General features: G+C 39.3%; 2 protein-coding genes across 2 annotated transcripts; both read left to right on the top strand.

The window, feature by feature from the left end:
• The first annotated feature begins 16132 nt into the window (after nucleotides 1-16132).
• Nucleotides 16133-32063, top strand: LOC143120577 (uncharacterized). Its single transcript, XM_076281383.1, has 3 exons — nucleotides 16133-16382; nucleotides 18197-18512; nucleotides 29766-32063. Exons 2-3 carry the CDS (start codon nucleotides 18242-18244, stop codon nucleotides 31043-31045), a joined length of 1551 nt encoding a protein of 516 aa, XP_076137498.1. The 5' UTR covers nucleotides 16133-16382; nucleotides 18197-18241; the 3' UTR covers nucleotides 31046-32063.
• Nucleotides 32064-38391: 6328 nt separating this feature from the next.
• LOC143121863 (uncharacterized) lies at nucleotides 38392-61957 on the top strand. The gene is made up of 6 exons (XM_076282548.1): nucleotides 38392-38664; nucleotides 41621-41954; nucleotides 50129-51602; nucleotides 52642-52702; nucleotides 55577-55910; nucleotides 60082-61957. The coding sequence occupies exons 2-6, from the start codon at nucleotides 41666-41668 to the stop codon at nucleotides 61812-61814; spliced, it is 3891 nt and encodes a 1296-aa protein (XP_076138663.1). The 5' UTR covers nucleotides 38392-38664; nucleotides 41621-41665; the 3' UTR covers nucleotides 61815-61957.
• The last annotated feature ends 10132 nt before the right edge of the window (nucleotides 61958-72089 follow it).

The following is a 72089-nucleotide window of genomic DNA, read 5'->3' as shown; positions in this document are numbered from 1 at the left end:
CCATTTGTGGTGGTTGGTTTGCAGAATTAACTTGAATACAACAGTTTCTAACAAATTAGCACAGCGTGGTTATGATGCTAACCAGATTTAAGCACAATTTAGTACAACCTGGAACATCATTGTGTGGTGGTCAATGTTGATATTGTGGGGGCCGCCACAAATAAGTCAATGTATGGGAAACGCGGTACATAAAACATTACTTAAGTTTGACTCCAAGAAAGGGCCCATTTTCAAAATGACGGCCGTCAGGTCATTTTAGGTGGGTCATTATAAAACCTCAACAAAATTGATACAAAAGTTTTTTTTTTAATGGATTCTGGTACAATTGGACATACTACATAACTAGGGCTGGGATAAATGATTATTTTTTAAACGATTAATCTAGCGATTCTTTTTTCGATGCATCAATTAAGCTAACGATTCATTTTTTCAGTCCGGTTCGATTTCGATTCGATTATCGATTATCTCCTCATTAATTGACTAATACCAATTTATACATGTTGATTTATATATCTGAATGAAAAAAACATGAATTCCTTAACATTGCAATATATGTGTATTGCTCTTAAAATTCCAAAATAAAAGACTATACAAGTGCAAAGTAATGCATTCTTAGTCAGAGGTAGCATTCAATAAAGTTCAGTAGTGTATAGGTCTAATTGAGTGCCTGTCACTTTAAGACGTTCGTTCCCTTGCAATTGTAACACTAACGCAGTTAAAACGCAGCTGATGTATGGATGCAATTCATAACGTAGATAGATAGATAGATAGATAGATAGATAGATACTTTATTGATCCCCAGGGGAAATTCAAGAACTAACGTAGTTAGTTCAAATAACAGTTTGTACTTCTCCTTGGGACAAGCACTTTTGAGTCTTGGAAAACACTTTTCCATTTACATCGGAATTTTGCAAACATTCAGTGTCAGAGTCAATAAAATGAGCCCTGAGTAACGAAATTGACAAGCAGCTGTAAGTAAGCATGCTAAACTCAACATCTAAACAGTATTCTAACGTTAGCTTTGAGATACTGCTTGATTGCATAACTTAACTAAGTTTAGTCTCCTCAATGTACCGTTGTGAGACCTTAGCAGAGTTAACTTGACTGCAGCAGTTTTGAACAAATTTGCACAGCATGGTCATGATGCTAAGCGGATTTAATAGCAATTTAGCCAGCCGTGTTCTATGCAATACTTCTATGTGGCAACAACAATCCTTCAACAATCGTGAATATTTTGTGTTAAATGCACATGCAGAGGAGGTGCAGCAGGCTCGTTACAAGAGAGAGCGGGCGGGGCAGGGAAAGGCTGCGTGCGTAAAAAGTGCAGCTCAAAGGATTTTATCTTATCTTTAATTTAAATAGTACAACATAGAACATCAATGTGTCACGGCTGGTTTTGTGGCGCCCCACCACAGATTAGTCAACGTATGGGAAACACTGAAGGTGTAAAAATCTAAATATTTGGCAGCACGCGTTTTGGGTCTGACAAATCGACGCGCATATTTTGCGTCGATGTATTTTTTGCGTCGATGTAATCGATTACGTCGATGCGTTGTCCCAGCCCTATACATAACATAGTAAAAATTCCATTAAACAATACATTTATTAAAACTGTCTGGTACTGTAGAATTAGTCAAAACAGGGCTGCCACGTGAAGGCTCAGTACCGCTAACCCCTTCTATTTTTTTATTTATACATGTTTTTCTATTTTCTTCAGTTATTTAAAGGGCTTCCTGCCCATCTTGAAAATTGCGCCTTTCTAATGGTCAAATTTTGGTAAATGTTTAGTTAGAAAAAAACTAACGTTTCTAATTTTTTGTTAGGAAAAAAAAAATAGCAGGAAAAGAGTTTAATATGCTCTGACATTATGAAGTCATAAATCTGTGAACTAATAAGCTGAAATCAGAGAATTTGGACTTATTTACAAAATTATGATTGAATGATTGCTGATTAGTTATTATTTGTTGCAGCTCAACTAATATGGTAATTAAAACAACTGTAATCTCACCTCCTTTCAAGGAATGAATAATCTTTCTGCACTGAATAGGTGTGAGCAGATGTTTGATGTCATCTTCTTGGATGAACTGCAGATCTCCTGGTCCTTCAACACCGACTTTCAACAACTCATTGACCAAAGTTTCAAGTTTCACTTCATCTAGCTGTGGTAGCACAGTCTGTATTGCCTTCTCAATGGAGTCCATTACTCGTTCTTCTGAAACACAGAATGATGCAGAGCAACAAGATTAAGACCAAATTGATTATATACAGAAAGAGGGTAATAATCTGCAAGCTTATCTACATTCAAACACTGATACTGTGCTTCTGTGTTGTGTTGTAAGCAATAAACACCAAGATCCACAACAGGCACAGACTGATACTGCTGGACAACAAAATGCACGTTTGACTCATGTATCAGTATCAACAGTATTTTCCCAAGAAGATACCCTGTGTCATTTTGGTCCACTACAACAGTCATGTCTCTTTTGTACAGAGTGCCTTTGAAAGTGACAGAGGGTGTTTCAATAGTGTGTTCAGGACAGAGACCCATGAGGCTGACAGCTCTCTGAATGCCAATCTGGTACAGTTGGTCATCAAATTTACTTGGTTGGCCCATTTGCAGAGTTGGAGGAAATAAGCTACCTACGGTAATTCTACTACGGTACTGCAGAGGTTTTTAAAGTTATGCAGTTTCCTTGCACACTGCTTAAAATATGAGTGCTTGCTTTCAAAGCGCAATGTCCACAACCTAATGAGGGGACCAAACTGAAGAATGAGTTCTGGGTAATGGACAAGATAGTGGTGCTTGGGTTTTAGTGTATTTTCTGGGAATGTGACAGTTCTTAGCTGGATGTATTCCTCAATGAGAATCTGTAGGTATGCTACTTGGTTGGTATGGATCTTGGGTGCACATATCAAATCCACAATTTCTCTGAAACTTTAAACACAACTGCCACACCTCGTCATCAAGTGGATTTTTGATTCTGTCTCCAACCAGAATCGGAAAGAGACGTAAGAAGCACCAGTTTTGAGCAGCATGCCCTCCCAGCTTCTCCCCATTAGGTTTGACCTCACATGGCTTGTTATTTGCATCACTGCCTAGGTATGTGAACTGTGATATAGTCCGATTCAGTTGACCATAGGTGAAGTGTTTGCCCACTCTCACTAAGTGCTTAATGTACATAGCAAGGTCAACGGAAACAACCCCTTCAAACAGGTCATGACCCAGGCATGGAGGCTGGCAAACATGATAATATTTCAACTGATTGAAAATCAGACTTTATTCCACTGTTCATTTCCTGGTTTAGGGCTACCTGTGCCACACTCTGGTTGTAACTCTCTATGGTTCTTTTAGGACCAGATTTGGTGGGATCTTTATGAAAAGACACTCTGTCTATGATACAGTACCGGCAAAAATGTGTGGTTTGGTTTTACTGAAGTTTTCAGTAAACCCGCCAATACAGTGTGACCCCAGATTATCTCCAGTAATGGCAATCACAGAGCCTTTTACATTTTCATCACCATTTTCAATTCCATTTTCCTCCATTTCTTTTAAGTCACTGACTAAAGTGGAGAACACTTTTTCTTGTCCAAAAAATTTGAAATCCTCCTCTCTGCACAACATAACAAGCTGCATCGGATTAATGGAAAACCTGTTGTGCAATCTCTGCAAGTGTCATGTACATAGCCAGTATTTTGTGTTTTTTTCTGCCTGAGCCCAGTGGATTCGAAAGAATCCTGATACAAGATGACAGACAATGAAGATGGTGAATCTCGTAAAAGTATATTCTCTTCAATGTTTCTACCATCTCTCACATCTTCCAGAACATCAGGAGTTGTTTCTGTGTTAGCTTTAGCTTGGGCATACTGCTCTTTAACAGAGTTCTGAGTGAGGAGTGATTGTATTGTATCCTTGATGGACACATACTGATAGAACCTCTCTTTGCCTTTAGCATCAATGCCCAAATAAGTCTTGACTGGCTGAACATAGCTCAATCTGCTCTTAAAGAAGGTTTTACGGGTTTGATCAGTCCTAAAAACTTTGTTGCATATTTTCAAAAGGTTATCCTTTGATAGATCATCCAGAAGCCTTTTAATATCGCTTTCAGAAACATTCAGCTTTGTTAACTGTTCATGCATCCTAGACAAAAGATGAGTCAAACCAGTGTTGTGCACCTCTTGTATCTCCTCTATAAGGATCTGAATTGTACTGGCTGGTAACAGCATTTTAGCCTGCATTCAAAGATAAAACAGGGCCAGATTGTTCATAAATTCATCTATGTTCACTTCATCATTTCTGTCATCTGTCATCATTCCGCCATCATTACCATCCTCTAGGGACTCAAACGTGTGATCTAGTTCATTGTCTGCTGACGTATGCATGCAGGCACTGATGTTAGCACTGGTAGAACTTTGGCTAATACATGGGGAACTAATCTTGTGTTTCCGACTCAAGTGTGAGGCTAATGATGAGCGGACACGAAAATGTTTTACACAGTTAACATAAGGGCATGATAATTTTGTGCCATCTTTAATGTGCCAATGGAGATGTTCACGTAAGCTTGAAAAATTTCAAACAAAACTACAGCCATTAACATTGCAAGCTCCATCAACTCCATCAACTCCATTGATTTGCCTTACAAGTCTAGAGCTAGCTCTCTTGTGAAAACGGTACATGTGGCTTTGAACGGCGCTACGAGAGGCCAAGGGTGGGGGGGGGGGAATCTTCTCCCGCCTAGAAGCTAGCTAGCTATAAACTAACGTTAGCTCCCGCTTAGCAACGGTTGTGGAGACGCTTCCGTAGGAGCTACCTTGTTTTCCCTCTCAAGTCAAGTCAAGTAAAGTCAACTCAAGTCAAGTCAAGGCAAAAAGTGAGGCAAAGACGGGGAAAAAAACACAGGATAAAGCCTTGCGTAAATAAACCGAAATACTATTAAATACTACTGACAATTCACAGAGCTTTTCTGTCAACTACTCACTACGGAGTCAGAATTCCAAGTGATGGTTTCGCGGTTTTTCCCAAAGATTCCAAAGCTTTCTGCTGTTTGCGATGACGTGACTAGTTCTACACAAAAAAACAGAGCCTTAGAAGTAGAGCCCGACCGATAAAGGATTTTGAAGGCCGATACCGATACAAATATTTGTTGATTTAAAAATCCGATATTCCGATATATCGGCCGATATATATATATATTTTTTTTCAGAAACGCGTAACAAAACATTAACAGATTTCCCTAACATTAGTTATTTGTAGTTATTTATGAGTATTGACTAAAATAATATGATAATGCATTTCAAAAACAAACTTGTTTATTTTTAAATAATATTGTCACAGTGGAACAGAGGAACATCGAAATATATTAAAGTTCTGATAAATAAAATGTATAAAAATAGAAACTTATATGAAACTTAGTCTTTTGAACAAAAACATAATAGCCTAATAACAACAACAACCAAATCAAAGTTACCAGTATTAAAAGACTTAGTAAGCTTCATAAATATAACTTTGAACTAAGACTTAATAATTACAAAAAATAATGATGACATTATTACTATCATCATCATTTGTATTATCATTAAACAAGATAAAGGTCACTCTTAAATGTTTGAGTGTGCGTGTGTAATAATTAGTCCCTATAAGCTACCTTATGATTACAATGTCAGCTTGCTTATCCCTTTACCTGCACTTTTAAAATTATTTCCATCAAGCTACATCAAAGCATTTTCAATCATCAGTTGCTGCCTGCCTTCTAAAACCTACTATTTAGTGATCTAAATCCATTATGTAACTCGTTAATGCTGCGGCTGAAAGACAGTCTGAAACGCACACTTGGCGTCATTGGATTTCACACACGTGTAAAAAAAAGCTAACTTTTATGCACAAGCTACGTTTTGCACAAGCTACGTTTGATACTTTTTCCCAATGTCTAAATGTTCACTCCTCGCACGTCTAACTTACATTTTACAATGCAGGGAATATAACTACAGATATACTAGTTATAAATCATTACTTTATTTAGGCAGAATAAGTTCGTTGTGGTTTCCAAGCTCATTAATGTTAACGTTAGCGGTCTTCCACTGATATTCATGGCATTAGCTAGCTTTGTGGTTAGCTAGTCTATGATGAGCCCTAATTTACCAATGGATAACGTCATAGGCTACTGCAAATTGTAAAACATACGCTTTCAAAATAACAGGCCGGGGAGAGATGATACGTTCGCTTCACTCTCGGCTTATTTAACAGCAGCAAAACTGGACATTGTTTTCACAAATTTTGTCATGCTTATTTGAGTTAAGAGAACTGATGGGGATGTTCTTTTAATTGTTATTATTGTTGCAATGTATGTCTCGTGACCAAATCACCATGAACACACTTCACTGATGATCTCACTCGCGGATAACTGGTTCTCTCTGCCCGACTCTGGCTGGATCAGCAGGTTGCAGGATGTGTGGCGCGTTATACACGAGTGTTGCCAGCAGGGACGGTGTAGAGTGCCCTCTGGTGGACAAACTATACAACGGCAACACTCATGACATGGTTGAAGGGTGTTTCGTCCGTTTTTTTTTTTTTTTTTAAATATTCATTTATCGGCCATTATAAATGCCGATACCGATAGTTTGGAAAATGCCTAATATCGGCCGATAATATCGGCCCGCCGATAAATCGGTCGGGCTCTACTTAGAAGGCTCTGAAAAAAACATATTTTTGCCAAGATGAGATTAAAGTCGACATGTCGTTATTGAACTCGACATTTCGAGAATAATGTTGAAATATCATGTCGACTTTAATCTCGACGTGTCGACATTAAACTCGACATTTTGAGAATAACGTTGACATATCATATTGACAGGACATTTCATCTTGATATCCATCATAACTAGTTTGGAGAGAGAACGACCGGTTAAGGGTAGCAACTGAGACGATAGAAAAATGAGGACGAATTAAACATTCCAGTTTTCTTCGAGTGCAACGATAGACAGACATCATTTGGACAAACATAGAATATATTAAAACCGCCCAGGTCGCAATATTGCGACAAGCGTCATTACTGAATAAAAACCAGTCTATGAATAAAACAGACGATAGACGCGAGTACAGTGTAAAATCTCATTTATACTCTTGACCACTAGTTGGCAGACACCCAGAGCTTCGATTCAAGCTCAACCTTTTTTTTCAAAGTTTTCAGGAAGCACCAGAGAATGTCTAATAAGGGAGCACGCGAAAAACACGTGAGAAACACACGAAGAAGACGTGCATTTCCTCCATAACGTGGAAGCGATGCGGGCCATATCTTTGCACAAATTGAAGCAGAAATACACCAAATGTTGAAAAAAAAATTCACGTCACGTGTGATGAAGTCTTGGATCTGTTATTCACCTATTCTGATTCTGAAGGAGAATATCTGCCTTTTGGAGAATATGATCGATCGTCTATTGCAGTCAATATTTGCGACAGTGTCCATACCATGCTTATTACCCTCTGCCCAACATAGCTGGAGGTGCCAGTGGCAATAGTGATGATAGTGTCCGATATGGACGTGGTATAGACAGCAGGGGTTGTAAAAATAGGGCTCTGAAGAACTACAAAGTCACCCACGATATGGAACTGATTTGACCAGGCTACTTTATTTATTGTGTTGTAGCATAGGGTTTGTAATTATAGTAATACTTTACTATTGTTGGTTTACATGTGACTGTCTTCCTGTTTATTTTTTATGTCGGTGAAATGACAAAAAAGAAAGTAAAACTGCTCAAATATGTTCAACATCTAGTATTTACTGAAATGTACATAATTCCCGGTGGTTACCATCCAGTGACGTCATAATATGCAAATTAGATGAGTAAATTTACCCCCTTCATAAACTTCTGTTCATACTCAATGATTTTCACATTTACAGTAGGACTTTATCTCTGACCACTTGCAAGCCATGGCCAAAAAAAATCCATTTTTTTTTTAACCCTGGCGGCTAAAGGGTTAACCTCCGTCTATGGAGCGACGAAAAAAGCTGTCCTCCCGGCCAGGCAACCCCATGTCTAAGTAAATGCACACATATCTGTGTTTATGCTATATTTTTATGCAGGTGAAACATGGAAAAGCAGTTTTAGAAAAAAAAAAAAACGAGTTTTGCCATGCCATATGGCCACGTGACTGGGTCACAAAGGGCACTTATTGGATGTATGGTGGCCTTACCCACTTAAAAACAGAGTGAAATAACATTTTGTGGCCTACAATAGAAACATTATATCATTGGAAACATGTATTATTCTAGCTATATAAATGGCATAATGCATGTTATGGTTATGGATACGATTTTGTCCAAAGCGACATACACAAAACAATATAATAGCCTATTTAAATTTAACAGGGAACACATTAAAATGTTGGTCAGACTATAATAAGGAGAATAGCAAAAATAAATGTCATGCCAATTCAATCAATAGCCTATAATGAAATAAACAATGAAAATGAGGGGGGGGGGGGGGGGGGCAATAATAAGCAATAATGTCCATTCAATCAATAACATAAAAACAATAGCATGGCAGCCTAATTGCATGTGCATCATTATGAGTAAGAAGAAAGATAAGATAAGATAAAAAAGGAAAATACAGTAGTTTACTTTACTTTTTACAGTACTATAGTGGCGGTATTGTGATTTATTTACAGTAATGCTTTGACTACTGTGATTTCTACAGTAACACTTGGACTACTGTGTTTTTGTCTTGTGTGCAAGGTTTTACTGTACATTTTACAACAGCTTACTGTAAAAAACATATACAGTACTGTTACTGTGAAATCTACTGTAAATTACTGTAGATTTCACAGCCATTTTTTACAGTGTGGAGATAAGCCTCATGAATGTGCCCTGTGTGGAAACGCTTTTACATACAATACCCTCCAGAATTATTGGCACCTCTGCTAACGTTGACTAAAAAGAGGAATATAGAATCATCTTTTGGAAATTGATCTTAATGCTTTAAGTAAAAAATGAGGAAATATCCAACCTTTAAGGACACCAATTTTCTTTGTTAATGAATAATGTATCATAAATAAATAAATGTTCTTCCTTAAAATACAGGGGTCATATTGGCACCCCTATGTTAAATTCCCATAGAGGCAGGCATTTTTTTTTTTTTAAAGGCCAGTTATTTCATGGATCTAGGAGCAATACATGCATTCAAACTTTCTTTATAGGTCAGGTCAGCACTTTCTCCCTAAAGTTATATGGGTGAGATAACCTATTTTGCAAAAAGGGTCATAGCGCTCAGGCGGTTTCTTCTCTGGCTGAGCGACGTAGACTTTGAGATGCTGTTGGCAACTCGTCACCATGGTTCGAATTACGGGGGGGATTGGGGGGGTCCGACTCCCCTAGATGAGACTTGGACCCTCCCAAATGCGATGAAAATAATAGTTTAAAAATGTAATGTTATCCTATATTGCATGTAATTATGACTGCCACGCAGCGAAGCGGCGGTCATATACAGTAGGTTTAGTCAGATTTTTTTATTTTTTTTTCGCATGTCCAAATTTCCGTCAAGGATTCCCGGGACACTGAAAGTTGGGGTACACGAAACTTGGTGGGCATGTAACCCCACATGGATAGCATGGAACCATCGTTTTTCGTTTTGATCTGTAGCCCCCCCGCTGTACTGGACCCCCCGAAAGGAGGGTAGGGCAGACACAGTTTTCTGTGAATATCTTGAGAACCGTAGGGCCTAGGATGACCAATTTTTTCCGTATGTTTGCCTCCAGGGGTCATGTTAACCCATTCCATGTGCACACATGTGCATAAACAGATACACACGCACACACATACATTCACAGTAATCATACGTATGACACATACTCACACAGTAGACATATGTACGCATGCATGCACATGCACAAACACATACGCAGGCAAACAGACAAGCACGCACACACACACACACACACACACACACACACACACACACACATAAACATAAACGTGTACACGCACACATGCACACAATTCAAGAATTTCTCAGAATTATGAACAGGCAAGATGGGGGTGGGGTTGTATAAAATGAATTTTACATGTGAAATCTATGAACTAATGTTTTGGTACTTGTTGTCTAGCAGATACCAGTGAGAATTGAGTGTGGCTAATGCAATTTAGTGAGACAGTTAGTATAGAATCATATAGGCCTTTCAGCGTGATTTATTTTTGTGGAAAAAATGTGCTGGACTGGGCGGCTGTCATATTTTGTACCGCTCTGCGGTACATCTAGTTAAATGTATTACCATCACATACCAACAACTCAGGATATAATCTAATGAAATATGATTTTCAAACCCTCACCCCCATTGGGCTGTACCATTTATCTGGTACGTTCAGACTGTGTTCTTTGCTATAATACTGACGAATTAAAACAAATGCATATAGGCTGCAAACGCCTGATATGACAAGCGGTGGTCAACTGGCCATACATTTGTCTAATATTTCACTGCCTTTGTAACATATTGATAGCCAACCTTGGAAAAACATTGAGTAGCAAGATCGCTATGGTTTAACCGGAGGTCTCCCTTTCACGCAGCGGCCACGACCATCGCTGCTTATAGCTTAAAAATCAGGCCTACAATCACACGCCATAGGAGGAGTTCCATAGATATACTGACGGGGGGAGAGGTTTAATGAGGCGATTTATCATTTTGTGCAATTTCATTCTTAATGTTTTAACAAGAGGGAATCTGTAGTGCAGGGCCATATGTAGCAAAAAAAGGTGTTTGGAACATTTCATATAGATTTTTGCAAATTATGATTTTTCAGTTCTTCAGACCCTATAGTTTGCAAAACTACCTGTTTCCAATTTTTTCCCGGACTGCACAGGTCCAAAATCCAAGATGGCGGATATATCACCAAAAATTGCAAAATAATCGCCTTTTTAAACATTTTAAATGGATATATGTGAGGTATTATCATTATATACATACATTTTCTAATACAATTGAATGGCTTAGGTAATAAATATGACCATGGGTGACATGAGAGTGTCATGATTATCAACCAGTGATGGGTGTAACCACCATTATGCTATTTATTGGCATACCCTGAAAAACACATTGACTGATTAAAAGTTTCCTTCACATAACCTAATAATCATTTGAATTAAAGTAATGTTCTGCACTCCACCCCAATAGATTAGATTAGAGTAGATTAGATTCAACTTCATTGTCATTGCAGAGTACAAGTATGAAGACAATGAAATGTGGTTTGCGTCTAACCAGAAGTGCAAAAAAGGAGAAAAGTGCAATGTGATATAGAAAGTATAAACAGGTGGTGCATAGACCAGTGTTTTTCAACCACTGTGCCGCGGCACACTAGTGTGCCGTGAGAGATCATCAGGTGTGCCGCAGAAAATTACCCAAATGCCACTCAAAGGTCAAGAAAAGTAACTGTTGCATCAAAGAATTTATAACCACATGCTCTCATTGATTGTATGATTGCACTAATTGTGGTATGCAGGCATTGTACAACGGGGGCCCCATATCCAGTATTCACAGAATCATCACATATCCAGTTCATAACAACAATTAAATTAGATATAGTCACCTACAAATGAAACGGAGGGCGCTTGTTTTATTGTGCAGGTCTTGCATAGAAGCCATAATAAGGCCATATCTGTGTATTATTTGAAATTTTAGGCTATGGTATGTTTATTTTTTCTTCACACAGTTAGTGTGCCGTGGGACATTTTAAGTGTCAAAAGTGTGCCGTGGCACAAAAAAAGTTGAAAAACACTGGCATAGACAGATCAAGAAATTTAGTGCAGTGTAGACAGTAGTATACAGTTGATTTATATAAGGTAGAGAGGTTTAGAGTAATATAAATATGTGCAGTGTATATTAGCAGTTACCTTATAAGAGCAGAATAAATATGGCTATGTAATGTGAACAATGTATAAACAACATACATTGGGGGGTGGGGGGGGGGGGTGTCTGCCTCCTTGTTGTCCCTGTCAAGGTTGCTATGGTCGTGGACACCTCAACAGGCACAGGCAAGAAGGCATTGGGCGGGGGTGGGGGGGCTTTGTAGCTTGGTTGTCACCGGGATGCAGAGCTAGAGTTCAGCAGGAAAGCTTCCTCTGAACCTGCTGTGCGCCTTATGCAAGCATCCCTTGCCCTGGATGGCCTCAATGGAGGGGAGTGAGGAACTGGTGATGCGTTGGGCAGTTTTCACCACCCTTTGCAATGCTTTTCGGTCGTGGGCAGAGCAGTTGCCATACCAAACTGTGACACAGTTGGTAAGGATACGCTTGATGGTGCAGGGGTAGAAATTCACCAGTATCTGAGGAGGCGGTGGACCTTCTTTAGCCTCCTCAGATAGAAGAGACGCTGGTAAGCCTTCTTGATCAGGGTAGAGGTGTTGAGGGTCCAAGAGATGTGGACACTCAGAAATCTGAAGCTGGTGATACACTCCACTTCAGTCCCATTGATGAGAATGGGGGTGTGTGCTAGCTTTAGACTTCCTGAAGTCCACAATGAGCTCTTTTGTCTTCAATAATTCTGTTAACAGGACTTGCAGGAAATTGTGGGAACATATTAATTTGTTGATTATATGCAAGCCTAATGCTGCCCACTACAGCTAAGTCTGCCTTCATCCATGAATTGTGACTGGTTTCAGAAACAGCATCATCTGAACAATCTACAGAGAGTAGCTCAGTGCAATTAACACACACATTGGATGGCATCTTAATAGATGGCATGGCTGTTGTGCAGGAGATGGTTGTCAGGAGAAGTGACATAAACTGTTGCTAAGATCTGGCAGAATGCTTCTTTGAAAATGTTGAAAGTAAGGCACGAGGCTACAATGGCGTATAGGCTACTTATCATTTAGCAACTATACCATCACAAACTGCATGAAAGACAGGACGAGACAGGTCCATATAATGGGAAAAGCACATGATACAAAATACAAGACTACACCAATCAAAGACTTTAAAGCTTTCCTGGGATCGAAGGAAACCAAAGCCAACCTCGTCCTCTACCTTGCTCATAAAGCTGTTGAACTAGGTAAACTGCCAGTCACAGTTCACACACACAAAGGTGGCAGTAGCAGTAAGTAATTTTGGCAAAACCCCATATATCTACATGTCACACAGATGTGACATCAACAAAGACAGTCTCATTATCATGGGCACTGGAGAACGTCGACAAAAGATTCATCTCAGCCTAGAAATCTTGACGTACCCTAGCGGCAGCAAATGTAATTTCCAGCCAGGGTAGTCTAGCAACTCTCCGTTGGCTTGTGAGGTGGAAAAAACAAACTTTGGTCCGGCCAATCACATCGTGCATAGAGTCGGTGGACCTATCGGGTATCCTATTGTATCCTATCCTATCAGGAAATTGATAGACAACCGTTTGTCCCGCCATTTACCGTTTATCCCGTGGGAAAGGAAAGGTTTCTGTTTCAAGTCAATCAAGTCATGATGATGTCATTAACACACTTGTAGGCTTGTAGTAGGTCCTCATCCATCTCCAGACGTGTTAGCTGGATGTGAGAAATTTGTGTGTCAGCTCCTCAAAACATGGTTTTCAAACAGCTAAAGCCCTTCGGTGGAACTTGGGAACTAGGGAAATCCCATCCCTATGATTGCCCTACCATCGCCTATTGCTGTCCCCATGCTCGGTTTCCTGCCCACGCAGCCTAGAGACCCATTACTTGTCCGATGAGAACTCCTAATCCCTATGGACAATGCATCCCCTACACTGGACTATTTGAACTTAACACTAAATAGGATTCATGCATTATCATACTGGTTATGTAACCATCTAACTACTTTGTAACATATACCTCAGGTGGCTCTAAATAACATGTTATTCTCTGTATATAGACCTTACTGTCCTGTAACTGACCACAGGCAGATGGGTCAGGCCCTTGAGTCGTGGATCTGCTTGAGGTTTCATCCTATATGTTTCTCCAATTCTTGGGAGTTTTTCCTCGCCCCTGTTACTCATGGGCTCTGTCTGAATGTTTAACACTCTGTAAAGCGCCATGAGACATGGGTAATGTTTTGATGCTCTATAAGTGAAATTAAGTTGAAATTGAAATTCTGAGAGCACACAGGCAAGCAAATGTTTGGGCGCAAGATACAGTGCCTGCTCCAAAGATTCTTGACTCACTATCACTAGGATGGAGACAAATTGTTGATGGGCAATGGGCTCCTGTTCTGTCAAAACTTCCACCAGCACCAGAGGCTGTTGTGGAGCTTGTGAAGTGTTGTTGTCTTGCCAGCCAATGCAGTAGGTGTCTTGCAAGAGTAACAACTGACCATTCACACAACTTTGCAGGTGTGAAGGCTCTGAGATGTGCACCAATATTAAAAAGACAGTGACAGTGGTGAGGATAAATGCTTGAGTGACAATGACAATGTTTTGTTGAACTCTTCAATAATGAAACAAGATGCAGATTTTTAAAGAAAATTCTATTTTTTCCATTTCTTCTCCAAATTTCTTGGCAAATGATGCAATACATCTTTTGTAAATAGTCTGTATCTCACTTGTCTACCTTATTATGTCTATATTTATCAAAAAATTTAACCACTTTAAGCCTTTATATTATTTTTCTGCATATATTGTCCGCCATCTTGAATTTTGGCACTGAAAATGAAGAAAAAAATTGGAAACAGGTTGTTTTGTATTCAATGGGGTCCTAGCAAGTTAAAAATCACCAGTTGCAAAAATCTATATGAACCGTTCCTAAAATGACACGATTCCCCATACTACTGCACTAATATTCAGGGAATTTCGCATGTAGATGGTTCTCAACCTTTTTTAAGCAAATGCCCATACACCCATAATTGCAACGTTACCTGCAGTTTGTTTGAAACGCTAGGTGAACATATAATAATCAATTGGACCTGAAATGTCTTTCTTTGTTGCCATTATTAGAGATCAGCCTTTCTTAAAAGCGTATTGCTGCACAAACGTTTTGTGATAGAACACCAGGCGCACAATCCATAGGCTACATTATATGAAATGCCTAGGCTAAATAACGTGAATATATTTGTTTTCCAACCGTGAACAAGTCATTTTTTTATTTGCTTGACGTTTGGTAGGCTTAGCTATCCAAGAAAAAAGAATCAAATGAACCAAAGGCAAGCCTTATTAGGCTAGGAACTTGGCTATTAAACGGGAGACTTTCTGTGGCCCATCTGTAAACAATTCTGGGTTTTAAATTTAAGTAGTATTTTTGCCATTTCCGTGCTATTGGTCTATGCATATGTTTGCATTGCACTGCTATACCAAAAAATATTTTTTGACCGTGGTGCGCAATTTTACGCACGGGGCGCACCTTGGAACAGTGTTTACCCAAATTCAACCCAATTCCTATAACGTGCAAGGTATATTGTGCTTGCTAGTATGATTACAGTAGTTTCTTTTAACTTGTCGACCAGCCAGCCACGGTAATATTACCTATATTTCGAAGGAAATTTGACTGTGAACCACAAGTGTGAAATCATGTGTGTAAGCCTATATAAAATGGAGAGTGACATCACCAGTCGAAATAGCTGTACCCCTGAAGCCCACGGTATAATTCGAACACTGCTCGTCACTGTCCATGTGCACAGGATCAGCATCCGCTGACATATTGTGCTGGATCACAGGGTTGGGCTGATGTGTCAGTGGTTGCACAGTCAATATTCAGATCCAGTTCATCGGCTGTGAAACGAGATCTCAACTGATCCCCATGTCTCCTGTATGTGATGTCTGTGTCTGTCCCTTGAACTCTGTAGGACACTGGTCCTGTTTGCTCATATTAGCCTACTATCACTATCACTTTTTTATTTTCCCTCTTTTTTCAAAGGCTACCACAAATTCACAACCACAAAGACACACCTCTGTTGTTTTCACAGCCACACAATTTGAATTAAGGCAGAAATAAAATAATGTTTTACGGCTACTTTTCCCATTTGTCTTATGTTATTTTTGTCAACATTTACTTTTTACAGCTGTTAACACAATCGTTATTTTCCCTCATTATGAATTGAAAAACTAATGCGTGATTAGTTCCGAGTTTTACTTTGTTTCCGAGTTTTATTTTGAAGGATTATCGAATGGCGTCCATGTTGGAATTGTGATTGTTGTCGCTGAGTCCACGCAGCCAAAGCCGCAGGCACGGACAGGAAAATTGTATGCAATCCAGCTCGGGACAACAATCGTAGCCAAGATGTTGGTATAAGACATATATTGCAGGGATAAACACTGTTTAAATCAGATACAAACACCAAATCAGCCGATCTAAGTTGACGAAGCAGCGAACTTGTCGGAGAAGGGTAGCTTGGGCCGCCGCTCTCATCACGCAGCACTCCAAAGCAATTCAGCTTTGGGTAGGCTAGCGACATTGCCAGCAGCGGCACTGAAGGTATTAACAGAGAATGTCTAAGAGGCTCTGGTATGCTCTGGTATGTGTGCTTTAGTAGACAGACTTAGACGAGAGGGCTCTGGTATGTGTGTTTTAGTAGACAGACTTAGGTAGAGGTACGAGAGGTAGTTAGCCAAACATCCCAGGTAACGGGAGTGCTGCTGATCTCAACACGACTCATCTTCAGGAGCAATATGCAAAAACTTTCTTTATAGGTCAGCATTTTCTCTATAAAGTTGCATGGGTGAGCCAACAACCTCGCTTCGTAGTATAGCCTACCCCTCAGATAGCAGATGTGTGGACAACGTCCACCGGTGTTACGGTAACTGGCTGGATTGTTTACTTTGTCTCTGAGTTAACGTAACCGCCCCCTTCTTTTTGCAGATGTGTTCAGCTGATTCGAGAAATAACGCTCCCTACTGCATCAAGAAGGGGTGCATAGAAGGGTGTACATTTACACCAGACAAATGAAATCGACATTGTAGGCTAGGCTATAGTAATAATAGTAATACCGTTTACAGGTATTCGAGTCATTGTACAATGTCATTTTTGGTAGGCTACAGAGATAATTTAGATACCCTTATAGGGTACTTCAACCTTACAGTATTATTAACACATTATCCAGTGTTTCCCATACATTGACATATTTGTGGCGGCCCACCACAATATCAACATTGCCCACCACACAATGATTTTCCAGGTTGTACTAAATTGTGCTTAAATCTGGTTCATCATAACCATGCTATGCTAATTTGTTAAAAACTGTTGAATTCAAGTTAATTCTGCAAACCTACCCCCACAAATAGAATTCAGTTCTGTGGGAAACACTGAATTATCATTGCACTGAACTGCCTTGCACTATATTATTTCTTAATATTAAACCTCAGTCTATACTGATATTGCACTATCCACACCCTTTCAACTGTATATTGCATCTTGCGTGTGTCTGTTGAGGGGTCCACGACCATGCACTACTGCACTACCATATACCACCCATAGTGTCTATCTATTTATTTATTTGCAAATGTACATACTGTATTTATTCTCATACATAGACATACTCTATTGCCTTCATTCTATTCTTACTGTTCTGATTTTTTTTCTTTTTACTCCTTTATGTTTTTTTTGTATCCTTATATGTTATGTGAATGTTGTACTTGCGAGCAAAGATTAACCAGAGTCAAATTCCTTGTTTGTGTATGCAAACCTGGCCAATAAAGCTGATTCTGATTTTTATGGAGTGGGTGCTTGTGTGAATCCGCCGTTGGTTTGTATAGAAATTAATATTAAGAGCACATGCGTAAAAGGCGAAAACAAGGCGAAAAACAATTTTCCTATAGATGCTAAATCCTTATTGATTCATTAACGTTAGCAATTTGCCCGACATTGTAGGCTATTTGAAATCACATTTCATGAAGTTACATGAAGTGAGACAAACGTGTGCCAGTCAGGTAGGCATTTTGGTGGGAAAAAAAACTGATCAAAAAGTGTAACGGAATGTATTGTAGAAATGTAGTGGAGTAGAAAGTGTAGATAGTTTCAAAATGTAACAGAGTAAAAGTCAAAAGTAGTCACTATTGATTCTACTTAAGTAAAGTATATGTGGAAAATGTACTTAAGTACAGTAACAAAGTATTTGTACTTTGTTACATACAAAGTTGTTTCCTATTAATTAAAGCATGAAAAGAAAACCGACTTTGACCTTCCCTTTTTTATTTATTTTCTTTCTCAGCAGGGAATGTTTTCCATTATTGTAGTTTAAAATAAAAAACTGACTTGGACCTTTCTATTTGTCTTTATTTCTCTGACTACAGGCAATTTTACACTTTGGACGGGATCATCTTTGTTCTACTAGCAACATGGATCTCGGGCTTCCATTTCGTTCTGGCTGTGCTGAAACGCAGCAGGTTGATCTGAGAGTGATCGTGAAGGAAGAAGATATAAAGAACGACGAATATGGTCATATGCTTGCATGCACAGATGAAGAAGAAAAGCTTTTTGCAGATCCTCGCTGTAGCGCTGAAACAGATGACACAGAGTCCAACGTTACTGACAATGAAACACAACAGACAACAGCGGAGATCGAAGTGAAGATAGAAGAAGAGGAACAACATGAACATCTGCTGGAAAGTAAGTCCTCTCACATAGCAGGGAATTCTCCCACGTATGTAAGGGTGCGTAAGTAAAAAAAAAAGTGTGTAACTACACGCATTTCAGCCTGCGCAAGTTCTCCCCTTCGCTTAAGTCTGTCATTTATGCATGATGGAGGGAGTTGACCCCAGGGTCTTTTTCTGCATTAAAACACATCAAATAAGCCGTGGAGACGGTATTTTTCGATGATCAACCACTACGAAGCTTGTTCCGGTATACGCTATAGCCCCAAATCGCAAACAGTGGATTAGATAGATAGATAGATACTTTATTGATCCCCAAGGGGAAATTCAAGGTCTCGGTAGCATACAGACATCACACACAACATGCACTTACAGTAGAAATGGTAAATATAAGTATAAATATATAACCAAACTCCACTGTACAGTAGAGACAGTAGAAGATAAGAAAAACTAACAAAACAAAATACTAAATATACTATATAAATTAAATTAAAAAAAAAATCCACAGTGTGCTTGAGGGTGATCAAGCATGAGACGCTTGCAGTGACAGGGCCCGGACTGCCCTGTAGTTCTGTGTGCATGGTGAGGTGCTCTAGAGAGTGAGTGTCATGGTGAAGGTGCAAAAAGTAGTCCAACAGTAGTCCTGTAGTTCTTTGTGCATGGTAAGGTGCTCAAGAGAGCAGCTGAAGGGCGGTAAGCTAAATGCTTCGCAAATAGCGCATGAGCACGAAATTTGCAGATATTCTGTTGACTCATTAAATAAACGGGCGTTTTTTCTACTTGCTTCACTTTTATTTCAGTTTACTTTCAAACAAAAAGGGTATAAGAAGGTCTCTGCCTAAAACATGACGGAAAGACCTAAGTTAAACACGTTGCGTAGCCTAGTAGGCCTAATTATATCTCGAAATTCATGTGTGTTTGGTTGATTGGTGCGTGACAAAGAAAATAAGCAATCCTGACAACGGTGGAAAATCACAAAACTGTTTGATTGCTATATAACGGGGCTAAACAATACCTACTATGAGTCTGAAGAAGTTGACAACACATAATTTACCTGACTCACAAATACACATATAGCGACCATAGAAATAAAATGGGCAACTTAAGAACAAAGCTAAATCCACTGCGTCCCTATCATCCCTGCGTCATCCCTATGTTCCCCAGGTCCTATGTTCCCCGCTTGGGGTTAGGGTTTGGGTTATGGTTTTAAAAAAGGGTCCTATGTTCCCCGGTCCCATACAAAGTGGGGATCATAGGACCCGGGGAACATAGGTACGCTCCCGTTTGTAGAGAGACCACATTTTTTACAGTGTTAACCCTTTAGGCGCCAGGTTTTAAAAAAAACATCATTCGATTTTTACATCAAAATTTCAAAAGGCCATGGCTTGAAAGTGGTCAGAGATAAAGTCCTACTGTAAATGTGAAAATCATTGAGTATGAACAAAAGTTTATGAAGGGGGTAAATTTACACATCTAATTTGCATATTATGACGTCACTGGATGACAACCACCTCGAATTATGCACATTTCAGTAAATACTGGATGTTGAACATATATTTGAGCAGTTTTGCTTACTTTTTTGTCATTTCACCCACATAACACCTGAACAGGAAAGCAGTCACATGTAAACCAACAATAGTAAACTATTACTATTACCACAAACCTTATTCTACTATACAATAAAGTAGCCTGGTCAAATCAGTTCCTATCGCGGGTGACTTTGTAGTTCTTCAGAGCCCTATTTTTACTACCCCTGCTGTCTTTACTACGTCCATTACGGACACTATCATCACCTTTACCACTGGCACCTTCAGCTACGTTGGGCAGAGGGTCGACATAAGCGTGGTATGCTTAGTGAACACTGTCGGAAAGACGCAAATGACGCACCTCCATTCACAGACGCAGCGTGACTAGACGATCGCTCATATTCTCCAAAAGGCAGATATTCTTCTTCAGAATCAGACTAGGTAAATAACAGACCCAAGACTTCATCACATGTTAACTTTTTCTTCAACATTTGGTGTATTTCTGCTTCAATTTGTGCAAAACTATGGCCTGCATTGCGTCCGTGTTATGGAGGAAATGCACGTCTTCTTATGTGTTTCTCGTGTGTAATCGCGTGTAATACCACGTCCATTACGGACACTATCATCACTATTACCACTGGCACCTACAGCTATGTTGGGCAGAGGGTCGAAATAAGCATTGTATGCTTAGTGAACACTGTCGGAAAGACGCAAATGACGCACCTCCATTCACAGACGCTCCGTGACTATCACTGCCCATAGACGATCGATCATATCCTCCAAAATGCAGATTTTATCCTTTAGAATCAGAATAGATGAGACTTCATCACACGTGCATTTTTTTTCAACATTTGGTGTATTTCTGCTTCAATTTGTGCAAAACTATGGCCCGCATCGCTTCCGCGTTATGGAGGAAATGCACGTCTTCTTCGTGTGTTTCTCGCGTGTTTTTCACATGCTTCCTGAAAACTTTGAAAAAAAAGTTTGAGCTTGAATCGAAGCTCTGGGTGTCTGCCAACTAGTGGTCAAGAGTACAAATGAGATTTTACACTGTACTCGCGTCTATCGTCTGTTTTAATCAGTGACGTTGTTTGTCGCAATTTTGCGACTTTGGCGGGTAAAGGGTTAAACTGGTACCGGAGTAATCTGAGTACCCAGAAGCTTGCATCATGCTGAACGAACTTCTGGGCCAAAACATTCACAACCAAAAACAGCTACTTTCAGAGACGCCCACTGGTCTCACTTCCTTTGTGTTAATAGGCAAAAGTTCCTACTGAAACCAGTGCGAAATGGCTGCCGATACAAACGTAATTGAAGTGGAAAGTATTATTGATCCCTATCCTGAGTGAGAATGTATTGTGCCAAACTTCATAACGTAATTTAGCAACAGTGCCACCAGCCGAGCTAGCTGCAAGTTACCAGTGAACGGTAACTTGCAGCTTGGAGCTTATGGTGAGGGTGGTTGCGTTTCTTTAGGAATCCGCCGCCTTGGTTTGTATAGAAATGAATATTAAGTGACAGATACACGTAAGAGGTTGGACATAAAGTGACAGTAATGTGACATTCCGATAGCTAACTTAAAATGGACAGATTTGTCACATTTTATCTCTGCACGGCCCGAGCCTGATATGGGCAACAAAGCCAAATGTTGAAAATATGATGAAAACTCATTGCATTGCATAGCATAGTATAGCACCTATTTAAGTGGCTTAACTAGGGCTGTCAAAATAACTGATTAATTTCGATTAATTAATTTGAGAAAAAATAACTGATTAAAAAAATTAGTGCAGATTAATCGATTCCGTATGACCTTTGACCCCGAGCCGTTCTAGTCAGTAAAAATTAGACAGTTAAATGAAGGAGAGAGAAGAAAACGTGCTGCCTGGATCATTGATTGGAACATTTACTTTTAAAAAACGGCCTGATGGTGTTGATAAAAATAAAGTGGTGAAAATAAAGTCCTCTGCAATGAAATGCCTTGTATGTGAAAAAAAAACTTCTTCCCGAAGCACTTTTGAATTTATTTCCTCAGCATATTAGGTCATATCATAGATTATTATGGCAATTATTTGAACAGTGAAAATAATAATAAAAGAGTTTTTGAACTTTAATGTCACTAATGCTGATTATTCAATGATTTATTTGAATTTAAATATTTAAAATACTTTCACAGCAAAAATTATATATGCGATTAATTTAGATTAATTAATCACAGAGTATGTAATTAATTAGATTAATTTTTTTAATCGATTGACAGCCCTAGGCTTAACTGAAAAGTAAAGATCATTATTTGAAAATGATTGTCGGGGAGGGGGGGGGGGGGGGGGCGCGGAGGTGTCACTGTTTTCAAAGGGGAGGCCCACATTGATGGAGTTTGGGAACCCATGCTCTAGACTAGGACCAGAGATGCTTACTGTAAAATCTAAGTCTTCAATCTGCAAAACTGGGGGCTCAACAACTCAAATGTGCTATTCGCCAAGTCAAATTTTGGAAGAAGTTTAAGTACCTACCGTTCTAGGTTATACTTGAGCTACACTCATGACATTCCATGTCTGGATGTTATTAGTAACAGATATTGACTGTTGAACATTTGAAGGCGACAGGTGAGATAGTTTTCCAGATATTGCTGTTTAAAAATGGCTTTTCAGAGCATGATGCCAAAAAAATGCCCCTCATACAAATATTTTGTAAGTTGTCTTAGTTGAGAAAACTATTAACTTAAAGGGATATTCCACCATTTGGGTATTACACTCATTTTCCACCTCCCCTTGACTTAAACAATTGATACTCGCATTCCATTGGTTAGTGACTGGATTATTACACCTGAATGAGAGTATAGTTCCATGTCAAATCAGCCTAGAAAATCGCTATGTTTCATTTTCCGTTGGTCTTATTACACTTTCTAACTTGAGAGGAGACAAGTTTTAAATAGGAAAATTACCGGAAATCTTAGTCACTTTTAAATGTGATGCCAGCAGGCGAGATGCTAATGGTCTAATCCGATTCAATGATCTATGCTAGGCTGGAGCTAAAAGTGGTATCGCCAGACTCAGAGAACAGCTGGATGAACTGGAGAAAGGTAAAAATCAATTGTTTAACTCAAGGGTGGAAAATGAGGTGGACAATGAGTGTGATTCCCCAAATGATGGAATATCCCTTTAATATATTCTTATTTTTTTTCTTATTAAGAAGTGTATCTTTTTACTAGAATTTTCCAGGAAATTCTGAGATGGTCAGGTGGGAAGATTTTCAGAATTTAGGTGAAAGGAGACGGAATGACCCTTTACTGAATGGGTAAACATGCCCGCAGGAGTTTGCCTACAATAACAAATAAAATACCTATTGCAACAATCATTTTAATGTCGTCAAGGCCATAGACTACTCAGAGTATACAGGATAAATATTTCACATTCGTTGCTATTGATTTTGCAAAACACAACGCTGATATGGGTGTAAATATGATGATTCCATGATAGTTTCGACTAGCACCGTGGAGCAAATTAAATTGTTTAGGCGATCGAACCACACAGAATCAGAGGATCCATCATAATATCACAGATTCCACTCAGTCAAACGACATTGGGAGGATGATCAGTGAGTGATCATCTCTTTTCCTTTCTCATACTAGATACTAGACGATGAGTGCCAGGTGTAACATTAATGATGAACTTGAGGCTGCTGAAGTTGGTATGGGCAGAAAATAGTTATGTTTTTATATGATACAAATAATTTTAACCATGCCGCAAGTGATTACAAGTAAAAGTGGCAAAGTCCGAGTCAAGTCTCGAATCAATAGCATGGAAGACCAAGTCGAGTCGCAAGTCATTTCTAATTTTGTCAAGTTGAGTCTGAAGTCATCAAAATTGTGACTTGAGTCTGACTCGTCCAAGTCATGTGACTCAAGTACACACCTCTGCTACATACCACAATTTAGTCCATTAGCATTATTATTATGTAATAAACAACAGTTAGAATAGATGGGTTGTTTTATTTGTTTATTTGTTTATTTGTTTGTTTGTTTAAGACTGAAAACAGTAATACATTAGAAACATCCTCTTCCATGGTCAGTTTGTTTAAACCAGCCAGGCACTTTATCTAATCCATAACAAATAATGAATATTAACAATTATGTGTTGTCTTCTTTATTTCTCTTTAAGACAGTTAAATGAACCAAAATATCCAAAAAATATGTCAAAAAAGCTATAGTACTTGATCGCATTTTGAAAATTGTCTCCAGACGTGATGTAGTTCAGTTTCAGGATATTTTTTTGTTCACTTTAGACAACCTATTTTCAAACTTTGATGTAATCAGATGGGCAAAAATCAGATTAGATCACTTTTGAACAACTGGGTTATGTTGCAGTCTTAAAAGATATCTACTACTGTCTTGTAACGTGTAAGTAATAACTAGTAATTATACCCATTTGAATTCTATTTTATGTTAAATATTTTCCTCATCAATATGCAATTGTTAAATGTGGAACATCTATCTGTAACTCTTCCAGAACATCTGTATAATTCCAAGTCTCTATGGTAACTCATCAACGTCCTCAGCGCGTCCAGCCAAGAGGCTACCAGTGGAAGTGCTTTGGGCAGGCTGCCAAACGTTTCTAAAAGGAAAAAGATTTAACCACTTGTCATGCTCATAATTAGCCTGACGAGCCAGACCCACATTAAAATGTAGGGTCTGGGGACTCACCGTCAATAGCCATACAAAGCTGTACTACCCAGATAGCAAGGGGCTGGCGGACCACTGTCGGCCCACTGGGGGCAGATCTGGCGGTCCGCTGGCATATTGCTCATCGGTTCTCTGGCGGTCCACTGGTGGGCTGCAGACAAATGCCCCAATATTTTGCCACTATCGGTCTAAAATCTTTTTCATTTGTTCAGTTATACTCCATATATCATTTTGAATAACTTTTCTTAATATTCATGAGAAGTTGAATTTGAAGAGATGGTGGTCCAACGGCATATCACCAGCGGTCCGCTATCTGCCAATCTGATTTTGTTATCTGGGTAGTTAGGTGCAAGGTGAATGTTGCCATGTTGGAAATGTCTCTTAACAAATCACTCCGCCCAGTAGCCTGATGAGCCAGACCCACATTAAAATGTAGGGTCTGGAGACTCACCGTCAGCAGTGCTCAGTCCGAGGGGCGGGATAATCGGTTGTCTTTCAAATTCCCTCTGCACCCAATAGGATAGCGCTACAACTCATGAGTCCCATGCGTTTTCACACCAGCGGAGCTAGTTTGCTAGTTCAAACTTTTGCCAACTTAAAAAAAGCTTAACTCGTGTCACGCTGTTCGCCAACAGCAACATCCATCTTCTTTGTTTTCAAGGAGCAGGGAATTCACGCCGAACTGTTTAAACTCTGCCATCAATCATTATGTTAAGCCCGCCTACCGACTCTATACACGATGTGATTGGCCTTATTGAAGCTTAATTTTTCCAGCTCGCAAGCCAACAGAGAGTTGCTAGAGTAGCCTGTGCAGCAAATTAAATTTGCTGCCGCTGGGTGTGTCTAGATTTCTAGGCTAGCACATAATAGCACCATACTTCTGTAGTAGTAGTAGTAGTATCATCAATAGGGCCCCTACACATAAAACGAAGCATCAGTAACTTAGTAAGTGTACCGGGAGTTTATTAAAGGTACACTGTAAAAAGTTTAACGTAAAATTTACAGCAACTTGCTGGCAGCAAATAACCAGTAAGTTGCTGTATTTCACTCTACAATACACCTACTGTATATGAAATCACAGTACCTATGCCTGATACTGTAAATGCAAACTACAGTAGTACTACCAGTGCTGTAATGTATACAGTATTGAATTGTCTACCGTATTTTTAATCACAGTACTTATGGTTATGGTTATGGTTATGGATTTAGCAGACGCCTTTGTCCAAAGCGACATATAAATACAAAACAACATAATAATATTTAAAAATGAACAGGGAACAGATTAAAATCTAGGTCAAATATAGTAAGGAGAATAGTTGTAGTACACAATAATATCAATTCAATCAATAGCCTAATAAAAAAGCAATGTAAAAAAGGGGAAAGGCAATAATAAAAACAATAATGTCAATTCAATCAATAATATAAAACAATAACATGCTAAGACTACATTAAGGAGAATATCAATAATAAACAATAATGTCAAATTAATTAACAGCCCAATTAAAATAAAACAACATTATATAAACCATAACACATAAGCGCTTAAACAACTAAGTATATGTTGAATAGGAATGTCTTTAGACCCCTCTTAAACGACCCAAAACTACCACAGGAACGGAGACCACTGGGCAGTTCATTCCACCAACATGGAACCACTGAAGAAAAGAGTCTGGAATTAGACCCAGTTTTTATGACTGGTCGACACAACATACGCTCACCAGAAGACCGCAGTGGGCGGTTGGGGATGTAAGGCTTGATTATTGAATTAAAATAACTAGGAGCAGATCTAGTTAGTGTCCTATAGGCCAAAGTGAGAGATTTAAATTTAATTCTGGCTACTATAGGGAGCCAATGGAGAGTAACTAGGAGAGGAGTTACATGTGTCCTCTTTGGCTGATTGAAGACCAGGCGTGCTCCAGCATTTTGAATCAGCTGTAATGATCTTGTTACACAAGCGGGTAAGCCAGCTAACAGTGAATTACAATAGTCCAGCTTAGAGATGACCATGGTCTGAACAAGAAGTTGTGTGGAATCTTGTGTCAGATAAGGTCTGATCTTCCTAATGTTGTAAAGCATAAACCGGCATGATTTTGCAATAGAAGCTATATGCTCAGAGAAGTTAAGTCGGTCATCAATTACAACGCCCAAGTTTCGTGCCGATCTAGTTGGGGTCAGTGAAGTTGAGTCAAGCTGGATGTTAATCTGTTGGGGAATAGCTGTTTTAGCTGGAAACACCAAAAACTCTGTTTTTGAGAGATTAAGCTGAAGGTGCCGATCTTTCATCCAGGCTGAAATATCCTTAAGGCATGCAGAAATCCGGTGGGAAACACTAGAGTCATCAGGTGGGAAAGACAGGTAAAGTTGAGTGTCGTCTGCATAACAGTGATGGTCAAATCCATGGGAGCGAATAGTATCACCTAAGGAAGTGGTGTAAATAGAGAAAAGCAAGGGTCCTAATACTGATCCCTGAGGCACACCTGTGGTGAGGGCATGAGACTTAGATACTTGTCCCTGCCAAGACACGTTGAAAGAACGCCCTTTAAGGTAAGATTCAAACCAGTCAAGAGCTTTTCCAGAAATTCCCAGTTCAGATAGTATAGATAGGAGAATGTCATGGTTAACAGTATCAAAGGCTGCAGATAAATCTAGTAGAATTAATACTGATGACTGAGCAGAGGACTTAGCTACTCTCAATGCTTCAGTCACAGACAGAAGAGCAGTTTCAGTAGAATGACCACTCTTGAAACCAGACTGCATAGGGTCTAGTAGATTATTCTGATGAAGAAAGTCACAAACTTGCTTGAAGACCACTTTCTCCAAAACCTTTGACAAGAAAGGAAGAAGGGAGACAGGTCTGTAGTTCTTCACCTCAGTTGGATTAAGTGTACTTTTCTTTAGCAGAGGTGTAACCCTAGCCTGTTTAAAAGAATAAGGAACTATTCCAGAACTGAGTGAAGCATTAAATACATGTGTGACTGCTGGTAGAACAGCGGGTGAGATAGACTGTAGAAGAGTGGACGGGACAGGATCTAATGGGCATGTTGTTGGACGACATCGCTGAAGCAATTGAGAGACTGCTTCCTCATCAAGAGGAGAGAAAGAGTCAAATGATGGGGTCATACTAACACAAGGCAAAGCCCTCTTTATAGGAGCATCAAACTGAGCACTTATTTTAGCAACTTTTTCAGTGAAAAATGTTGCAAAGTCATTTGCTGACAGTGAAGTAGTTGATGGTGGTGGTGGAGGATTGAGGAGAGATTTGAAAGTAGAAAAAAGTTGTCTACTGTCAGTGGCGTTCTCAATCTTGCTTTGATAGAATGCCTTTTTTGCAAGTGTAACAGTGGATGAAAAGGATGACAGCAAAGACTGGTAGTTACTAAGATCATTTCCATCTCTGGATTTACGCCATTTCCTCTCAGCAGCTCTAAGTTCCTTTCGTACTGAGACTATACTGTTCGTCAGCCATGGATGGCGAGGTTTAGAACGAGTAGGTCTTGAGGAAAGAGGACATGCTGCATTCAGACAAGATGCCAGTGTAGAGCAGAGAGTCTCTGTAGCGTCATTAACCTCAAGTGTCAAGAATGAGCTAGGAGTAGGTAAAGCAGATGTTACTAATGTTGCAAAATGGTCACTTGAGAGGCATACTTATGGATCATACTGTAACTAAGTACAGTAGTAATACCAGTGCTGTAATATTATATACAGTAATTTTGGGAAATTCATATCCTGCTTTATCTACAGCCAGGATAAATTTGGCTAGGTATGGTTAGGCTACACAAACTTGCATAAATAACCATTGACAACTTTTTATCAGTTTGAAAAGCAAGTACATTTATTCACTTTTTATCCGTTTAGAAATTCTTGTGTGCTGCATCCATAACGTTAGACCAACGGTTGCAGTCAAATCTGATCCACCACCAGTAGCAGAGTGAAGCAGCACCTAGCAGAAATAGAAGAAAAAAAGATAAACAGTGTTAGATAACAATTTCCAACTGAAACTGAAGGCTACTTACAAGTGAAGCTTTAGAATAATCATATATATATACTAGGGCTGTCAATCGATTAAAAAAATTAATCTAATTAATTACATACTCTGTGATTAATTAATCTAAATTAATCGCATATATAATTTTTGCTGTTAAAGTATTTTAAAAATTCAAATTAATCATTAAATAATCAGCATTATTGACATTAAAGTTCAAAAACTCTTTTATTATTATTTTCACTGTTCAAATAATTGCCATAATAATCTATGATATGACCCAATATGCTGAGAAAATAAATTCAAATGTGCTTCGGGAAGAAGTTTTTTTTCACATACAAGGCATTTCAGGCCACAGATATAACCTAGGGGACACAATGAAAATTAATGAACACTCCCCTCAATGTCAACACTTATTTCTTTGCATTGATGTGCGACTATAGAGTTGATGACAGTGATATGCAAATTCCTTGCTGCAGACATTGCAGAGGTGTTATTTTTTATCAACACCATCAGGCCATTTTTTAAAAGTAAATGTTCCAATCAATGATCCAGGCAGCACGTTTTCTTCTCTCTCCCTCATTTTACAATCTAATTTTTACTGACTAGAACGGCTCGGGGTCAAAGGTCATATGGAATCGATTAATCTGCACTAATTCTTTTAATCAGTTATTTTTTCTCAAATTAATTAATCAAAATTAATCAGTTATTTTGACAGCCCTAATATATACTGTATGTTTTTTGAGTTTACTGTCAAAATGCCAGGCTGAAGATGGTGTTAGTTAGCATAACTCAGTTTCGTAAGGTATATTTAACGTTAGCTAGCTGGGTGAGCTCATTGATGATGTTTGCTTGCAGCAACAGCCATTCTATTTGTTCGTCCGAACAATGGTTAATGATAGTCAGATGTGACTTAAAGTTAACTTAAGACCTGTATCTGTAGGAAGAAAATTCCATGGCTTCCTGGTCCAGTATCATCAAATCAGCGGTCACGTTTGATCATGCAACTTATTTAATTATGCTTTAATTGCTGAATGTAGAACATCTATATGTGATTCTAAGTCTCTATGGTATCTCTTCCAGGTGTATCTGAACATCCACATATAACGCAACAGAAGATCCATGGACAGAATGATGAACTCAACCTGCAACTCAAAGGAAGGCTGCACCACTGCACGGTCTGCAGAAAGAGTTTCACGACCCTCACTAAACTCAAGAAACACCAGAAGACGCATTCTATTCACAACAGGCGACATAAATGTATTTATTGTGGAAAAGCCTTTTCACAAATTTCAACTCTTAAAATCCATTTACTAAGACACACTGGAGAGAAACATCATAAATGTACCCAGTGTGGAAAAGCTTTTACCCACCTTTCATATCTTAAAGCCCACGTGCTCATACATACTAAAGTGAAGCCTCATAAATGTACCCAGTGTGGAAAAGCTTTTACCCAAAGTTCAACTCTCAAAAGCCATTTACTAATACACACTGGCGAGAAACATCATGAATGTGTCCAGTGTGGAAAAGCTTTTACCCTCAACTCAACACTTAAAAAACACATGTTCATGCACACTGGAGACAAGCCTCATAAATGTGCCCAGTGTGGAAAAGCTTTTGCGCGAAGTTCAAATCTTAAAAGCCACATGCTAATACATACTGGAGAGAAGCCTTATAAATGTGACCAGTGTGAAAAAGCTTTTTCACACAGTTCATGTCTTAAACGCCATATGCTAATTCACACTGGAGGGAAACCTCATCAATGTGTCCAATGTGGAAAAACCTTTACACAACACACAACTCTTAAAAACCACATGCTCATGCACACGGGAGAGAAGTCTCATAAATGTGACGAGTGTGGGAAAGCTTTTCCACGAAAATCAACTCTTAAAAGCCACATACACTTACATATGGGAGAGAAGCGTCATAAATGTGTCCAGTGTGGAAAAGCTTTTTCAGAAAGTTCAGCTCTTAAAACCCATATACTAATACACACGGGAGAGAAACATTATAAATGTGTCCCGTGTGGAAAAGCTTTTAGACACCTTTCAACTCTTAAAACCCACATGCTCATACATACTGGAGAGAAGCCTCATAAATGTGTCCAGTGTGGAAAAGCTTTTTCACAAAGTTCAGGTCTTAAAAGCCATTCACGAATACACACTGGAGAGAAGCCTCATGAATGTGCCCAGTGTGGAACAACTTTTACACACCTCTCAACTCTTAAAAACCACATGCTTATGCACACTGGAGAGAAGCCTTATAAATGTGCCCAGTGTGGAAAGGCTTTTACACTAAGTTTCAATCTTAATAAGCACATGCGAAGACACTCTGAAGAGAAGTCTCATGAATGTTCTCAGTGAGTCAAGTTGTCACATGCAACTCCTAAAACCAGAAATTCAAGGTCTCAGTAGCATACAGACATCACACACAACATTAAATAACAGCAGAAAAAGTAATTAAAAGTATATAATATAAAAAACACAACAAGCAATAAGGACAGTAGAAGATGCAACATGCAACTCCTAAAACCAGTACGCTGTTACACACTCTGGAAGTAAACCTCCTAAATGTCACTTGTCTGAAAAGGTTGTTCAACGTCTGAAGAGTTTCAGGACCCTGACAGAACTTGAGAAACATCAGAATACACACACTGGCTGTGTCTTAAATTATACAAATCTCGGCTTCTAAGATAGTGTTCGATGGCAGCAAGGCATCATGATGTGCGACCTGTCCGAATCTCATATTCATGCCTTCTAAGGCTAAGTCCACACTAGTCTAAATTAGTTTTGATATGAATTTGCGGAACAAATCCGATCCGCGTGCACAAACAGCGTAGCAGTTTCGCGCCGTTTCCCACAGATTTTGATTTAATTTGTGGTAGTAGTTGACTTGGGCAATGGGTGAAAAACGCAAATTTCACGACCATCAACCCCTTGTCAAGACCCGTATGTTACTGTTGCTAGGCCAGATGAACACTGGCCATGCAGCATTAAAACTCGTAATTCTTATTCTTGAAAATCATGACAAACGTACAGTCACCAAGTATGGTTACGAGAGAAGAATTAATCACCAGATCAAATCTGCAAACTACTACTCCCTTCCGGGAGGCGTTACAGGTCTCTCCTCACCCAAAACAGCAGGTTTAGAGGAAGCTTCTTTCCTGCGGCTGTCACCCTACTGAACTCTGCATCCCGGTGACAACCAGCCAACTAAGTAATGCCACTGCATTGCACATATCTGTACATGTTGTTCATCCATTGTTCATATTGCATAGCCATATTAAAATGTTGAGGAGTTTAGAATTCTACACAAACATTCTATAGTTTCAGTGTTTTTGACCCTTTCAACAATAAAAACAAAAACAATGCTTGAACATTCTATTTGGGTCCCAATCTACTTCCTCTGCATTAAGATAACATATGGAATGTTAAAAAGGAAGTCTTGTGGGGCCAACTATGATGCTGATAATGGAACTCTCTTGAAAGGGTCTATACAGTCTATGGGGAAAATCTCTGAGGGCAATTGTCACATCATATGGTTATGTTTTCATCCAAAAATACAAGTAGTAAGATATAAACAATATATTTTTTTTATTTAACAAAGTCTGAACACAGCATACAGTACTTGTCAACAAATTACAGCATTTCCTGAGTATGAATAACTTCACATGAAACATCCCATTTTCATATTATCAAACAACGTAAACAGAAATGTTGTTTCTACATTGAGCCAACACATCTTTACAATTTCATGTCAACACTAATTACCTGTCTGTACATAAATCAATTTTACATTTTCTACATAAAATTGCATAGTCCTACAGTTACACAGCATATTATAGGCTACATATATGGCCTGATGAAAGTGGAAAGCTAAGAGATTGAGGGCTACCAAAGTTGTGTGCAAGATCTGCTCCAGTGAAATCCGTGTGAATGGACAGACAACCAATCTGAACACTTGAGTGTGCACCAACCAGCGGAATATTCCACATTAACCAGCTTTCGCGGGGCCTAGCAATACAGCTACTTCTATGCCATGTAAGGGATAATGTATAGAACGCCTGTCATTATTGGGAAAATAAGTCCCGACAGGGCGAACCGAACTGGCGTTCTATTCATTATCCCGCTTATTACATGGCTACTTGCCAAAACGAAACAATAAACTCTCCACGATGTGACTCTTTAGCCTACATAGCCTAGGCTATAGCCTATTTGTCACTGTTTCATCGTGGCTTTTGGTGAGAAACAAAGAGTTTGCAACAGCACACGCTGAACTTGAATCAAACATTCTTTAGAACACGGCTGATCAACCGTCTGCTTTCACTTTGAAATGAAGTTCCAGTCCTTGCGCAGTAATATGAAAGACGTAAATTAGAAGCACAAAACCCATTTTCCTTGACAGCGGTCTATTATACTTAGAAATGGTCTGTTATTGAGAATTAGCAGACCGCCGAACATTGGGAAGGCCCATTCAAGTGAATGGAGCATTCTGCAGCACTCTGAAGAGCCGTGTAATAATTATAGTTATTGCACATCTGAAGTCTCTCCATGATCTGACAAAAAAGTATTGTTTTATGCCAGGTAATGCACAGTCCTATTGTATGGCATAGATAGATAAATCATTGTTGTCATTGTATGTGATTGTAAGGGGACCGATCAGTGAGGCATGAGGACACAAGGAGGTTTGGTTCAAAATGGAGGGTTTTTATTACCCAAAAAATGATCAAAACTGACAAAGTCTACAAACTGATAATTAGGCCTATAAAAGAGGTCAACCAAAAGTATAATGACACAACTGACGTGACGTAGACTGAACAAAAAACTGACCTGACACAATGAAACAAAAGGGAACATATATATCGGCTTGGCCAAACCAAAGGACACAAACAGGGGATACACTAAATACATAGACTTAAATCATAACACAGAGCAAAGTAACTAAGGCCAAATTCCCCCCTCGGGCACATGGCAGACGTGGTACGGTCTAATAGGTCGGCACCCAGACTTAGGTCCTCTCAGCCATGGAGGTATTATATATAACTGGAGAGAGTGACTAAGTCCCGCCCCCATTCATTTCAATGGCCCATGCTAGGCTAGCTACTTCAGCCAAAAAAGTCTGAAATTGACCGCAGCCATCTTTACAAAAATGGCGTTTCATGGGTGTTCGTTTCCGGCACCAGCTAGAATTAGCCTATTAGATTCCACGTTACAGACAGAGACAACGTCAGGTACGACGGTATGTCGTTGATGAAGATTGGACATTCACTAAGAGGAAAATAATTTGTTCGGGAACGCGCTTCACTTCACCTCGTTATTTGCGCAAATTTATTTCATTGGTTGGGATAACATTTTGGGAATGGTGGTAGAAGTTTGCCCTGTCTCTTAAGTCCTAGGTTATTTAATGTGATGTTCATATGTGAAAATAAACAATGCAAATCAATATTGAGTCACTTTAGGATACATAAATAATGATTCCTAAATGCTACATTTGGACAGGTTGTGGCCTATTACGCAATATGGCTATCCAACGAAAATGACTATAATTATGTAGACATGGGATGTAAGAGACTTGTGGTTAGCTGGGATTTTTGCTGCACCCAGTGTGAATTTGCAGCTTGTTAAACCTAGGCTACATTTGCAGGCAGATGAAATGAAGCCAACGCAAGTTAAACTTACCGATAGAAGCGCACATCCCTCGGTGTGGTTCGAGCAGGCATTTCAAGAGTCTGCAACTGTTGTTGATATTTGGCTTTTGCCTCGACTGGAAGCCTGGCCATTTAAATCAAATGCATAGCCTAATCATGTCAATGTTGCAAGAAAGCAAACTAAATAAGTCATTGACATTTGTTTCGTTTTAAATCACTTGGGGAGACATAGGTTACATGATCCAGACGTTGCGTTCTACAGAACTACAGCCTGTGCGTTTTAAAATAGTCTTCATACACAACGCAATGGGTAGGCTAATAATTGGATGTAGGTCATTGCTATGCATCTGCCAAAGTGTATGGTCATAGTCAGTTACTTTAAGGTAATTGGCACCCCGCATATACGGCAAATAATAGCCTAATATGACAACATTAACATTTTTCTTTTATTTACCACAAAGTCCGGTAATACAGCCTAAACCATGTAGGCATTAAGTCAAGTATCAGTAGCTTAATCCAAGTAGTTAGTTGTTTTATTTGTCGTCTTCCAAAAATGCAAACCAACATGGACGCGCGAGGACGCTCGTGCCCAACACTAAACTCGTGCATGAGCTGTCATCTACCAATCAGCATGTAAAAACTGGTGCCGGAAGTTGCAACCATGTAACGCCATGTTTTAAAAAATGTCGCGGCCAAATGCCATGCTAAGTAGCTGAAGCTAACCATTCAAATCCTGACCCCCTGCTCTCAGCCCTCAGCCACGCCTTTGCCCAACCAGGAAGGGAACGCCCCCAACGCTCAGCCCAGGTAACTCAAGACAAAAGAAACATATGATTAGTAACAAACAACTTATATAACCTTACAGTGTTAAAATGTGTGCACCCATATAAAACAATGTAAGGCTAAAGTACAAAAACTGTGCACCCATATAAAACAATGTAAGGCTAAAGTACAAAAACTAATAAAGTAAATAAATGAAACAAAATGTTGAGTGAGTTATTTGAATAGAATAGCACATGTGACTGCAAACAATAAAACGTGCAGCAAATTCATGATTTACCAAAAGAAACTAATAATGTGCATTTGTAAAGTGAGGGCTTGTGTTACCATGTGTGGCTGTGGCCATCACAGTGATACAATGCAACAAGTTCCATGCATGCCACAAGATTTTCAGCACTATTGCTACACGGAGGAGAAAAGGCCCGTGAGCTAAAGCAATTCTTTTTCAGTCCTTAAGCCATCATCAATCATGCACAAACTGTATGTGACGAACACGGAATGGCCACAGAACTTTCGCAAAGATACAGTACGCTTCCATTGGTTACAACAGACGAGGAAGCGTGTATGCACTCCGCTTCCGTTGTTTAAAGATTGAATGGGAAAAGGATTCAGAGCCAAAGACTAAAATTGTACCCAGCTATAATTTGTAAGGTATCACCAATATCAAGTTAATGTAGATGTATGGTTACATACATTCTTAAAATGGTTATGGTCTACAATTAAATATCTATTAAAAACTTCACAATGGAGGATGTTTTTAGAGCGTGATCTGCAGGCGACTTGTTGGCTATTTTTGTGCGCAGGTGGATCTAGACTTTGAGAATTTTTTATTTTTTAATTTGAATGTTTATGCCACGGCCGGAAAATTAACGAGCAACATCATTGCGTTATAATCGATTATGGTTGGCCACTGTATTGATGCAGCATCATCCATGTCCGCATTGCGATGCATCAACATGGTTAATTTCAACAGCTCTAATATTTATATTTAATATTTTGTATAGTATTGTAATATTTAATATATGTTTGTATAGTATTGTTTATTTTCATTAGGCTGTTGATTAATTTGACATTGTTGTTTATTATTGATATTCTCCTTAATGTAGTCTCACCATGCTATTGTTATTATATTATTGATTGAATGGACTTTATTGTTTATTATTGCTATTTTCCTTCATTTTCATTGTTTATTTCATTACGCAATTAATTGAATTGACATTCTTTATTATTGCAATTTTTCTTAATGTAGTCTGACCAACATTTTTAATTGCTCCCTGTTAAATGTAAGTATTATATTGTTTTGTATTTGTATGTCGCTTTGGACAAAAGCATCTGCCAAATCCCATAACCATGACTTTATATTACTCTAAACCACCTTCTGTAAACCAACTGTATATTACTGTCTACACTGCACTATATTACTTGTCCTGTCTATGCACCACCTGTCTATACATTGCACTTTTCTGCTTTTTGCACTTCTGGTTAGACACAAACTGCATTTTGTTGTCTTGTACTTTGCACAATGACAATAAAGTTGAATCTACTCTAATCTAATCTAAGATAATCTAATTTCATACCCTGGGAATCCAGAGTTCTTGCGGGAGCACAATTTGAATTTGCTCAGTGAGTCACTTTGGCAATGAGTAATGATGCACGTTACTTTTGTCCTTTGTATAGCAGGGAACCAATCATATCGGTGTATCTGATATAGGCGGGCCAGAGTCGAGCTAAACAGATGACAGTCGTAGTGTTATCTGATTGTGTCATAGTCCGGAATAAGTCAGTAAAACATTGGTCATATATTAGTGTTATCCAATTGTGTGCAGTGAGATTTTCAAATGCATGCTTGGTACCGCTCCTCGATAGCCTGGGTGTTCCCATGCAATTTGATTCACGCTGCTAAGGCAGCCTGGAAACTACCGCCCTAATTTTTGCCTCAGATAGGGAACCAATCACAGAACAGGGGGGAAAGCAAGACGATGATGAACTATGCACAGACGCATTTGATAGACATCCGTGGCACCCAATAAACGGATCTGGGCATTTTTTTCAAATACGAGAAAATGAACGTTTGGTTCCCAGACCACGTCTCATTGAGAAGTGGTGGCGCTAGCCAGGCTAGCTCCTCGAGTTGGGCCATTACATTTGGGTCTGGAATCTCCAGGCTAATTCTTTCACACAATCTTAAGCCAAAAACCACTTGGAGGTGCGAACAATATTTGCGTTTTGGTTGATTTGACCATCAGCCTGCAGGAAGGATTTCAGAGCCCTGAGAGAACTTGAGAAACACCAGCAAATTACACTCAGTTAGGGTGAATGAAAAGGAGACGTCTCGCAAAAAGCCACATAAATATTCTCATTGTGAAAAACCTAGTTAACCACCACATGCTTATACGTGCTGGAGAGAAGCCTCATAAATGTACCCAGTGTGGAAAAGCTTTTTCACTAATATGTAATCTTCAACAGCATATGCTACTGGAGGAGATTAAAAAAGGAGGTCATGAATATACACAACGTGGAAAAAATCAGACAACAAAACACTCACACGCTGGCTTTTCAATGTGAACAGCTTTCAAGTATTGAGATTAAAATCACTAAGTTCCAAAGTTAAACAGTCAACACATCAACCTTCCCTGGTGCCTGGACATGGGTTTGGAAAGAAGAAATGTGAAGAGATTCTGGGAATCCATCCCTATGCTATATTCATACTATATTCCTGCATTCTTGACTGCATTCTGGGAAATGCAGTGACAGCCACAGGAACAATGTTGATCTGTATTCATTAAATTGCATGCTCACAAGCAAACATGTCAAAACTGACCTCGTCCATAGCTCATGGGTAAGTCATCCACCTGCAGCCCAAAAGACGTTCATTTCCAGCCTGACAATATCAATGCCCAAACACCTAGTACCCCTATGCTCTAAAACTGCATGGACCCTGTTCATTGCCGAAACACCTGTATCCCTATCAGGGTTGTGCAGGGGGAGGGGGGTGCCGATTTTGTTCAGCCTCTTTTTTTTTGTCAAAGTTCACAAGCCCATAGAGCAAGAACTAAACCAGGAGGCTGAAATTATGCATGCTGTCATAAATCATGCATGCATGTATTACTTATTAAGATAGGCTGTGTTGAGATAAGCTGTCACTCCCGACGAGTGTAGGGAAATATATTATTCAGACCCACACTCCATTTCAGAAGGTGGCGGTAATGCAACCAGACGTTGTTTGCCACCTGCGATAAAAACAAGAAGAAGAAGAAGAAATGTTGTTTGTTGTCGCTGGCTTCACGCAGCTAAAGCCGATACACGCAGCCCACCTCGGGAGAATATTCGCACGTTGATGTTGGTTCAAGACATTTTGCAGGGATAAACACTGTCCCACGTCTAATCAGACACAAACACAAAATCGGCAGATCTAAGTTGACGGAGCAGCGAACTTGCCGGAGGAAGGTAGCCTATATGTTTTTTTTTTCCAGAAACAGACGAGAGCTAGTTAGACAAGCATCCCAGGTACCGTTAACGTCGGGAGTGACCACTGATCTCAACACAGCCTAAGAAGTAAGTAATACATGCATGCAAACTTATTTTAGAGATCGGTGTTTTCTCCCTAAAAAGCCAACAACCTTGAGTCATGTGGACCACTGTCGGATCGGCGCAGATCGGCGTTCCGCTTGCTTTTTCCTCATCGGTCCTCTGGACAGCTGTCATCTCGCTATCCGGAGAAAAAGGCTAGTCTTTGGTCGCCGCTATTTAGCGATTTCCGGCTCCCATTGACTTCCATTCAACAACAAAACGTCAATTATGTGGTTAAACTAACACCGCTGACTTATGCCAGCAATAATTTCACTTTGATTATAAACTACATTTTGGTACAACATAGAGCAGGAATAACATAATTTGGCTGAAGCAGTGAAGATATATTTTATGCAGTGTCAGCCTCTAAGACTGCCATTGCCTAAATTTGTGGTCGTTTAATGTCGAATGTCAGAGTAATTACATTCCAAAACGTACCTTAATTATATTCCACAATTTATAAAGGAACGAATTTTTAAAAGAAAAAACAATATATCAGAAGGATTACACAAATAATTGACAAGGAAGTACAAGATTATTCGACGGTCGCTTCTTTTCTAATAAATAATGGGCTACATTACATATTTCAGGCCACTAGATGGCGGCATTTCACTGCACTTCGGCCATTTTTTGGATGTAAAAGCAAGCAGTGAGATGGCGTCATCTGGTGGCCGCAATAGGGAGGGAAAGTGAAAACCAGCGCCCCAAGTTGGTTGCGTTCCTATCGAAGAGCAGCTCCAATGTTAAGTCCCATAGACCTATTTTAAAAAAAATACTGTGAAGCCAAATCAGCGATCTTATCCACCAAAAATATTTTTCAGTGTCTATACAGTAATAATCTTCTAACTGTGAAAATGTCAGACCCTATTTTGCCTTATTTAAAAAAATCGAAATTGCTCCTTTTGTTTCATAAACGAACTACAAAAAAGCCACGTGACTTTACCCTACGACGTTACTCAGATAGCATGGTTTGTTTATAGGGAGGGAAAGTAATCTCATCGCCATCTAGTGGTTGCGTTCCTAGAGTTTAGCGGAGGGGATGGGATTTTTTCTTTGAAAAAATATATCTCGGTGCACATTGGGATCTTAATTTAATGCCTTCCATATGTTAGGCACTGGGGTCACTTCTATTGCTTCAAGTGGTCATACCTTATTTTTAGGATCAGTTGAATTGTTTTGAGTTTTTGTCGTAACATGGTGATAACAAACTACAGTTGCATGTGACGTCACAGGTTTGGGCGCTTAATCTCTAACTGATCAATACGGCAATTTGCTTAACTGGCTTACATATTTTTGTAATAACGGAAGGTGATGTAAACCGCGTGGTGATAACCTTTATGTCTGGATAACTGGTGTTGTGCTTCTACTCACATGAAGAGCTGGCAGTAAGTGTTATGTGGCAATGCTAACCAGGCTAATAGGGAGGGATGATGGCGATGAGATTACTTTCCCTCCCTATAGCGCCATGAAATATTTAATTTAACAGGAAATTACGATAGAAATCTTGTTTTTTCTTACTAATGATTTGTGTTATCCCTCTGATATATTGTGTTTTTCTTTTTATACTTGTAACTTTAAACTAAATTGTGATGTAATATGAATGTTTTACTCTGATAAGTAAGGGATTCTTTCACACAATCTCGCGTCACAGACCTACGTCGCACACCACTTGGAGGTGCAAACAATCAGAGTTTTGGTTGATTTGACCATCAGTTAACTTCGGAACAGGTATTTTACTTTGGATAGACAATAGCAGTACATCATAGGAGTGATTAACGTCAAAAAATCTAGACTGGAAAAACTCAACATTTGACACCTCCACCTGTTTAGTGTTCTAAAGACGTCAAATAGTCTGCTATAGTTACCAAATTCATAGCCAAACAGCCAGAAGGGAAAATGCATGGATGGCTATAAAAGCTGTGCTTTCATTATACAACTAAACACGACAAAATACAATTATAACCTTGAGCCAGCTCCTTACTATGTAATCTCAATGGCAATGTGAAAGAATAATGGCCGCCAAGGCAACCTTTTATAGGTGACTCATGGACAAAGGGAAATGCAAAGCACTCCCCGTCACACATCGTAAATTTTCTTCCTCCCGAGATTTCTCCACGTTGCTTGATTTCTGTTATTCTGTTATTTTTGCTGTATATATGTTGTACGAAAAGGTAGTTTGTTATCAAAGTGGAATGGTTGCTGGCAAAGTCAGCGGCGTTAGTTAACCACATAATTGTGACGTTTTGTTTACATGTGTTCAATGGAAGTCAATGGGAGCCACAAATCGGTAAATAGCGGTGACCAAAGAATATTTCTCCGGATAGCGTGACAGCAGTGTCCTCTGGTGGGTAGACAAACGCCTTTGCCACTTTCGGTACAAACTCTTGTTATGCAGTTCAGTTATAGTTATTAATCAATTTACATGTTGAGTTAGTAAGCCAAGTTGAAGTGGTGTGGACCAGGCGTGATAAAGCCACCAATGGACTTGGCATGGTAAAGCCACCAGTTGATCTACAAATGTTTTTTTCTCTGGTTCTCTGGGCACAATCCCACCTACCTCAATCAAAGAGGAAAAGAGGCAGCACATCATTTGCCAAATAACCATTCATGGAAAGTTGCTCTCTATTATTAAAAAAAAAAAACGTTGGGGTCATTCCACGTCAGTTCAACCAGGGCCCACGCACTTAGGCTTGTGAACTTTGACAAAAAAAAGAGGCCGAACAAAATCGACACCCCCCTCCCCCTGTAAAACTGGCTGTATCTTGGAAAGTATTGATCTTACATAAGTAATTTTACAGTGTGTCTCCTGGATAACATAGGTACACCTGGTAATTTTTTCAGAATTTTTTGAGACCTAAGTGCGTGGGCCCTGGTTGAACTGACGTGGAATGACCCTTTGGCCTTTTTGACCTTTGACCTCATTCTGTTTCCTTGACTACAGGCAATTGAACACTTTGGACGGGATCATCTTTGTTCAGCTAGCAACATGGATCTCGGAGTTCCATTTAGTTCTGGCTGTGCTGAAACGCAGCAGGTTGACCTGATCGTGCTGGTGAAAGAAGAAGAAGATATAAAAGAGGAGGAATATGGTCATATGATTTCATGTCAAGATGAAGAAGAAAAGCCCTTTGCAGAGCTTCACTGTGAATCTCAAACAGACTGTAAAACTGAAACAGACGTCACAGAGTCACCAAGGTCTACTTACAATGAAATGACAACAGTGAAGACTGAAGTGAAACAAGAGGAGGAGGAACAACATGAACATCTGCTGGAAAGTAAGTCCTCTCACAAGCAGCTAAATAAACTTACAAAAAAGTGTGTAGATTATTTATCTGTTGTTTTTTTTAGCCTGGAAAATCCAGGCCCTGATAATCTAGAAAGATTAAGGGTAGGGGTGGGCGATATGGCCTAAAATTCATATTGCGGTATAATTTGGGACACAGACGGTAAACGGTATATATTGCGGTATAATTTGGTGTGTGAATTTCAATATAGGTCTAGCAGGTTCTTGCATAAAATAGTCAAGATTGTTACTTATTTAAAAATGTATTGGCTATAAAAATGATCAAAGTTTTATTTAGCCTATTCACTGCAGTAGACCGGCATCACTGTATGAAACATCACAAAAACATGAAACATGACATATTACATAGAACTGTAAATCATCTGATCATCTAATATTTACAGATATCTAGGCTATATATAACATTTATTTTATATTTGGCCTGTAATAAAATCATGTATTTAACAATTTAACCACAGCTCAGCTTTAAGAAACTCAAATAGCCTAGATGCATGCTTAGCATTTTGTGATCATTAGGATAAGGCTACTTTCACAAACTCAGTCAGCTGTCCTCTGATTTACCAATATCTAGGCGATATTTGTAACATTTATTTTGTATTTGGCCCGTTATGAAATCATGTGGAACAATTTAAACACATTGTAAAACTTAAAGCCCAAATTTGGAGACATCCATGCATGTCGAAATGTACTGCAAATTCAAAACTGGATTACTCTGGAACGGCTAACTGTACAGGGGACTGATTTACACCTTTGTGTTCGGTAAGGTCTGCTGTTTATTTTGATATGAGGTTTGTCGTGTGTTAAAAGAAGGGTTCGTGAAGTATTCCACCGAGATGAATGGGTTGGGAGATCATGGGACGCAAAACCTTCAGTAGAATGTATGATTAAATTGAATTATATTATTTACTTTTCTCGCGAACCGTTCCACTATCGGGTAACATCGTTTAAAAGCTGAGAAAAAGCTCTTTCGTGTGATGCTTGTGATGCAAGGCCGTAGTCATGATGTCAACATTGGGGGGGACCAAATCTGTGGTGGGGTCTGAGGGACCCCCAAACAGAATTTTAATACATTTCCTACCATGCAAAAATATTATTAAAAATCACAAACAAGTCGTTAGTTAGGTCAGTCAATTAGGTTATTCCAAACTTTTGACGGACATAGGCATGGCATGGATGGTTTATGAACCCCTGGACACAGATGCCCCCCCCCCCCCCCCCCCCCCGGTGAGTTTTGTGAAAAGAGAAGGGTGGAGAAGAAGCAACTTCACACAGAGGCTTGGGCTTCAGGGCCCCCTGAGCTCTTGGGCCCAGTAAGCCCATTCAGTAATCCATCCCTGGACCAGTGACTCCATTTGTTTTCAAAATGTATACTTTAAAAGAAATTACAAACTAGAGTATCTTATGAAACATCTATATTACACAGAATGTGGTTCTTTGCCTTATTACTTACACCTGAAGATTTTTTTAAACTAAGGCTTAGACTCATAGGTTTGGAGCCTAATAAGATTTTGTCTTTTAATTTAGATTTTATTATGCTGGTGGCTAATCACACCATTTTAACGTAGTTTGAAAGGGACAGGATTCAGGAATAGGCTACTAAGACAGGCCCCTCTTCTGTCTGACTCACCTCATGTTACCCCTGTATGCATTATAGACTGGCTTCTGACAGAAATTACGTTTTGTGCCAACATGTAGAAACACTAGGCCTACTACAGCGTTTAATTGGTGAATGGAGGTGCAAATTCCTTTCTTTGGTTATTGTCCGCGATTCACATTAACTGTAGGCTATCACGTATTGTAAACATTTTTTCCAACTTGTGTGCCATCGCCACATTTGATCACGTTTTGCCTGCATGGATGCGCGATTGAGTGCGCATCTAAATAATATGCAAGGTGCAACAATAATTTCTAAGAGGCCTACGGTAATTTCTGGCATTACTACTAGCATATGAATGCATTATTTATGTTGAAAGACGTGAAAGAAATGACACAGGCTTGCACAAATTCATCATTTAAAATAAAACGTTTCACTTTCGCTATCATTGCGAGAATAGGCTACAATATGGAAAATGTTCCCTTTCAGTCTGATCGGCTCCAAACATGTATGGGATTTCCTTAGCCTGTGCTACACCTTTCCAAGAAGTTTTGTGAAAATTGTACCGGTAGCTTTTGCGATATTGTTGACAGCCCTACCTCACCGCAGTAGGGTGCAGTAAATGGAAGCTTTTGAATGCGCACACCACTAACGAAAAACGGAAAATCACCAGGACAAACCACTCAGGGGTGTAGGCTACTCTGGAACCAGAGGTCACTAATTTGTGCGTTATTTACGTTTGATTACATTTCAGATGCGTGTTGGTTTCCTGTAGGCCTAGTATAGCGCTTTATTCTTTCTTTATTTTTCTATGTCCGTATATTGGCGGGGACATTTTGGTCATATTTGAATATTGGGGGGGACACGTCCCCCTCAATGTCTATGGTGACTACGGCCCTGTTGTGATGTCTGTGTGATGAATAGGCTACTTCGCGAGTAGTTCAACTGAGATGAAGGGAATTTGGACGCACTTTTTCTTGCGCTGTCACTTTCTCCACTGCGTAAAATACTCAATTAATTTGCGCTGTGAATGCTTAGATTATTTTGACAGGCCACACAGGCTAAATAAAAATCGCTATTAGTAGGACGCAAAGCAGAATATTGAAAGAAGGGGGCACCAAGGCCACCGTGGCCTGTAAACCTCCGATTTTCAAATGGGCCTCACGGCCAACGCAAGAGGCAACGACGTGGCCGCCGTGAAATTCCTACCCTGTTTGGGGGTTTATGTCTGTATTTCTCCTAAGTTATAAGTCTAAAGTTAGCGTCTTTATCGTGACATGTTTCCCTTTTAGTTCTCCCTCGTGTGTGATCCTTTTTGTGTGGGGGGCTGCGTCCACCCCTGTATGTGTAGCGTGTGTGTGTACTAGAGATGTAACGATTACCGGTATAATGGTAACCGCGATAAAAATGTTGACGATAATAATTACCGTTTTCATTTCAAACATCATGATTATCACTGTTGATTACCGCGGTGTGGAAACCGTGTGTTTAATCCTTCCCAGCTTCATCCAAGCCTGCTTTTGACATACAGTAGGCCTGGTACAATGGAACAAAACTGGTACCCTACTGATTCTGTTGTCTAATTGATGGTTTTAACTACGATTCGGATTAGGCTACACCTGATTTTAAAAGAAGGAACTTTTTCACTGTATGTGCACTATCATGTAGCCACTCTGCGTCTTTTTATGTTTGCGTCCACATTAAATCCATTCCACTCACGTTATCAGGAGAATACAGTAGCCTAAAGTTTTATTTTGAACGCTTACTTTGGTCTCACTCATTGCATCCAAATAACAGAAATAGCAAACTCCAAGTTATGGTAGGGTAAGTTAAGCTACAGTATAAGCACATCCAATTAAACATGAAGAAAAAAGTGAACGGGACACTTTTTGAAACTATTTCAGCTTGTGTAGGCCTATCAGTGCTTTCTGAACATAATTGAACACACTTTTAGAAATACCGTGATAATACCGAAAACCGTGATAATTTTGGTCACTATAACCGTGAGGTTAAATTTTCATATCGTTACATCCCTAGTGTGTACTTGACCTGCTCCGTGTGTATTGTGTTCTGGGTCTGTGTCCCTGCTCTCGTTCTCAGCTAATAAACCTTTTGATTGGACAACTGTCTGTGTCGCTATCAAATCGTTACAATACCTTCACCGCTCGCAGCCATTTTTCCACACCTGTGGCCTCCTCGTGGTTGCTGCCGGTGTTCCAGTTTAGATGGTGAGCAGGTTAACTTGTGATATTTGCATAAAATCCGTGAATATTCAACAAGACCCTGCCTACTTGTTAACAACGCTTTGCTCTGCTTCCGCCCTTCCAGTGCTGGAGATTCACAATTTCACAAGCTTGCAGTGCACGACAGAATATGAAGCAAAATCTTGCCGAAAACATGCGGGAATCGCTATGTAGCCTATAATGCATGTCTGCTTAAGCATCCACACAAAATGTTGTGCAAACAGGAAATGTGTCAAAGTAAATCAGCGAAGGTTTTGTTGGGTTTCGAACATGAGTCTCACTGAGGCAAAATGTTCTAAGCAGTAAGCACTACCACCACTACGCCACAGAGAGCAAAGCTTGTTATTAGTCTATTAGACTACTAGCTTACTAGCTATCCTGATGTCCATGTTAACTGGTGATAGCCTATAACATGAGCAAACACAGCGAATGCATGCCTTGAATAATGCAGATTCATTTTGCCTCAGTAATTTTGCATCACAAACAGTAACAAATGACCCCATCAGACGTTGTTCGTTTTTTGTGCAGAAAGCAAAAATTATGAAGATCACTTGGGCCTCGAACTGCTCACTAAAATAGCAAGCTAGCAGCAATAGTCCACACTGCTAACCAATTGCACCACTGGTTATTTTGTATCTATGCGATAGCATGGTGTTCCTATTAAATGAATGTAGGTCTATGTTGTCTTGTGACAGCTTATTTGTCAATTGATCAAGATATTCATTATAGCAAACATCTAGGCTAAGTGAATGTTTTGCAACAGGCTGCTGAACGAGCAGTAAGTAGGCTAAACTATTTTCTAATTTAGGCTACGTGGGAATCTGAAACCGCAACATCTGTCATCAAACTCTCTAGCTACATCAAAGTTTTGTAATATATGCTACCATGATAACCATTTTGTGTCGTCAAATTAGGACCAACAAATTAAATAATATTTAACTCGGAGAAAATAAGTTTCATGTGTTCACTTCAAATCATTAGACAGCTCACTGCATAACTTCACCGAGACATGACACTAAGTTATGATAATTTTTGCACATGACTGACGTATTTCATATTATTAACCCCCAAAACGGAATAAAGTGTTAGTGGGACATGCCAGTTTGTTGTACATCAGTTAGGTTTTGGTATGTGAGGCAAAGATGAACCTATTTTGTTGTTTTGAGGCTTGCATAGGCCCATGTTAAATTGTGATGGCACCAGTTAACATGGGCGTATATTTCTCACTTATGGTAACCTGTGTTAACTTTGACTAACAGTTCAATATAGAAATCTGGCATCAATTTCAGCGGCTCTTAGTGTAGTGTTATAGACGATGTAGAAGCTCATCCAATCAACTTTCTTGTCCATGCGTGGTTCGAATCCCAGCTAGATCGCTAGTTTTATTTTTTTCCATTCATTCAGTATGTGTCATATTTGTGGATAATGCTTAAACGGACATGTATTAGACATACACTGGTGATGTTTTCAGCGATATCCGTTATATTGTCTCACTTGCAAACACTTCGTGAAAATGTAGCCTAATATAAACCTGCACTATTGGAGGCAGAGCAGATTAAGAAGTAGGCAGGGTCTTGTTGAATATTCACTGATTTTATGCAAATATCACCAGTTAAACTGCTCACCATCTAAACTGGAACACCGGTCCCGGCAGGCCAAGCGTGTTGCAATTTGATGACATAATGACCTATCGCAATATGCCGGTATAACAAAAATCTCTATCGTTGGCCAAATTTTTATCGCATACCGCTTATACCGTTTATATCGCCCAGCCCTAATTAAGGGTCTGGCAAAGAGCAATGTAATGGCCCAACTAGAGGGGCGGCAACAAGCATGCATTTAAAAATCTCACTGCACGCAATTGGATAACACTAGACCATGTTTACTCTGAATTATTTCGGACTTCGACGCAATCGGATAACACTACGGCCAATGTGTACGGTCCTCCAACGTTGCAGCGCTGTCTTCATCAGTTTAGCTGGTTCCCCGAATTTATTGGGGTAAAAGTAACGTGCATCATTGCTCTTTGCCAGAGTGTCTCGCAGAGACAATTCCATTGTGCAGCAGAGCTGAGTATGTGGGGTTGCGCCCATGAAAAATTTGCCAAATCTTCTCTGCCTGGTTACCACAGACACCAAACAAAAATTCCTTACTTTTTGTAAGTTTAGGTAGGTGTGTAGCACTGAGTTGTGTGACTCTAGAGGATAAAAGTACATGTACTCTTTTAATCCCATGAGGGAAATTTGGTCTCTGCATTTATCCCAATCCGTGAATTAGTGAAACAAACTCACACACTGAACACACAGTGAGGTGAAGCACACAATAATATTGGCGCAGTGAGCTGCCTGCAACAACAGCGTCACTCGGGGAACAGTGAGGGGTTAGGTGCCTTGCTCAAGGGCACTTCAGCCGTGCCCACTGGTCGGGGTTTGAACCGGCAACCCTGCGGTTACAAGTCCGAAGGCCACAGCTAGAGGATGCTGTTGCACTCAGGTCTGTGGAGTTTGGGTTTAGAGTAGCCTGCTCATGTATCTGTTTAAAATGCTGGCTCCTCTGATGTCAGTTCATGACACTGGTTAGGGAGATGCCACTGACAATCCGGAGATTAATGGTAGGGTACCCTGGTTCCTCTGATATCCGTTGCAGTGCATTTAGCTGTTTTTTTCGGCTGTTTTGAATAAATATGCAGTTCACGATTAACACAACGTTACTATGATCTCTCGTTAGGGAGACGTGCAGGGGGCCCACTGACAATCCTGTTGTTGATTTGCATTCAGCTCAATGAGCATCAAACCAGCTAATAGGCTAACTGAAATAACACCATACCAATTTCTAGGTATGTGATAATGTGGGGCTATTTTAATTCCAAAGGCCAAGGGAACTTTATCAGGATGCATAGTGTCCTAGATCCATGAAATAACTGGCCTTTAAAAATAAAAATCTGCCTGCCTCTGTGGGAATTTAACATATACAGTACATAGCCAATACTTATGACCCCTGTATTTTAAGGAAGAACATTTATTTATTTATTTATTTAATTATTTATTTATTATACATTATTCATTCTCAAAGAAAATTGGTGTCCTTAAAGGTTGTATATTTCCTCATTTTTTAACCTAAGCATTAAGATCAATTTCCAAAAAATGGTTTTATTTTTCTCTTTTTAGTCAACTTTAGCAGAGGTGCCAATAATTCCGGAGGGTACTGTATGCTGGCGCCACTTTTTTTAGATGTTTCGGTACACATATGGGCAAGACAGCACATTTGGCATTTTGGTGAAGTCAAGTCAAGTTATAGCACATTGGGACTTATAGTGTGAACACACAAATCTTGTGAACTTTGAACTTGATTTACATTGTATGTGACTTACTCATACAGTGTGATGTGGTATGCAATAACATTGCTTAAATCGCACATGCCCAGCGTCAGGGTTAGGGCTGGGATAAACGATTATTTTTTAAACGATTAATCTAGCGATTATTTTTTCGATGCATCGATTAATCTAACGATTCATTTTTTCAGTCCGATTCGATTTCGATTCGATTATCGATTATCTCCCCATTAATTCACTAATAGCATCTTATACATGTTTATTTACATATCTGAATGAAAAAACATGAATTCTTTAACATTGCAATATATGTTTATTGCTCTTAAGATTCCAAAATAAAAGACTGAAGTGCAAGTAACTACAAGTGCAAAGTAATGTATTCTTAGTCAGAGGTAGCATTCAATAATCGGTTTTGAACGAATTTGCGCAGCATGGTCACGATGCTAAGCGGATTTAATAGCAATGTAGCCCACTGTGTTCTATGCAGTGCTTCTATGTGGCAACAACAATCCTTCAACAATCGTGAATATTTTGTTAAATGCACATGCAGAGGAGGAGCAGCGGGCTCGTTACGAGCGAGAGCGGGCGGGGCGAGGAAAGGCTGTGTGAGTAAAAAGTGCAGCTCAATGAAATTATTTTATCTTATCTTTAATTTAAATAGCAGGCCTACAACATAGAACATCAATGTGTGGTGGCCGGTTTTGATTTCGTGGTGCCCAGCCACAGATTAGTCAACGTATGGAAAACACTGAAGGTGTCAAATTAAAAATATTTAGCAGCACACGTTATGCTTGACGAATCGACGCTCATATTTTGCGTCGACGTATTTTTTGCGTCGACGTCATCGATTACGTCGACGCGTTGTCCCAGCCCTAGTCAGGGTGTCTTATAGTAAGTAATGTGTCTGTTGGCGAAACGTCTAAGTCTCTATGGTAACTCTTCATTCTAATTCTAAGTCTCTATGGTATCTCTTTCAGGTGTATCAGAACATCCACATGTAACGCAACAGGAGATCCATGGACAGAGTGATGAACTCAACCTGCAACTTGAAGGAAGACTGCACCACTGCACGGTCTGCAGGAAGAGTTTCATGACCCAGAGAGAACTTGACAAACACCAGCAAACACACTCTGTTAGGGTGAATGAAAAGGAGAAGTCTCATTGTGAAAAAGCATTTACAACATCCTCACTAGTTAACCAGCACATGCTTACACACACTGTAGAGAAGCCTCATAAATGTTCCCAGTGTGGAAAAGCTTTTGCACATAGTTCATCTCTTAGAAACCACATGCTGATGATCCACACTGTAGAGAAACCTCATCAATGTGCCCAGTGTGGAAAAGCTTTTTCACATAGTTCAAGTCTTTCACGCCACATGCATGAACACAAAGGAATGAAGCCAAATATGAAACACTCTGGAGAGAATCCTCATAAATGTGCCCAGTGTGGAAAAGCTTTTACAACATCCACAACTCTTAAATTTCACATGCGTATACACACTGGAGAGAAGCCACATAAATGTGCCCAGTGTGGAAAAGCATTTACATCATCCACAACTCTTAAATGTCACATGCGTACACATACCGGAGAGAAGCCTCATAAATGTGTCCAGTGTGGAAAAGCTTTTTCACAAAGTTCAACTCTTAGAAGACACATGCTTATACACAGTGGGGAGAGGCATCATAAATGCGCCCAGTGTGGAAAAGCTTTTACAACATCCAAAATTCTTAAATTGCACATGTGTATACATAACGGAGAGAAGCCATATAAATGTGCCCAGTGTGGAAAAGCTTTTATAACATCCACAACTCTTAAATGTCACATGCATACACATCCTGGAGAGAATCCTCATAAATGTGCCCAGTGTGGAAAAGCTTTTACAACATCCTCAATTCTTAAATTGCACATGCGTATACATACCGGAGAGAAGCCATATAAGTGTGCCCAGTGTGGAAAAGCTTTTACAACAACCACAAGTATTAATTGTCACATGCGTACACATACTGGAGAGAAGCCTCATAAATGTGTCCAGTGTGGAAAAGCTTTTTCACAAAGTTCAACTCTTAAAAGACACATGCTAATACACAGTGGAGAGAAGCCTTATAAATGTGTCCAGTGTGAAAAGGTTTTTCAAACAATGTCAAACTTAACATGTCACATACTTACGCACACTGGAGAGAAGCCTCATATATGTTCCCAGTGTGGAAAAGCTTTTACACAAATTTCAACTCTTAGAATACACATGCTTATACACAGTGGAGAGAAGCCTCATAAATGTGTCCAGTGTGAAAAGGCTTTTCAAACAATGTCAAACTTAACATGCCACATGCTTACGCATACTGGAGAGAAGCCTCATACATGTACCCTGTGTGGAAAAGCTTTTTCAAGAGGTACAACTCTTAAAAGCCACATGCTAATACACACTGGAGAGAAGTCTCATAAATGTGTCTAGCAGAGGTTGAAAAAGTACTAAAATATTGTACTAAAGTAAAAGTAGCAATACTTTGATTAAATATTACACAAGACCTTTCTGTTTAATGATCACTTCTCCTCCACACCCAACACATAGTTTCATACAGATAACTTGTCTTTGTTGTATTGTTTTGTTTGTTTGTTATTGTGTTTCCCTGCCTTTGTCTCTGTTGTATTGTTTTGTTTGTTTGTTATTGTGTTTCCCTGCCTTCCTACTATATAAAGCGACCTTGGGTTTGAGAAAGGCGCAATATAAAATAAATGTATTATTTATTATTGTTATTATTGTTATTATTATTATTATTATTATTATTATTACATAAGACAGGGTCGGAGTGGGGCCACTTTTCAGTCCGGGAGTTTCAGGCCCAAGACCAGCCCACTTTTCCCATGGTGGTGGAAATTGGATAAATTAAGCAACAGTTCAGTTCTTACTATCCTGTAGTTTTTATTAGTGGTTCAAAAAATGTGTAAAGGTTATATAATAATTTACTTAAACTGAGAAGTTCACAAAAAATATTCCACAAGGATAGGTTGATAAGTTACAGTATCAAAAACAGAAAGAAATAAAGCATTTGAAATGTATTCCACTCTTCCACAGAGGCATGAACTAATGTTCACATGTTTTTCAATGTGGGTAGGCGATCATATTGGTGTTTGGTGATGTAGCCTATAGCCTACTACTCCTTTACTACACTCATTTCTGAGCAAACGGCATATAGGTTGATCATGTATGTTACTGCTGTCATATACAGATCTGTCTTAACCCTTAAAGGAGTACCGTCACACCAGTGTGACGGGAATGTTAAGAAATGAACGTTCTAAAGAATATCTGGGTTCATTGAATTCAACATAGAATTTTAGAACCTTCAATTGTTGCGGAACTTAGAACGTTCAAAAACCTACACCTTTAAGGGTTAAATCATTTTAATTCATGTTGTTTACTCTATCATCTCTACTTGTCCCTCATGGCCTCCTCATTGCTAATTTCGGGCTTATCATCATCTGGCTGATCTAGCCCAGTGGTTCTCAAATGGGGGTACGCGTACCCCTGGGGGTATGTGAAGGCACTCCGGGGGGTACGTGAGATTTTAAAATATACATATATTTAGAAAGTAGAATCCATGCAAAAATACTACCAATTAGTGTTTTGCATATTTATGGAGTTTTAAATTGTTATATGGTCACTGTTTTCACTACATTAGTTTGAATAATTTGCAATAAATTTAGTCATGGATTATTAACATTTTAAATGTTCAAAATAGTTTTTTTCCAAATGTTTGAATTTTGTATGTGTTTCCAAAGTTCAATAAATTAGACACTGATGGCACAGTGCTCTGTTTTATGTCTTTTTTTCTCAACCAAAAATGCTTTGTGCTGGTTAGGGGGTACTTGGCTGAAAAAATATTTCACAGGGGATACATCACTGAAAAAAGGTTGAGAACCACTGATCTAGCCTACTGCTCAGAGGCTTCATTTTTTACTGCATAGCCACACAGATCAGCAAAGCTTGGGTTTTGTTATCAATATTTGCATATATTCGCAGTCTATGAATCGCAATGTTGGTTGATACAAAAAGGCTAATATTTTAATTAATTTAATAAGTTGCTTGCAAATAGGTTGACAACGCTAACGTCCAATATTACCCAATAATTACGTAATCATTGCTATCTCTCTTACCAGTTGGCAGTGTCGTCTTCAAAAAAATCTGGTAGCTCACCGAGGTGAAGTTAATTTGTATTGATATATTCGGATATTGGACTTGTAGATTTTTTTTAATGCGGCCGGTTTCACCCCGTGTTTGCAGACAATGTACAAACACTACTTAGGGACCGTCTATAAAGTACCTTCTGAATTACCTTCATAGTCTTTTTTGTCAATAGCTTTGACATCATGTGACCTAGTGACTCCAAACCAATGCAGAATGCACACTGTATTTTATATGAATATTTTAAAGAAAATACATTATTTCCCATAAGAAACTGTCTCCTTTTTTTCAATACCTTGCAAGCCATGTGACCTAGTGACTCCAAACCAATTCAGAATAGTTCTCCTATATGAGACTAATAAGACACACCTCCTCTTAGTCACTGTATGCACGCTGTATTTTATACTAATATTTTAAAGACAATACATTATTTCCTATAAGAAACGGTCTCCTTTTTTTACTGGGGTCAGATTTTACTAGATTTTTAATATGTTATTAAGTACATCTAAAGGTATCATTATCATAATCATAATGAAAAACCTTTTGTATCAATTTTTTTGAGGTTAGGTGTTTTTTTTTCATAGGCCTATATTGACCCGCCTAAAGATATAGTTGGCAACCGCCAATATAAAACAAGAAGAAGAAGATAAACCCATAGGATAAACCCATAAAGAAGAAGAAGATTGTTGTGGCTTTGTTTATTTGTTCCTTTGCCCCCCCCCACCCTTTAATCTCCAGACTGCAGTCTAGCAGGCCTAGCTTCTAACGTTAAAGTTATCTCCAGACTGCCAGCGAATTCACCGGGTTGGTCAGTTGCTAAAGAACTTTGTTGGCATTGCATCGGTTGTGAAGACACAGCTCTGTGCGCAGTTTTCACGGATCATCATTACCCTTGGACATTTTCAGCTGGTTTGGAAATTGGACTAATTTTAACATCACCTTTTCCCCTTTTAAAATATATTTTCTTTTTTTTTCCTTTTTTTTTTATTTTTTATATTTTTTTTTTTTTTATTTGTTTATTTGTTTTGTTGTCTGTCTTGTATGTCTTGTACTTGACTACGCGGCTCCGTCCGGCATTTTTTGTATTTGTTATTTTTTAAAATGTATTTGTCTTGTCTTGATGTCATGGGTACGCTGGCGACTACGCCGCTCCATCCGGCATCTTTTGTCTTGTTGTTATGTGTCTTGTTTGTGGAGCGCTTTGGATTGCACTATGTGCATGTTAAATGCGCTTTAAAAATAAATCTGACTTGACTTGACTTGACTTTAAAATTAAGCCAGGATAGTCTGTTAAATCCCTTTGCACACTCCTGTACAGTAGGTGGCGGTAAGCACCAAAGAGTTGTAATCCGCCAATAAATCAAAGAAGAAGAAGATTGTGTTGCAGCTTCACGCAGCTAAAACCGCAATTTACACGCAGTCCACCCCGGGAGAATATTCGTACGTTGATGTTGATTCAACACATTTTGCAGGGATAAACACGGTCACACGTCCAATCAGACAAAACACCAAATCAGCAGATCTAATTTGACGGAGCAGCGAACTTGCTGGAAAAGGGTATGTGTTTTTGTTTGTCACAAAGACTAGGCGAGAGCTAGTTAGCCAAACATCCCAGGTAAGTTCTCAAGTGACCGCTTAGATCAACAAAACTTATATTAAGAAGCAATACATGCATGTAAACCTATTAAGAAGCAATACATGCATGTAAACCTATTTTGTAGAGATCGGCTCTTTCTCCCGAAAGTGACCCGGGTAAATCAATAACCTCGCGTCGTAGCATAGCCTAGCCTACTCTTCACTTCAGATAGTTATGTGGGCTATCGGTCCCTTGGCATGGGGGGGAGATCGGCGGTCCGCTTGCTTTGTCCTCATCGGTCCTCTGGTGGCTGACAAACTCCCCACCGTGTTGCGACTTTAGGTCCAAACACTTCATTCATTTATAATTATTAATCCATTTAGGACTACATGGTGAGTTAATAGTAAAAAGGGTGTGGTCCAGGCGTTGTAAAGCCACCGGTGTTACGATAACGTTGATCTGCGAATGATTTTTTCTCTAGTTCTCTGTGCACAGTCCCGCTAGGCCTAGACAACTTGAATGTGTCGACCTCAGTCAAAGAGGCTAAGAAGCAGCACATAGCATTTGCCAAATAAACATTAATGGAAAGTTGCTCTCTATTTGTAAACAAAGAAAAGAAAAACGACTTTGACCTTTCTATTCGTCTTCATTCTGTTTCCTTGACTACAGGCAATTCAACACTTCGGATGGGACCATCTTTGTTCTGCTAGTAACATGGATCTTGGACTTCCATTTAGTCCTGGCTGTGCTGAAACGCACCATGTTGACCTTAGAGTGATCGTGAAAGAGGAAGATATAAAAGAGGAGGACTATGGTCATATGATTGCATGTCCAGATGAAGAAGAAAAACTTTTTGCAGAGTTTCACTGTAAATCTGAAACAGACGTCACAGAGACACCAGAGTCTACTTACAATGAAATGCTACCGACAACAGTAAAGACTGAAGTGAAGAAAGAGGAGGAGGAGGAGGAAGAGAAGGAACAACATGAACATCTGCTGGAAAGTAAGTCCTCTCACATACGGCTAAATAGAGCATCACAGTCCCGCCCACAGGAGTTTCCGGAAGTAAGAATTCAATGCAATTTCTCCATTGACAATTCGGGTATAAGCCATACAAACTTAACTGCACATGGTAGACTCAAAACCAGCTACGGCTGTACAAAGCGATTGTATATGGTCATATAGAGGGTGAAAATTCAAGGGGAACTAACCTTGTTTTGAAATAAATGTCTTTTAATCGCGATGTCTTGGATAAGTACTTCATTTCCCACAATCCCACAGTGATGCCTCTGATTGGTGGAAAGGCCGTTATGATCATAGTTTGAAACTTTATCAGCGAAAATTATTGACAAAGATGGCGGAGTCTTTTACTGCCTATGAAGAAAATCTTAATGTGAATAAAAACTTTCTAGACGAACATTGGTACTTGTATCAACAAGGATTGTGGTTTATCTATCACACAAACTTAGTCAGGGCCAATACACCATCAAATAGAACACGGTAAATGCTAGTTTAAACACTTAACTTTTCAGGTAGCCGATAGGCTAATCATTAGCCTTTCAGACATTAGAATGTCATTATAATGCTGCTAACATTAGCCTACATGCTGCAACACAGGTATGAAATATATTATGTTTTAGTGATCTTGTTGTTTCTATGAACATGAATTGTTGTTTATAGGAAACATCAACGAGGCATAAAAAGCCCTGTATATCCTCATTAAGTATTAAACTTTTGAACTAGCTAGCTAGCTGATGGCACACACTGGATGCTACCACCAGCTAGACACTGCAGTAAAATGGTTAGCAAACCGTCCATGCCCCGTGAATATTTCACTGTTTCAAAGACGAAATCAAGAGTGTCAAAAGGGGTGAAAACCACTTTAAATCGGGTCACATTATTGACTGTTGTGTGTCCGAGGGTCAGCTTGTGGGTTTTGTAAGGGCCGGCATGAGGGACAAGACCTACAAAGTTGTGTGGTGAGTTTTGCAGGGAGGTTGGTAATGCTAGTTAACATTAGCTAGGCTACTGTAGCCTTCATTGTACAAGTCATATCATCAATCATTAACCTAGAAATACTTCATGTACATTTAATTAACATTTTGTGTAATAATTCACAGCAAGTTAATAAACTGAATATGGTGGTCCAAGAGCAGACCATGCACCGGTCCATGCATCAGGATGGCAGTCAGATACAAAGCACTGCACAATGTTGCTAACGTTAACCGCTTTCACACACACGCGATATAAAATACACGATGGTAAATATAACATTCAATACCAAAACACTATTATTTACACGATTACTCCTGAAATAACTGCTATTAACTGCACATTCACTATATAAAAATCACTGTTTGGAGGAAAAGGTTCGTGTGCTGTCGTCGGTTGGAAGTTAAATGGTAAAATCGCGCCGGTTTTGCCTATTTTATTCAGTGAGGCGCGGTGGTTTATGGGATGAGTAGTTCCTTCGCTTGGAATTGAAAATATGTACACAGTCTTGTACCTTTGACTTTTTTTGGACTTTCTCTTCGTTTTTTCACTCGAAATGATATGTTGTATGCTTATGAGTTACGCCGTAGCTGATTAGCCTAAGACAGACTAAGAAACTCTTTAGATACGAAATGAATGGGAAATTTACTTCCGGAAACTAAGCTCTCGGAGGAGGGGCGGGACTGTGATGCTCTATAGATTGGTGTGTTGCACTGAGTTTTGTGACTCTAGAGGGCGCTGTTGCACTCAGGTCTGTGGCAGCACTGTGTTGTATTACATTGACTCATTCATATGCAGAAGGTACTCACCCCGGTAACAAAGGCTCATACACAGTCAACAAAGCTGCACATTTAGATAAGAGAAATATATATATCCGTTTCGGTTTCGAGTCTGTAGTCTGCTCATGTATCTATTTAAAGGGGAACTTGGGAACTATTTCAACTTATTATATGGCTCTTCACAATGCAAGTAGAACGCTCCATTGACTTTAATGGGATTTCCCAAAGGTAATGCACTCGTTTTGCAAACTGCCAAAAAAAGCTCACAGGAAAAGAAGGCGGCCTGCGAGAGTAATGGGAGGGTAACCTCTTCTTCAGAAAGTATTTCTTTTGGCGATTTGCAAACAGAGTGCATTACCACCATCTGCTGGACTGAAGTGTGATGGCAATTGTACCCTGCAGCCTCGTTCTGACCGCCGGGTAAATAAGGCAAATTGCTGCTATAGCATATACCGGGCCAAGCTCTGTAGTGACTTATTTGATGTGTTTTCATGCAGAATAACACCCTGAGCTCAATTTTCGCAGTAATTTTCATCAGTAATATTGAATATACTGTAGTGGTTCATTCCACGTCAATTCAACCAGGGCCCACGCACTTAGGTCTCAAAAAATTCTGGAAAAGGCTAGGCTAGTGAATAAAAGTTGCGTATAGTGCATAAGGATATGTGGATGCAATTCATTATGTTTTCTATATCATTACTTTATTTACCTGTATGTTGGCCAAAAATAAATAAATATAGACATTTCATATCTCTGGTAGTTTTATTGTAGACTATGCTTGCAACTTTACCAAACATTATAGAAGTAAACATTCTCTCCTTGCCCCGTTCTCTCCTCGGCTTGTACATTTAGGCCTAGTCCACACGACGACGGTTTTCGTGAAACCGGTAACTTGTGTTATGGTTTTGGCCTTGCTTCTGAGCCAAAGCCAAATCTATACCTCTTCTACAACATAACACTTACGTGGTAGTGAGTAGAGGGTCCCTAAAGCCAAACCGAAGTATCCCGAGGTCTTTATGTGGTCGAATAGAGAGTCCAGAATGAATTTCATCAAGCCAGTACCTTTCCGGGAATGTTGCCATCTTTGCCGCCACCTTGAGGGGAAAGTCCGTAGGAATCTTATTGCTGTGTAACACGCTCTGGAAATTCACAATTTCGTCGCCGTTTTAAAAAAAAAAAACATAGTCCAGTCCATACAACTTCATTTCAATTTCGAAAGAAATACTGGACTATGTTTTTTTTTTTTTTTTTTAAAAACGGCGACGAAATTGTGAATTTCCAGAGCGTGTTACAACACACTCAGCAATAAGACTCCTACGGACTTTCCCCTCAAAGTGGCGGCAAAGATGGCAACATTTCTGTAAAGGTACTGGCTTGACGAAATTCATTCTGGACTCTCTATTCGACCACATAAAGACCTCGGGATACTTCGGTTTGGCTTTAGGGACCCTCTACTCACTACCACGTAAGTGTTATGTTGTTTGGAACTGTAGAAGAGGTATAGAAATAGCGTTTTGTAGCGGCGCAATTGAAATGCCCCGCTCACTTCCAGGCTACGAGTTGTGACTGAAAACGGTACAATCGAACTTTCTCAAAACACATCCGAATGACATAATTTTGATGTCAACTCAACGTATGTACCCCCAATCATCCGGAAATCGATCTAAAGTGCATTTTACTCCGGATAATTCCTTTAACAGTAATTGCGCATTACATTAATTAATCCGCACACGAGTTTTATGTATTTTTATACCGTGTATTGTCCGCGTAAATTCATGCACCAAACCGTGACACTCGTTTCGGTTCAATACGAATACATGAACCACGTTTTTAGCCACTTGCTTGTCCATATATGCTTGCACCACGTTGTTAGAGTCACTTGCTTGTCCATATATGCTTGTGCCACATTTTTAGATGTTTCGGTACACATATGGCCAAGACGGCACATTTTGCATTTTGGTGATTTGATGACTTATTCTTCTGAAGTACTTACACTATTCTAGGTATAGTGTGAGCAGTCAAGTTGTAGCACATTGGGTCTTGGGACACATGAATCAAGACCTAGTGTGAACACACAAATCTTGGGGACTTACATTGTATGTGACTTACTCATACAGTGTGATGTGGTATGCAATTACATTGCTAAAATCGCACATGCCCAGCCTCAGGGTGTCTTGTAGTAAGTAATGTCTGTTGGCGAAACGTCTAAGTCGTTATGGTAACTATTTCCGGTGTATCAGAACACCCACATATAGACCCTTTCAAGAGAGTTCCATTATCAGCATCATAGTTGGCCCCTCAAGGCTTCCGTTTTAACATTCCATATGTTATCTTAATGCAGAGGAAGTAGATTGGGAACCAAATAGAACGTTCAAGCATTGTTTTTGTTTTTATTGTTGAAAGGATCTATAATGCAACAGAAGATCCATGGACAGAATGATGAACTCAACTTGCAACTCAAAGGAACGCTGCACCACTGCTCAGTTTGCAGGAAGAGTTTCACGGCCCTGAAAGAACTTGAGAAACACCAGAAAACACACTCCATTAGGGTGAATGAAAAGGAGAAGTCTCGCAAAATGCAACATAAATATTCTCATTGTGAACAAGTTACATCATCCTCATTAGTTAACCACCACATGCTTACACACACTGGAGAGAAACCTCATAAATGTGCCCAGTGTGGCAAAGGTTTTTCATATAGTTCAGCTCTTAAAAGACACATGCTAGTACACACTGGAGAGAAGCCTCATAAATGTTCCCAGTGCGGAAAAGCTTTTTCACAAATGTCGGCTCTTAAAGGCCACATGCTTATACACAGTCGAGAGACCAATAAATGTAACCAGTGGGGAGAAGGTTTTAAAACATCCTCAATTCTTAAATTTCACATGCTCAAACATTCTGGAGAGAAGCCTCATAAATGTGTCCAGTGTGGTAAAGCTTTTTCACTTAGATCAACTCTAAAAAAACACATGCTTATACACAGCGGAGAGAAGTCTCATAAATGTGTCCAGTGTGGAAAAGCTTTTTCACTTAGTTCAACTCTTAAAAAACACATGTTTATACACAGCGGAGAGAAACCTTATAAATGTGCCCAGTGTGGAAAAGCTTTCGCAACATCCTCAATTCTTAAATTTCACATGCTTAAACATACTGGAGAGAAGCCTCATAAATGTGTCCAGTGTGGAAAAGCTTTTTCACTTAGTTCAACTCTTAAAAAACACATGTTTATACACAGCGGAGAGAAGCCTCATAAATGTGTCCAGTGTGGAAAAGCTTTTACAACATCCACAATTCTTAAATTTCACATGCGTACACATACCGGAGAGAAGCCTCATAAATGTGTCCAGTGTGGAAAAGCTTTTTCACAAAGTTCAACTCTTAAAAAACACATGCTTATACACAGCAGAGAGAAGCCTCATATATGTGCCCATTGTGGAAATGCTTTTACAACATCCACACATCTGAAATTTCACATGTGTACACACGCAAGAGAAAATCCTCATAAATGTGCCCAGTGTGGAAAAGCTTTTACAACATCCGGAATTCTTAAATTTCACATGCGTATACATACCGGAGAGAAGCCTCATAAATGTGCCCAGTGTGGAAATGCTTTTACAACATCCACAACTCTTAAATTTCACATGCTTACACATACCGGAGAGAAGCCTCATACATGTGTCCAGTGTGGAAAAGCTTTTTCACAAATTGCAACTCTTAGAAGACACATGCTTATACACAGTGGAGAGAAGCCTCATATATGTGCCCAGTGTGGAAAAGGTTTTTCAGTAATTTCAACTCTTAGAATACACATGCTTACACACACTGGAGAGAAGCCTCATACTTGTACCCAGTGTGGAAAAGGGTTTTCACAAACTTCAAGTCTTAGAATACACATGCGTACACACACTGGAGAGAAGCCTCATAAATGTGTCCAGTGTGGAAAAGCTTTTATAGCAATGTCAAACTTATCACGTCACAAGCAAACACACACTGGAGTGAAGCCTCATGTATGTTCCCAGTGTGGAAAAGCTTATTATAATGGCTCAGCTCTTAAAAAACACATGGTGAAACACACTGGAGAGAAGCCTCATAAATATGTCCAGCAGAGGAAGTTCCGCACCATCAGTTATCGGTGACCTGGAAAAAGACCTGGGGAGATCTAAAAAGCTTTTTCACAAATTTCAAATCTAAAATTCCACAAGGTAATGCACACAGGGAGGAAGCCTTAAAAATGTGCCTAGTGTCAGAAAAGCTTTTCTAAAAATGTCAGACCTAACACACTACACTACACATACAAGCATTCAATTGCGATTCGAAGCAAAAAGTATCACGGGTAGATAAGGAAAATAGCATTATAACATATTTGTAAATGTGGTGACGGCAAAACATTTTGTATGCACTTGTGGTTAAAGTGAATCGTAGATTATATAATAACTTAAGAAAGTAAAGGAAATGATTTGCACCTCCGTTCACCAAATAAAGGCCATGGTTGTGTTTCTACAATATGTTGCCACAAAACGTAATTTCTGTCAGAAACCAAGTAGTCTAAACGTTTTCATTGTCAGCGTGAACTATGATGATGTCCATGTTCAGTATGTTTTTCATTTATTTAAGCAGTCACATTTGGTTTAATGCATGGGGTAACTAGCCTGACGCAGTTATACTCAATTCTAGTCAGAATATGAGTCTGATACTGCTCCATTGGGACGTAATTATGGGGCGTGTTTGAACCGATACAGGTGGGGAATGCCTCTGCACTCAATAGGATAGACCTAACCAATCAGAGCAACGAAATAGCTTACCGTGAGGTGTAGGAAGAAAACACACAAACCATCCTTCTTCTCCACAAATGCCTTAACATTGTTTTCGGTTTTTTGTAAAAGTTAGTGCCGTCAATAACTCCTAGCCTACAACACTCATTAGCGAAATCTAAGAGATACGTAGTAGGTCTAGGATAGGAAAAAACTGATAGCCTATATCCCCTCTGTTTTTAAAAATAATTCTGATGAACACTGATATGCTACAAACATATTAAACAACTGGGAAAGGCTGTTGCGAATCCCTCGAACAGGTGGTCAATCAGAGATTTCAAATGAATGAGGGATGTCGCAATGCAACAGCGCTGTTTTCCCTTGATGAAAGTGAAACCACGAGTTTTCCCACATCTCAACTTTGGCCAAAGTTTTCAGAAATAATCTTTTTCAGTGATAAAACCTCATTAAATAATATGCATTTTCCATATGGGGTCTTAAAAGCCATGTATCCTTCTAGCCACAGCGTTTTTGTTTCAAACATAAGCCTAATCTAAGCGTGCTCAGATGACGTGATAGACCAGGCGCTGTTGCTCACCTGTCCATCATCGTAAAGCCCGATTTGATTGGTCCGCTCGATATAGGGCGAGCATACTTGCTCCACAATAGAGCAATGCCAGACCGAACTTCCCGATCTCAAATGTTGTGGGCGGGACTATGTTTGGAATGGTACCCAGGCTATGGGGTAACGTGACGTGCATCAGACAAGATGGGCCTGTCCCTCTCAAATCGCGTTGAAATGGTGTGATTAGCGACCAGACAAGAAAAGAAATCCCAGGCGAGTCACCCCAGGAACCCCGTGTTGTTATTATTATTAGGCTAATTATGACTGGCCTGCCCCGACTGCTAAAAAAAATTTTTAGAGTAGAACATTGAAACACGGTCATCTCATTTAAATGGTGGGAACGTAACAATGTAACCAATTACACATTTAATTCACCTGAACAGTATTTGAATCCTGTTTGTAGGCTACTCGCAGGAAATCTTGGACCTAGCAGTTGCTCCGCAAAGCACAGATTCCATTACTGTTGATCTGTTATCACAGATTTCATTAGCCATATTAGCCACCAACAACCGGCTAATGATGTATTTTGTACATGCATAACAACAACATATGAACACCCATATTGCTGCTGTTGTACTTCATTGTATCTACAGCTGTTAATGTGATTACTCATGTATCGAGCTGTATTTCTCTGCCCCCTCAGTTGTGATACATGTTCATGAACTGGCCCCTATAGACTGTAAAAGTGGTCAGGAATGTAATATATCCCCAAACATAGTTTAGTTCTGCTCGTATAACATGAGGCAGAATATTTCATTTGTTTTTAAGTTTTCAACAATACAGATCAACAACACTGCCCGACAGTTTCAATCAATATGCAGGGGCATCGCTAGAAGTTGAAAACATTCGGGGCTTAACCCTCTCAACACAAGAAATGCAGATATCTCTTGTCTTAGGGGTAAATGAGGGAGGGAAGCACGATCATTCGAGTCATATGAGTAGATGTCAGTAATTGGTGTCAAACGTTATTCTGCTTTCTGGTTCTGTGGAAATGCCGTTCTGTGTTGCCATTTTGCTAGGCCGTCTGAAAAAAGTTCATAGCTGGTACTTACAGCAAGTGATTCGTTAGACAGTTGCAGGCAGCAGGCCTTATGTTTTTGACAGAGCTCACAAGCATTTCATTAATTTGCCCAGAACATTCCATTTGTGGAATTGTGGATGCCTTCACGCAAAATATGATACGATTTCCGACGTTTTTAGAATCAATAGGCTACTTTATTAAAATAATAATTTTGTGTCTGTGTGGACTGCTCCCACTCTCCATGCTCATAAGCGGGGGGGCAGGGGGGGGGGGGGGTCGCTCCGGGCCCACGACTGCAAAGGGCCCACTTTTTGCCAGATCTATCTTGATTCATTTTTATATTTACCAATGCTTATTTGTACTGATTGATGGAGAAAAATAATACTAAAAAAATGCTACTAAAAAGGCCACTGGTTTGTGAGTGCGCACAATGGGTGTTCGTCTGTCATGCTGCAAATTAAATTGCCTGCACTCTCCCTCTCGCTACACTGTAGCGTTTTAAAAGTGAAACTGATGCCACAACCCGTCTGGGTTTGCCGAAGTAGCCTAGGCTACAGGCTGCATTTATTACAGAAAATCAAGTGCCATAGCAAGTAGGTCTAGTCTACACTGTGCCTATTTAGGGGTAGGAGCACTGCTTACCGCGACAACAGAGCTTACCGCGACAACATCAGTCACTATCAGGCGCACCAGCATGAATGGTAAGCACACCCATCTAGAGAACCCCCCCTCCACGCGCAATGAAACATTGAAAGGCTTAAACATATTTGTCTGTTTCCTGGTTTCGTTCGTGCATTGGTCACCTAAAAAGTAGCCTAGTACAACATCCATATGCAATATACAACAACAACAACAACGCCTAATAACGACCTATTCATTTGGATAACTTTATACGGCCCTATAAAGGGTAAAGTTACTTTTAGTTTTATTCTAGTTTACCGTTGTGTATGGCTTTAAACAGCGTGTGCGCTTAACATCAGTAAACATTAGTCAGTAGGCCTATAATCCAGATGTAATGCTAACGTTTTGACAAGCATTTTGCCTACCTTGTTCAGCTGAAATAACTCCTCTAGCTTTGCTGCCTCCATCCTTTGCTACCTCCATCTTTTCGTTGTTTACAAAAAATGTTTTATATCCATGATGGCCTTGAAGTCTTGAGTTAGTGATTTTGCTTAACATTGTGTGCTGATAACAGGCAACCATATAGTAGGCTAAAATAAAGCAACCTAGCCCACAACTAATGTAATGTAGTTGCTGCCTGCGTTTGTTAGGCTATTATTCCCTCTCCTGCTCAAACAAAAGGTGCGTGCATTAGGTTGATTTTGACAACTTGTTTACAAATTTTACAGAAAATTGTAAATAGGCTATTGTCGAGCAGTTAATGGGATACTGCGCAGTTGTGAAGCAGTTGGGAAGTTATGATGGGCTAACTTGGTGTGAACACACACACACAGGGGAAATTCTCTCTGGTTGAGTTGCCTGATGGTAGGCTACGCACAGTGCGTACGGCCGTAGGCCTACAGCCTACTCTGATCACTACAGTTTGCATCGTCGCAGGCCTAAACTGCCCTGATGCACAGACTAAACGGTAAAAAGCCTACCCTATCCGCACACGGGGACATGTCAATGTTAACACACGAAACACAACTTCAGTAGAGACAAGAAGATAGGCTAGTTCAACAGGACATAAACAAAATGCCTCATAGCTCATCTTGGCTTGTCCTCTGCACTCCGAAATCTGGCGCTAGTAATCTGATTCTACTTCGATGGTGGTGCCTCGGGCATCGGCCTAGCCATGCAAATAAATCACTGTTTTACACCATTTACGAGGCTCAAAGTAGCTCCACACTTCATTGGTAGACTTCCGAGGGCCCTGACATTTAAAACGAGACATTAAAGACTTGGAAAAAGCACTCGTAGTTTATTTACAAGACAATTTATACAGACAGTACCTTCAGGAAGTTTACAGTTCGCTGCCATCTTGAATTTAGTCACGATAAGTCAAGAGTACGAATTAACAGGTATGAAAAGGGATCAGATTCCAAAAATAATTCTGTGGAAATGCATGTAAATAAACTACGAGTGCTTTTTCAAAGTTCTCAATGCCTTGTTTTAAATGTCAGGCCCCTCGGAAGTCTACCAATGAAGTGTGGAGCTACTTTGAGCCTCGTAAATGGTGTAAAACAGTGATTTATTTGCATGGCTAGGCCGATGCCCGAGGCACCCCCATCGAAAACCTGTTTGTAGCATCAGCTAACTAGCGCCAGATTTCGGAGTGCAGGGGACAAGCCGAGATGAGCTATGAGACAAAAGTTCACACTCGGTATCATGTTTCAACACACTTTAGGTCAATATCACATCGAACTTCTCCTTTAAATTACATTGTTTAAAATGGGAAAGTCCTGACTGAATGCAACGCAATAGGACACAGTGCTGTGCAGTGGTATTACTTCAAGTAGTGTCCTTTTAGTACTGCTTTATGATCTCAGCATATAGACAACAAGAAAACTCTATTCTATTCTAGAATAAGCGTACAATTATTCTATTTTCATCTGACTCATGTTACAGATTAGATTATAGTTAATTATTTTGTTAATTTAAACTGCCTTTTGTGCCTTACCTCTGCATTCTATTCAGATATGGAACATTCTGACCCACTCTGTGTTGTAATGTGTTAGTCATATAATACATAGTTATTTAATAAATTTACTTATGCCGTTCATTTTAATTCTACTTGTCGGCAAATATTTCCTCATCTAGAAATTTTTACTTTTTGGAGGTGTGGCATCTGTCTGTCATTCTAAGTGCATTTGGTAAATCTTCCAGGTGTATCAGAACACCCACACATAACACAACAGAAGATCCACGGACAGAATGAACTCAACCTGCAGCTCAAAGGAAGACCGTACAACTGCACAGTCTGCAGGAAGAGTTTCATGGCCCTTACTGAACTTGAGAAACACCAGCAAACACACACTGTTAGGGTGAACGAAAAGGAGACATCCTCACTAGTTAACCACCACATGCTTACACACACTGGAGAGAAGCCTCATAAATGTGCCCAGTGTGGAAATGCTTTTTCATATAGTTCAGCTCTTAAAAGACACATGTTAATACACACTGGAGAGAAGCCTCATAAATGTGTCCAGTGTGGAAAAGGTTTTTCACAAATGTCGACTCTTAGAAACCACTTGCTTATACACAGTCGACAGACCAATAAATGTAACCAGTGTGGAAAAGGTTTCACACAAATGGCAACACTAAAAAAACACATGCTAATACATTCGGGAGAGAAACCTCATAAATGTTCTCAGTGTGGAAAAGGTTTTAAAACGTCAGTAAACCTCAAACTTCATATGCTAGTACACACTGGAGAGAGGCATCATAAATGTTACCAGTGTGGAAAATTATTTAGAACATCCAGCATTCTTCAATGTCACAAGCTTACACACACTGGAGAGAAGCCTCATAAATGTGTCCAGTGTGGAAGAGCTTTTTCACAAAGTTCGTCTCTTAAAAATCACATGGTAACGCATACCGGAGAGAAGCCTCATACATGTACCCAGTGTGGGAAAGCTTTTTCACAAATTTCAAATCTTAAATTCCATATGCTAACACACACAGGAGAGAAGCCTTATATATGTGCCCAGTGTGGAAAAGCTTTTACAACAAGTTCAGCTCTTAAAACCCACATGCGAATACACACTGGAGAGAGGCCTCATAAATGTGTCCAGTGTGGAAAAGCTTTTAGACAAACTCAAAATCTTAAAACCCACATGTTTACACACACTGGAGAGAAGCCTCATACATGTACCCAGTGTGGAAAAGCCTTTTCAAAAGGTTGCACTCTTCAACGCCATTTGCTTACACATACCGGAGAGAAGCCTCATAAATGTGTCCATTGTGGAAAAGGTTTTTCACAAATTTCAGGTCTTAAAAAACACATGCTGGTGCACACCGGAGAGAAGCCTCATGAATGTACCCAGTGTGGAAAAGCTTTTTCAGAAAAAGCACATCTTAAATCCCACATGCTAATACACACAGGAGAGAAGCCTTATAAATGTGCCCAGTGTGGAAAAGCTTTTTCAAAAAATTCAAATCTTAAAACCCACATGCTAATACACACTGGAGAGAAGCCTCATAAATGTACCCTGTGTGGAAAAGCTTGTACACAAATTTCAAATCTTAAAACCCACATGTTAATACACACTGGAGAGAAGCCTCATAAATGATCAAAGTGTGATCATTCAAACATCATTTAGAATTTACTCAAATCTTCAAAAGCAAAAAGCATATGATTGCACACACTGCCAAAATAGGCAAGTGTTCTACCCTATAACAGCTTTGAAGCCAACTATATAATAATATGGAGAATCGTTCATATAACAGTTTCAAAGCGGTGTTTATGGTAATAATAATAGTAATAATAAGCTTTATTTGTATAGCACCTTTCATACACAGAATACAGCACAAAGTTCTTTAAACAGTCTTCGTTGCTGTGGCCGTTTATGATCCAATCAGCAATATATCAGAAATACTTTTGTACAGTACCCTCCAGAATTATTGGCACCTCTGCTAAAGTTGACTAAAAAACGGTATAAAAAATAATCTGTTGGTGATTTATTGTAATCTCACAATGAAAAAATAGGGAAAATCCAACGTAAAGGAAAGCAAATTTATTTTGAATAAAGGAAAATCTCACAAAGAAATAAATATTTTTAACAAAAACAAGTTGCTCACAATTATTGGCACCCCTGCTTGTAATGCCTTCTTAAGCCTGCCTTTGCCAATAAAACAGCTTGTAATGTTATCCTGTGACACCCCATAAAGTTGTAGAATACAAAGCAAAGGATTTAAGACCATTCATCTTCACAAAATCTCCCTAGATCGTCCACATTCCTAGGTCCACACTTGTGCATTCTCCTCTTTGACTCACCCCACTGTTTTTCTATGGAGTTTAGATCAGGGGACTGATATGGCAATGTCCAAAGCTTGATTTTGCATTCAGTAAACCATATTTGTTTCGATCTGGACATTTGTTGTGGTTCATTGACCTGATGGACTTTTAGTGTCTTGGCAGAGATTGACAGATTTCCTTTAAAAATGTTTTTTCTTGGTGTTCATGATACCATGCACCTTAATTAGGTCCCCAAGGCCTTGGAGAATAAAAACAGTCACCCAATAGCACAGCCCCTCCACCATAATTCTCATTATGCATGGTGTTCTTTTCAGTAGTCATTCTTCTATGTACAGCTAACACACCTAACATGTTTCTAGCCAAAGAGCACAATTTTCATTTCATCTAACAATAGACCACACTTCCAAACAAAGTCACTGTACCATTCAGTAACTCCTGCCGTTTACATTGGTAATTATAAGACTGGACAGGCTTTTACTTGGCATGCCCTCTAAATAATCTATTAGTAGTGAGGTCACTTTTGAAGATTTTTTGGGGGACTTGGTGACTCCAAGAATATACCTTTGTCTTTGTGGAAGGAACAGTGGTTCCTATGGAGTTTTTTGCCTATCTTACCATCTTCCATACTGTATGTGGGGGCAAGATAACTATGGGCCTTTGTCCAAGCATGTTTGTCCCATTTCCAGATGATTAGAACCTTTTAATCATTGTAGATATAGGCATTTTCAACAAGGTACCTAGTTTTCATAGACATTCTCTGACTTACGAATGTCAACACACTTTCTTGTTATTTAAATTTTGTGTATTCTCTTGTCTTTCCGATGTTGATAAATTACTGATTTAGCCTCTGTGTGACATTATTATCATACCATAGTGAAAAAGAAAGTCATGAACTACTTCTGAAAATTCAGACACTCTGATTTAACTTAAGTTGAAATTAGACAGGAAAATGCTTCTGTTAGGTTTTGTATACAGTCCCTCCAGGATTTCGCGAAGATTTTTTGGGATTGTTGCTATCTAAAATGCCTGATTTCGCAACAACTTTTCTAAAAAATTGCAATGGAAGTGTTTTTAGCTGTTTGTTGCTAAGAAATTGCGAGGGGAAGTGAAAATTGCAAAAATAGTTGTGATTTTTTTTTAAATTATTTTTTAATTGAGGGTAATTAAAGTTAGTAAGACCAAAATTACACCGATCATCTTGATGCTTATTAAAAAGGATAAGTAAAGGTAAATAGTAAGGGTTACAGAAAATCAAAGTAGGCCTACTTTATTTGTGTAAATACTTTGACTGGGGTAATTCACAAAGCAGTATAACCTTTCGTAGAACTGTCCAAAAAAGACAGCCCCCTAAAGAGATGGCATCATGTCATATGTTTCAATACATTCATATATGTTGTAATTCATATTAAGTTCATATCTTTTTAATAATTCATATTCTGTGACTTGCATAATTACTAATAGCCAACTAAGTATCTAGTAATTTCATATTGATTTAAACTATTAGACTACACTTTTCTTTAATGTTGTTTACATTGTTTACATTGGTGGTGTACGTCTAATTGACTGTCTGCCACTTTAAGGACGTGAGAGTAGCGTAATAACATTTCTAAGTGGATTGGAACACTTGCATCTCACTGTGTTCGGCTACGACTGGAAATAACTTTTTGCATAGTGCATTACGATATGTGGATGGAATTCGGGATGTTTTCTGTCATTAGTTAAAATAAATGTTAAAAAATAACTCGTATGAAATCATTCTTGGATCATAGAAGAGGTAAATGTCTTACAATGTTATTAATTTCTATGATTTTGGTAGCACTACACAAACTGAGCCCACAAGCTAGCAAACATGACACGAGCTAAAAGGACATCTCCAGGTGTAAACGTTTGCCAATGGGTTGTATATTGTAGCCTACTCAAATGTCAGTGAACCAAGAACTTACTTTCATAGCCTAGGCAGGTTAGCAACATCAGATTGAGAGATGCAAGTAAAGCAGATAATTAACGTTGGCCTTCTATTTATTGTCATCAAAACTGCAGAGGAGTGAACAAGTTATAGGGCAGTCTCTGGTGTCTGCAGAAGTAAGTGTGGCATCTGACTCAATATTCTGCGCAAGGGACTGTTGTGGTAGGTGAAATTTCACGGGGAAACCATGATGATTGGTCAAATTTGCGAAAAAGTTGCAGTGTTTGGACAAAATTGCTAGGTCGCCCAGTATTCACGAGGATTTGCTGAATTTGCGTTAATTGTTGCGATCGCAACATCGCAAATTTCTTGGAGGGACTGTGTATATACGATTTTTCAGCGGTGCCAATAATTGTGAGCAACGTGTTTTCGTTAAAAATATTTATTTCTTTATGAGATTTTCCTTTTTCTCAAAATAAATTTGCTTCCCTTCAAGGTTGTTTTTTTCCTAATTTTTTTCATTGTGAGATTACAATAAATCACCAACAGACTATTTTTTTTATACCGGTTGGACTCTTAAGCGGTTAGCCATTAGACCATTAGCCCTACATTCAGCGATGAAAGATTACTTGGTCAGTCTTTGCCTTTTACTACTTCCTCGGCTCCAAAACAAATGTGCTGTGTTCAGGGGAAGCAGGATATTTTCTGTGAAATAACTGCAATAACATAATTATGAGTTGCAAGACATGTACTTTTTTATTTTCATATCTTGGCTTTTTTCTTACATTATTTTAGCATTATTTTTTGATAATGTCCTTTATTCGTTTTTTGTCTATTTGCCCACGTTGTTCATAGCAAGATGGCACTGATTGTAGAAAGAAATGATCATAACCATTGTAAACTTGAATTGTTGCTAAATAAAATATACTGATGTGATTCTTTTAATGATATTCCACCGAGGAGTCATTCACTGAGTAATTATTTTATCATGAAATATAAACCCATTACGTACATAGTTACTCCCATAGATACAGAAACTGCACTACCTCTAAAGGTCTTTGGGGGAATAGACTTAGTTCTTTTTTTTTGTATATTATATTATACAAAACGAATGACCAAGTGAGTGGGAGAGAGAGTCTGGGTGGGATCTGGAAAGGACCACATGGCGGAAATCAAACCCGGGTTGCCGG

The sequence above is a fragment of the Alosa pseudoharengus genome, unplaced genomic scaffold (assembly GCF_046254945.1).
Source record: "Alosa pseudoharengus isolate Yale_2024_CS ecotype anadromous, Long Island Sound unplaced genomic scaffold, YU_APseudo_1.1 YU_APseudo_1.1_scf_1, whole genome shotgun sequence".
Lineage (NCBI taxonomy): Eukaryota > Metazoa > Chordata > Actinopteri > Clupeiformes > Clupeidae > Alosa > Alosa pseudoharengus.
The sequence above is the reverse complement of the archived record's forward strand: the minus strand, read 5'-3'. Positions and strand labels throughout refer to the sequence as shown.

Bases quoted from the DNA above. Each gene is read 5' to 3' on its own strand.
- LOC143120577 (XM_076281383.1), top strand. From the start codon at position 18,242: ATGGATCTCGGGCTTCCATTTCGTTCTGGCTGTGCTGAAACGCAGCAG. The intron at 18,513-29,765 runs GTAAGTCCTCTC...TATCTCTTCCAG, and splicing joins ACATGAACATCTGCTGGAAA to GTGTATCTGAACATCCACAT.
- LOC143121863 (XM_076282548.1), top strand. From the start codon at position 41,666: ATGGATCTCGGAGTTCCATTTAGTTCTGGCTGTGCTGAAACGCAGCAG. The intron at 41,955-50,128 runs GTAAGTCCTCTC...TATCTCTTTCAG, and splicing joins ACATGAACATCTGCTGGAAA to GTGTATCAGAACATCCACAT. The intron at 52,703-55,576 runs GTACGTGAGATT...CCTTGACTACAG, and splicing joins ATGTGAAGGCACTCCGGGGG to GCAATTCAACACTTCGGATG.